This window comes from Bos grunniens, chromosome 23, assembly GCF_055505025.1.
Source record: "Bos grunniens cultivar Pamir isolate PY7600 chromosome 23, Bosgru_T2T1.0, whole genome shotgun sequence".
In the NCBI taxonomy this organism is placed as follows: domain Eukaryota; kingdom Metazoa; phylum Chordata; class Mammalia; order Artiodactyla; family Bovidae; genus Bos; species Bos grunniens.
This window is the reverse complement of record NC_141187.1, coordinates 15,508,140-15,578,676: the sequence shown is the minus strand read 5'-3', so window position 1 is coordinate 15,578,676 and position 70,537 is coordinate 15,508,140. Positions and strand designations below refer to the sequence as shown.

General features: G+C 50.5%; 1 protein-coding gene and 1 long non-coding RNA gene across 4 annotated transcripts; one reads left to right on the top strand and one right to left on the bottom strand.

The window, feature by feature from the left end:
- Positions 1-14,191: 14,191 nt before the first annotated feature.
- Positions 14,192-27,043, bottom strand: LOC147346754 (uncharacterized). 3 transcript variants are annotated; one of them, XR_015152710.1, is made up of 3 exons: positions 24,722-25,131; positions 19,074-19,267; positions 14,192-14,607 (listed from the first exon to the last, which is right to left on the bottom strand). It is a non-coding gene; the product is annotated as an uncharacterized LOC147346754 (long non-coding RNA). The 3 variants fall into 3 exon arrangements; XR_015152709.1 differs by lacking the exons at positions 14,192-14,607; positions 24,722-25,131 and adding an exon at positions 25,836-27,043 and having other exon boundaries at positions 18,929-19,267; XR_015152708.1 differs by lacking the exon at positions 14,192-14,607 and having other exon boundaries at positions 18,929-19,267; positions 24,722-25,808.
- A 241-nt stretch (positions 27,044-27,284) lies between these two features.
- Positions 27,285-53,963, top strand: LOC147346753 (uncharacterized). Its single transcript, XM_086370656.1, has 5 exons — positions 27,285-27,566; positions 47,366-47,462; positions 52,593-52,682; positions 53,102-53,334; positions 53,433-53,963. The coding sequence occupies exons 1-5, from the start codon at positions 27,510-27,512 to the stop codon at positions 53,487-53,489; spliced, it is 534 nt and encodes a 177-aa protein (XP_086226782.1). The 5' UTR covers positions 27,285-27,509; the 3' UTR covers positions 53,490-53,963.
- The last annotated feature ends 16,574 nt before the right edge of the window (positions 53,964-70,537 follow it).

Genomic DNA, 70,537 nt, shown 5'->3' with positions numbered 1-70,537 from the left:
GGACCTAGAATCGCTGGAATGACAGAGTAAGGGCCTCAGAGGCCATCCAGCTTCGTCTCGGATATTGGAATTCCATGATTAATATTTGTGTCTGGAGTACTGACATCGTCCTGAGTACTAATGGGCATGTGGAATTGAGAATTCATCCAGGGACCAGGAGAGGGGGGTCTGTGCGGAACTGCCTCCATGTAGCCCTGGTTGACTAGATCCACTCTCGTCCTCTTGGACCCCAAGCACAGAGAGATTTGGCATCCAGGGTGGTCTGTGGTCACCATCTGAATAGGAAAATCAGCTCTGGGTGAGGACTTGGACTGGAACACTTTGTGTTTGCCATCCTCTCACCCCAGGAAGGGAAGAAAAGGGCAGATGGGCACGGTGGGTGGGGTGGTGGCCCACCCCTCCACCCACTGGCCCAGTATCACCTGACAGGCCCCAGAGAGCCCCTGATACACTCCAGAGCACACGTCACTGGCGCAGGACCCCGATTCCCCGTTGATCACATCCCCCAGGTGACGTCAGCATCCCCGCCACATTCATCTGTCACCTGGGAGTCACTCTGTCACCTAGTCATTCTCAGCACAATCACTGAGCAACCACGGGTAAAAAACACAGTAACTAGAGTGACTGGACCACCCCAGCCCCTGTCCCTTCCGAGGACTCTGGAGCGGCCGATTCCTCCCCGCTTTTAATCAAGTCTTATATTTCTCCAGGCAACCGACACAAAAGGCCTGGGCCAGGTGGTAGAGATGCTCGGGCTTCAAGACAGAGCTTCTCTTTTCTGTTCTGCATCCTTCTGGGCTGGGTGGTTATGGATCTGACCGCAGACGCATTCTATCGCTTAGCACGGGCTGCCAGAAGCTGGTCTTACCACCTCTGGCTCATGCTACACTGTAGAGCACTGTCTCACACACACGGCCGTCTGTGGGCTGCTCCTGGTGCAGAGGCCTCCCTGTGCACGCTCTAGTCCACAGCAGTGTGTGCCCACTAGGGCCAGGCCAAGCCCATCTGGGTGCAGCACACACTGCAGTGAAGTACAGGGCAAGATTACTGTGCCCGTGGACTTTACATCTTAGTGGCAGAAACAGTAAACCAAGAGCTAAGACCATGAAGAGCAAAGACAGAAGCCCTATGTGAGAACTGACATGGTAGCTAGAGAACAGTAGCAGAGCTGGGTGAGGAGGGATGGTAAGATCTGAGGCCAGAGATGTTGACAGGGTTCAAGGAGTCAGACCTTGTTCTCCGCAGTCACATCCCCTGGGCCCCATTCCCCACTGGGCCACTTACCAGCTGTGTGACTTTGAGAAAGTTACTTAACCACTCTGGGTTTGAAGGGGCAGTAAGGATAGAACAACTAAGGTCTGTCTAGTCAAAGCTATGGTTTTCCCAGTAGTCATGTATGGGGGTGAGAGTTGGACTGTAAAGAAAGCTTAGCACTGAAGGATTGATGCTTTTGAACTGTGGTGTTGGAGTCCCTCGGACAGCAAGGAAATCCAACTAGTCTATCCTAAAGGAAATCAGTCCTGAATATTCACTGGAAGGACTGATGCTGGAGCTGAAACTCCACTACTTTGGCCACCTGCTGCAAAGAACTGACTCATTTGAAAAGACCCTGATGCTGGGAAAGATTGAAAGTGGGAGGAGAAGGGGAGGACAGAGGATGAGATGGTTGGATGGCATCACCGACTCAATGGACATGAGTTTGAGTAAACCGCTGGAGTTGGTAATGGACAGGGAGGCCTGGCAGTCCATGGGGTAGCAAAGAGTCAGACACAGTGGAGTGACTGAATTGAACTGAAGGATAGAACCACCTTTTGAGTTGTTGTGATAGTAAGTTAACATATGTAAAGGGCTTGGAAGGCCACCTGGCACATAATAGGGGCCATGTGCAAATGCGTCACCTATTCTTTTTTAATAAGTGTTTGCCCTTATAATAAGCCTTATTGTCATTACACAAACAAGCTTAGATTTTAGGAAGTGTGTGCGTTTGTCTGCTGGTGCAAGTCCTGGATTGGAAATTAGGAGAGAATTGCATCTTACTCCTTATTCCGTCTTCAAGTCCGTGGGTATCCTGTTCCTCTAAGGGTTACCAGGACAATCTCGTGGGACCCCAGCTAAGCAGTTGACATGGGAGTTGGTTCTGAAGGGTTAGACCTTAACAAGAAGATAAGATTGTTTTCCAGGGAGTGAGTTTTAATTTCATCAAAGGACTGTCATATACTCGTAGTTTAGTCATGAAGTCGTGTCTGACTCTTTGCGACCCCACGGACTGTAGCCCGCCGGCACCTCTGTCCATGGAATTCTCCAGGCAAAATTACTGGAGTGGATAGTCATTTCCTTTTCCAGGGGATCTTCCCGACCCAGGGATTGAGCCCAGGTCTCCTACACTGCAGGTGGATTCTTTACCAACTGAGTCACAGGCTTGCTCACCCTCAAAAGACACATCCATCACCTGGAGAAAGGGGAGGAGGCAGGTAGAGAAATGAGGGGCAGGCTTGGGCCTGGAGGAAACCAGACAGCAAGGCTACTTCCCAGCAGCCTTCTTTATCATTCTTGGCCTCACCATGCAGGGTGAAGGTGGCTGGGGTAAGGCAGGAAAGACCCGAGATCAAGTGGGCTCTGGGCTTGTGACAGGCCACTGCCCCATTTTTTCTTCTTCTTTTTTTCTTTCATTTTTATTTGGCCACACTGCAGCTATATGCGGAATCTTAGTTCCCAGACCACGGATTGAATCTGTAGCCCTTGCAGTTGGAAGCACAGAGTCCTAAACACTGGATGTCCAGGGAAGCCCCTGCCTCATTTTGTTCCTCTGTCAAATGAGGGAGTTGGTTGATACGATTAATAAGCTCTTTTCTAGCTGCTCGCATCAAAACATTCACGGGAGTCTGAACCACTGGGGTGCTCAGGGGTATGAGAAGAGCATGCAGGGGTGGGGGACCTCTTTGGAGATGAGCCCTGGGTTGGGGTTTGGTTCCCTCTTTACCAGCTGAAAATGGAGCAGGAACTGGCATGTAGGGCCAGCTAGGAGCCCCGACTGTGACCAGACCTCTCAGGTGTATAGCCAGGCATCAGAAATGCCTCCTCCCACAGCTAGATGACCAGAGGCCCTGACAAGTTCTGCTTATTTACAGACGCACATCCACACCCCTTCAGTGCACAGGCTTCTGAAAATGTACAGGTAAGTCACATTTTTTGTAAATCAAATTCTATTCAATGCGGTTTGGTTGCTTACTGTTTAAAGCAACCCTGTTGCAAATCCTCTTGTGAAGTAAATAGCTCTCCCTCCATAAATATCAATGTTCATATTCAGGCTTTCAAAGTGTGGGAGCCCCATCTGTTCAAGTGTGTGTGTGTGTGTGTGTGTGTGTGTGTCCCCATGTGTGTCTTCGTGTGTGTGTGCATCAGCATTCACTCTGGCACGTAAAAGAATCCATGAATACAAATTGTTGCCTTTTCTTCCTGCCTTTGTTGTGATATGCTGCTGGAAAAAGACACACTGTTCTTAGCGAAGGGTAGCCCCTCGAGCAGCTCAAATCTCTATCTGAGCCTTAGGCCTATCCTCCCTGGTGTCCCACTACAGCTCCCTAGGGGCATATCCCGAGGGAGCCCACCTCCGGGTCGAGGCAGAGAGGGAAATTAATCATTTGGGAAAAACGAAAATCTCGCCTCCGCCTGGCAGGGGACAGGAAAGGAGAGGCAGATGTGGGTGAAGGAGGTGACTGGGAATCCTCCTGGAATTCGTTCACTAGATCGCATTCTACAATCAATTATTCATTCGAGGGCATCCAGGGAGCCCACTACCGTCTGCTTCCTGTTTGCAGGACCAGGACGGTAGCCCTAATGGTTGTGTATTTCTATGCCCAGAAGAGCGGCCTGCCTTCCCCTGGTAAATTCATGCCCCCTCCCTGGGCATCACCCCTTGTCTCACCACCCCCATGCTGATGAACTCCATGTGGGGAAATGTCCCCCTCACCACCCCCCAGCCTTCCACACACTAGGCAGGGCCAGCTGAGGAGACGCTGGAAAGACTCATCGTTTATTTATGGTCCCTGGTCTCATCCCTGAAATAATTAGGGTTGGATACTTTCATATCATGCAGTTAATTGCCATCTGCACTGCTTAACACGTCAGGGCACCAGGCAGTGATCTGGGGGCCCAGGAGGACGTGGATGGATAGAGTCATGGTGTTGGCTGCCACAGCTTGGGGACAGAGAAGGGAGAGAGGGAGCTTGTGGGAGGTGCCAGGGCTCAGGTTCCTAGAAAGGGGTTAAGAACCCACTTCTCCTCTGGGAGAAGGAGAGGTAGATGACACTGGCAGAAAGTTAGGTTGTCATCACAACAGCACCCCAGGATGCCCCAAGAACTGTCTTAAGAACATGCAGGTTTCGGGTCAGAAGCCCTGTGTTCCAGCCCTTCAGGTTCCCCGGAAGTGGGGTCTTCACTGGAATGCCTGAGTGTGTGTGATTTGCTGAGAGAGTGCTCTCAGGAGAAGCTGTGAGGGAGTGAGGGGAACAGGAGGAGCAGAATCTGGGCCAAGAAGTCACTTCAGGTGAGGCTAAGCCAAGGCCTGATCACGGGGAGCTCTGGACCTGAATGGCATGCAGAGCTGTCCCACCTTGAGACGAGACGCTGGCTTTCCATCCCTGCCCAGTGTCATCAGCCAAGGGCCATTCCCAGGGGAGGGGCATGTGGCAGAGGCCTTAACCTCCTGGCCGTCATCTCCCAGGGAAGAGGCTCCTGACGTCTACAGACAGTCCTCTGGACAAGAGCACAGTGTGAGTCATTAGCAGCCAACACCGCAGCAGCATGGGGCGGGTGCCTGGCGGGTGGAGATCTGGGTAGGGCACCAGAGACATTGGATCCCCCTTCTACGCTGAGACTTGAACCAGCCACTCTGAGGCCCAGGTCCCTCCCACGTGGAAGAGGAGTAAACAGTCTTCCACTGCTGTCTTGTAGAGCAGAAGGATAGCTAATTGATGGAGCGCGTGGAAGGCATCCTTTAGCTGTGATGTGCTCTATAAATGCCTGCTGGTGTTACTGCATTAACCCCATGTGGTTTAGGGAAGAGGACTCAAGTTTAACTTTGTGTGTGGCTGGAGTGCACAGACCAACACTTGGCTCAATTCATAGGCTTCTCTCATCCCCCTCTCCCCTGGCCTTGGGCTCCCTCTGTCAAGCAAACCTCCTTTGGGGAAGGTATTATCCTTGGGGATAATTTACAGAGTGGAGAGGGTTAACTTCTGGTTCTCATTCATAGATTCATAGATGCATGTAAGGACCATTTTCAGACCTTCTTAGACCAGAGCAAGACAGCAGCATGAGGGCCGAGCAGACAGGCTCAAGGTTCCCCTGAGGTGACTGCAGGGTGACCTCTTTCCATCCCCATTCATTTGGAGGCAGACTGACATGGAGGCTAGAGAGGGCTGAGCACTCGGGGGATGACAGCGGCCCTCTGACACCCAGAGAGAATGATGAGTTCAGGGAAACACTCCCCCCACCCCGGCCCTGCTGAACCCCCTTCTTCCCTTTTCCTTGTCCTGGGTCACAGGAAAAAGGGGGCCACCCACCAAAGGAGGCTCCTGTGGGACGAGAGAGACTGCCTCAGTCAGGACGCAGCCCAGAAGGAGAGGCAGTCACTGGGGGAGGCAGGGAAGTGGGGCTGGGGGGACAGCCTGCCATTGTGACAGGTCCTGGGGGACAAGGAGCTCCTAGGAGTGGGGAGCTCCTAGGTGGGGAGACTGGTCAGCAGAGCCCTCTGATGAGCCTGGGGCTGAGTGTGGCCTGCAGACAGCAAGCATGAACAGCATCAGGGTCAGAAAGGCTGACCTGCTGTCTGTCGGGCCTTCAGGGGAGAGAGAACAGTAACGTTCTGGCATCCTTCCCAGCCCAGAAGGGGGACTGTGTGCCTTGGCCCCTCCATCACCTCCCGCCTCCGCACTGGGCCCTGGGCCCTGGGGTGTCCTGTCTTGGTGCCCCTTTGTGGGGTCAGGTGTCACCCGGCCACAGCCCCACCTGGCCTCCTAGGTGTGCCCCATCTCTCAGGGGTGGGGAGGACCGAGAAATCCAGAAAATGCCTGGACTTGGGAAAATGCATCTTGGTTGCCATTAGTGGGAATGGGGGATTCTTCTGGGGGAAACAGCCTGACTCTGCCTTAACCAGGGGATAAGCCTAGTGTGTGTGTGTGCATGCACGCATGTGTGTGAATGCACGTGTGTGTGCTGGGGCGTAGGACACACTGTCCCCCATCTGGGAATAGATGCCTGCACGGAGCAGACAGGTGCAGACTCGGCAAGGACGAGTGACTTAAGTCTCTGGCTTTGCTGCTGCTCCCCCCGCACAAGGCTGGGCTCTGTGCACTGAGGTGGGAAGGAGAGGTGGGTCCGGCTGAGCCCCTGCCTCAGACTAGCAGATGAAATTTTCTCAGAGGTATAATGTGGGGGGGTCAGGCCTGGGGGATGGGAGAAGGGAAGCAGTGCAAAATCAGAGTTGCTGGGGAAGGCAGCCTGGAGGAGGTGGGATTTGAAAAAAGCGCAGAACTTGAGAGAGAAGGAAAGAGAACAAACAGAGGGCAGCTGTGCCAGCTGAGTGCAGGGGCAGGAAGGAGAGGGGGAGCCCGGCTGGAGGAAAATCTGCCCAGAATCGCCGTTAATCATCAGCGCTAACGCTAACCGCGCACCTGCTGTGTTCCAGACACCATTCTCAGAGCTTTACATATTAGCTCATTTAATCTTCACAATGATCCTGTGAAGTGGAGAGACTTTTCCCATCTTAGGGAGGAAGAAACTGAGGCTCAGAGAGGCTAAGTAATGGGGACAAGGACACTTGGGGCTTCCCAGATGGCTCAGTGGTAAAGAGTCCACCTGCCAATGCAGGAGACACGGGTTCAATCCCTGGGTTGGAAAGATCCCCTGGAATGGGAAATGGCAACTCACTCCAATATTCTTGCCCATAAAATCCCATAGACAGAGGAGCCTGGAGGGCTACACAGTCCTTTGGGTCACAAAGAGTCGGATACAACCAAGTATGCGCGCATGCACAATGACACTCAGCCAGTGAGTGGCAGCATCAGGATTTACACTCAAGTAGCCTTGGTCTGGAGCCTATCCTCCTAATTAACTAGTTTTTCTATACAATCTGGCACACACTTAGTGCTCACAATGTGCCAGGCACCATCTTGAGCCTTCTAGTCATGTTGTTGTTAAGCCCATCTTACAGATGAGAAAACTAAAAGCCAGAAAGTTTCACATGCAGTCACTTGGGGTCACAGAGATCAGTGGAGTCTGCACTGGGCCCTAGGCCGTCTGAGTCCTCGGTGAGCCCACCATCCCTCCACAAGGAGCTGGCGGGGAGGTGGTGTGGGTGAAAGCCTTGGACATGGTGCTCAAGTGTGCAGGCTTGCGCGCCCCCCAGCACACCAGGAGGATGCACACAGCTGGGGCATTTGTCGAGGGGCCGCTTGTTAGGAGTGGGTGGGAGATACAGCCTAATAACCCACGCTTACTATGGGCATGGGGAGCCCTTTCTTGAAGCTCCACTCACTTGGTGGGTGGCACAAATTTTCTGGCTGGGCAAGCGAGCCCCTTCTGGCCCCTCACTCACGTCCCACTCACTGGGAGCCTTCCGAGGCTGGAGCAGGGGTCAGGACCTGCCTCCTCCATGGCTCCTGTGGCCTAGTTTCCAGACAGACACCAGGTAGCGGGGCCCGGCAGGCAGGTTAAAAATATCCCTGACTGACAGTGAGGCCTTCAGTCTGACACTGATGTGGATTAAGCTGGAGGTGCAGCCTCAAGATCATGGGCATTGCTATGGCATCCACTGCTCTGGGAGGGTCTCGTTGAGACCGGAGCCAAGGAGGCAATGGCGGGGAAGCAGAGACCTGAGCGCCCAGCTTTGACCCAGTTCACACTGTCCTCTGGAGAAAGCAATGGCACCCCAGTCCAGTACTCTGGCCTGGAAAATCCCATGGATGGAGGAGCCTGGTAGACTGCAGTCCATGGGGTCGCTAAGAGTCGGACACGACTGAGCGACTTCCCTTTCACTTTTCACTTTCATGCATTGGAGAAGGAAATGGCAACCCACTCCAGTGTTCTTGCCTGGAGAATCCCAGGGATGGGGGAGCCTGGTGGGCTGCCGTCTATGGGGTCGCACAGAGTTGGACACGACTGAAGTGACTTAGCATAGCATAGACTCTCTTCCTGTGTGGACCGCATCCTTCACTCCTGTTCTTACCTGCTTAGAGTTTTTCTGTAAGTCTCTCCCACTGCCTACTTCCTCTGCCCTCCCTCCAGCCTGCCCTCAGCAGGTTCTCTTAGCCCAGTCTGGGCCAGGGGCCCTCAAACCACAAGGCCTTGGTTAAGGGATCAGGTTGTCAGGTGAGGGGATGGGCTATCAGGTGAGGGATGGGTTATCAAGTAAGGGGTTGTTGGGGGGATGGATTGTAGTGGGGGATGAATTGTTGAGGGGATGTATTGTCAGATGAGAGGTGGGTTATCAGGTGGGGGATGGGTTGGTGAGGGGATGAGTTATTAGAGGGGTGCATTGTCAGGTGGGGGATGGGTTGGTGGGGAGGTGTATTGTCAGGAGATGGGGATGGGTTATCAGTTGGAGGCAGTTCTGGCTTTCTGCCCACCTTCATCTCCAGCTGCACTCCTTCCCCAGCACCTTTCATCCCCCAACCCTTTTTGAGTGTAGTTGGCCAGTGACTCTGTGTTGACCCAGCAAAGCTGTGCCCAGCTTCCTGGGGGCTTTGCATGTGTGTATTTCTGTGGCCAAGTCCACTCAGCTCATAAAAACAGTATTTAGAAATCTCAGGTCTCACCACCAGTCAGGACATAAAGGATGAATTTACTGAGAATGAGGCTCAGAGAAGCCACATGATGTGTGCACAGCTAAAGCCCAGGCATTCTGAACTCTGACTCCCAGCCCGGTGCCCTCTGGGACAGCCTGCCTTTGGATTTGGTTCCATATCAAAGGAGCCCCAAGGGACCTAGGTTGGGGCTAAGGGGACCTGGGCGTTGGAGTGGGGGAGTTGATGGGGTTGGTGTCTGTGATAAGCACATGATGTCTTGGAGAAGAAGCTGCAGGTGTTAGGAAAACCAGCATCAGAGGCCCTCAGAGTGGCCAGGAGGGACTGCCAGCTGGACTCACTGACCCAGCTGATGTGGATGCGGGAGCAAAGAAAGATGGTGGCAATTCCAGCTAGAGCCTTTCAAAAACAACCCAGTACTGCCCTCATTCAGAGGCCAAGGGCCCTTCCCTCCTCCAGAGGGTTGAAAGGAGCAGGAAAGCAAATCCAGACCACAGCTCACCGTGAGTCTGAGGACTGAGCTGATCAGGCTGTGGAGATAGTCCCAGTACATCCCGGGGAGGAGATAGTGCCCAGTGAGCAGCCCCCTTCAAGAAGGCTGGCTGGAGAAGTGTGTGCACTGTCAGGAGCGTTTCCTGGGAACTTGCCCAGGCTGTGCTGGCCCCGCAGGGCTCGCCTCCACCATCTCAGGGCCTCCAGGGAGCTCAGAAGCAGGTCGGTCTGGAAGGAGGAGGCACTGCAGGGCTTTAGGTGGCTCAGAGGTGAGGGCCCAGGCCCCTGCCTGGCATGCCTGTGCCCAGAGAGGGAAGTGCCTTCGAGACTCACACCTGAGCATGCCACTTCCCTGTGCCCAGCTGCTGCCTCCCCAGGGCCAGGCAGGCGAGGGATTCATGTGGCCGTGAAGGGCTCTGCTCCTCTTCTGGCCTGGCTTGGTAGGTGTTGGCGGGGCTTTTCCTTCCTTCCTTCCAGTTGAAGCTGGTTGCTGCCATGCACTCTGATACCATCGGCTGACATTTAGGCCCCGCCTTTCTAAAGGCGGAAAGGACAAGGTAGGCGCCAGCTTGGGCTGTGGGGCAGTGGCCACTGAGGACATGGGCCTTTCCAGCAGCATGTGGGGCATTGGCCACTCTAGGGCTTCCTTTGAGAGAATGGGGAATAGGCTTTCTTTGCCGGTTGTGGAGACTTAGAGTGCCCTGGTTTGGTCTGAAGGCAGAGGGGAGACATGCTCCTCCCCGATTCATGCTCCATCCTCAACTCAGCCTGAATTCCACCACTGCAGCCGCTTTTATCTCATGGGTGGCAAATCAGAGACTCATAGCCAGGTGCTTGGTTTGGTCAACCAGCATTTCATGATTTTGAATTTGAGTGCTGCGCTCTCTCTTTATCTTTGGTTCCTATCACTCCCTGTTGTCTTTCTTACTGCTCTAACCGTGTACTTCACCTGTCCGCTACCTTGTGAATAATGCCATCTCCAAACTTCTTGTAAATGCAGGTGGCCCTGGGAAAGGTAGAACCTATTAATTCCTTGTGAGAATTCATTTTTCAGAGTCATCTTCCAATAACCAGTTGACTAGGACTCTTGGGGGTCGGCAGTGAGCTGGGGTCATGTTGGAGCCTGGGACACTGGCCTGGACTAGAGCAGGCGGCAGAAGGGACAGGTGGGAGGTTCTTGAGCAAGTCTTCATGGGATGACTTCCAGCCACCATTTTTTAAGCACCCACCACGAGCCAGGGAAGGTGCTGAGTGCTTCAGAGACATCATTTAAGCCAATTGTCCCCACATCACAGATGGGAAAACTGAGATTCAGAAAGGAGGAGTCACAGTGGACTGGAGGCCATTGGGGGTCTTGCTAGCTCTACTCAGCACTGTGTGACATGTATCTTCACGTGGCAGCCTCCCTTTCACTGATTCATCAAAGCTGGGTTCATGGAATGTGTCCCCCTCCCTAGGATACAGGCCAGATACGGTCCAGGGCCCTGGCCAATTCCCAGGCTGATGGGAGGGGCAGATGAACAAGTGGGCATCTTCTAATTCTCATAGGTGGGTGCTACAGGACTCCTGTACCACCGCCACCAACAAGACAACCAGCAGCCTTTCCCAGGGGCTAGGGGCATCTGCCTGTCCTGGGGCTTCGCAGGTGTTAACTACCTCAACAGCACGACCAAGTAGGTACTGTCACCATCTCTTTTTTAGATAGTCGACTAACTGGGTCTCAGAGAGCTTAAGTAATTTACCCCATGCAATACAGCACGTACAGGCCAGGTTTCTTCCCTGACATCACCTAACAGAGGTAGGAGCAGAAGCACCGGAGACTGGACAGCCACCCAGAGTCCACTGGCTGCTCCCAACAGGCCCACTTGCGCAAGACACTTAACAGAGACCTGGGGCAGGTAAGTGAGCGGCCCAAAGTCACTCAGCGCGCAGAGAGTGGAGCTGGGTTTTCACCCCTGGTGTTCTGTCTCCGAGATTTTGTTCATCCCATTGTCTGCACTGGCTGGGAAGAACTCCTTGGTGATAGGGAGGAGATGATGAGAAATGCCTCCTTAGAAATTCTCTACTCCCAGGCGGAGGCTGCCGTAATTCAGTTTATGAAGTGCTGGGCCTGCTGACCTTGGTCTGTTACAGGGGGTTCCACCAGCAGAATCTGCCCCCTGTTTGAGGCGTGCAGCCTGCCTCTGACTGAGCCGTCTGAGCCTCTCAGTCCCCAGGAGCGATTCCGTCTCATGAGTGAGAGCCTCCTACATCTGTACCTGTTAGGCGACAAATCCAGACACACACACTTCCTGTCTGGGTGGAGATGCATCCGGCTCGATGAGGCCCGGGAACCTGCCTGCTGCTCCCGGATCCCTAAAGCTGAAACCACAAAGATAAAAGGAAGTAGGGAGTAATTCATGCCGGGAAGATGCCTGCTGACGCGTTGCGAAGGGTCTAGGGTAGACACGTGAAAGGGTGGGCAGACGACAGCTCCTACCACCTGCATGAAGGCTGGTGGGGTGAATGTCTGCCTGGGGCAAGGCAAGGGGTCCCATGCCCACCAGTTCCTGGTCCCTATCCAGCACAAGTGTCTTCCACCTCTGGAGCATCCAGCGGGGAGTGTTCTTGTCTTTTATGGGCCTGCTCCAAGCTGGGCGGAGAGGAAACACAGGCAGCCGATGGGCAGAAGTAGCCTGACAGCAGGTCGACAGTGATTTGTGCACAGCCAGGCTGTCCTGCTCCGTGCCTGCTGGGCTGGTTCTTTGGGTAACTTTTTTTTTTTTGCTTTTTATCAGCAAACACACCTAGTTAAGGGGCACCCCTGCCGCTCCCATCCATCCGCCCTTCTCCAGCTCGACTGGATAGCTCCCAGGCACGTGACCTACAGGTGGAAAGACACCAGGGGTACACCTCACCTGCTTCCCAGCAGGACTCTGCTGGATTCAGCCACCTCATCCTTGCTGGTTCCTCCAGCTCTGTCTAATCACAGGTGCTTTAGCAGGACCTTCCCATGGCTTCCATGGCAACTGATGATGGGCTGTGTCCATCCTATCTTCGGGGCTGTACCTTGCTGAGTGCTGGAAGCATGTCTGCTGTACCCCTTTGGCTTTCCCCACATGGAGTGCTGGAATAAATGTGGGGGATTAATTCAGTGAGTGGTCCCTCTGCTTAAGGCTCCTCCCCCTCTACTCCTGCACTTAGCCACCCCTCAGAGCCTCTAGGGGACTTCCCTGGTCATCTGCAGATCTTGTCCTGTTTGAAAATTTCCCCGTCTGGGAGTCCTGCTCTTGCAGTGAGAAACCAGGCTTTCCTCCCAGCCCCCATGACAGCTGAGGCACAGGGGTAGACCAGGACTCTGCCAAAGGGACTCCCTGGCAGGAGGCTTGGGCTTGAGACAGGTGTGTTGGCGCAGGTGCCAGGCAGTGTCTGTTTCCTGGTCAGAGCCATGGCGGAGGTGTCTGGCTTCAGGGGGCCAGTGGTGGAGGTCCAGGACCCTGCACTCCAGCACTGGGAGCCATGACATGTGTGCCTCACCGAACAGCCATGGGGTCTTGGTGGGAGAAGAGCCGACGTGTGAGCATCATTCCTGACGTCAGAGTTTGGCTCCCACAAAGTCCTGATGTCTTGTTCTGATTAAACTACCCAGAGTTGATTTGCAAACACCCGGACTGACACGGCACTCCCTGGAGTAGGTCTGGAGTCTTGTTGATTGTGTGTGTGTGTTTTGTGTGTGTGTGTGTGTGTGTGGGTCGGGGGGTGGGTGTCCACATGGGCATGCACAGCAGTGAGTGACATACAACAACTGCCCTTAGGCTTACAAATTAAATTTCATTTCCTCATTTGTGGCTGCTCTGGGTCTTCGTGGCTGTCCGCCGGCTTTTCTCTAGTTGCAGCGAGCGGGGCCCCTCTCTAGCTGTGGTGTGCAGGTTTCTCACTGCGGTGGATTCTCTTGTGGAGCACGGGCTCCAGGGTGCACTGGCTTCAGTAGTTGCGGTGCACTGGCTTAGTGGCCCCTCAGCCTGTGGAATCTTCCTGGACCAGGGATCGACCCCGAGTCCCCGGTATTGGCAGGTGGATTTTCAACCACTGGACCACCAGGGAAGTCCTAAGCTTACCAACTAAGAAGTGGTGCTGGTGATGGGAAGGGGCACAGTCTGAGCAGCAGGAGGAGGGTGGCTGTGATCAAGACTCAGCGGGACTCTGCAGGGCATCCTGGAGGACTGCCCCTCCGGAACCCCCAGAAATGCACAGCACGAGGGGTGAGCTAGAAGGAGATGCCTCAGCGTCCGCACCCACGGCAGCAGACGGGGCCTCGGGCTGCCCCCTTGAGCAGGACGCAGGCCCCGAAGAAGACTCCTTTCCAGCTCCCAGGTCTGGATCCTCTGGCGGCTGCAGCGGCCCCTGCCACCGGCAGAGCTGCTGCCCCAAGTGCTCAGCCAGGCCTCTGTCCTCATCCGTGAGCCGAGCGTGCATGTGGGGCCCAGGACTTTCGGGGAACTTGGCTGCCGTTGCCCTCAGCATGCTCAACTCTGTGTGCCCTTGGCGGCTTCTCAGCAAAGTGCAGTCATTGCCCATGCTGGGCTTTCATTGCCCATCCTGCTCTGAAATGCAGCCTGGGGAGGCCCCGCCCTGCTTCTCCCCTCCGCACCTCACTGTCTGCCTGTGCCCTCTTACCTGCCTCCCTTGCAGGTTGCTCACATCAGCCCCCTTACTCCCTCCCTTTTCTTCCCTCTCCCCCTCCCCCTTCCCCCACCACTCTTTGCCACTACTAAGAGTAAGTGGGCCACCTACTTTCTCTCCACCCTGGCCCCCAGCCCCTCCTCCCCTTTCCCGCCAGCCATTCTTTCCCAGGACCCCTGCTGGCCTCACTTCCCACCCGCCTCCCCTGTCTTCTAGCTCAGAAACTCCAGGCAGACAGGCACAGCAGGTGGTATTGGCGTCCCCTCTCCTTGCAGGAGATGCGTCACAGTTCTCAGGGGACAAATCAAATTCTCCCATGTGCTGTAAAAGCCGAGTGTCAAACGGACAGTTCAAGGGAAGGAGGAGAGGGCAACAGCGGACTTGCGGGGAGTCGCCTCCAGGAAACCCTCTCTCCTCCGGACAGGGAGCAGGGCTTTCAGTGTGGAGGCCAGAGGGTGAGGGCTGAGATGGGCTGGGGGGACAGGTGCCCGCTCTTGGCTCAGCATGTGTCTGCTGCCCTCTTTCTCTTCCTGTCTCTCCGTTCTCTGCTCCCGCCTGTGTCTCTGAGTCTCTCTTGGTCTCTTGCATCTCTGGCTCTGTGCAGTGTAGAGGGTGAGTTGGAGTAACTCCTCAGCATTAACCACTGCTTCTGTGTGGGAAGACGTTATCTTAATTGAGTCTCAGCTTGTTCACAGCCACTCTGCTGCTATAAATAATGGATGTCCAAATGGACTGTAAACCAGAAGGACTCAACAATGCCGCATGATGTGATCACCACCAGGCTCTGCCTTCTGCAAGGAGCTCAACCTCCCTCTATTACGACCATACATTATTAAATGTATGGTCCAGGCCTGCCATAGTCAAACACCCAGAGATTCCCAACGAGGAGCTGTGTTACTCTGTGGACCAAGGTGAAACTGTGGAGAAGGATTGGAAAATTGCCCCCCATCCGATTGTTCTAAGGCAAGGGCAACGAGTGTCCTGCAGAGAGATGGGTGGCTTGGGTCTTCAGACCATCCTGTTTATAACAGCATCACTGGGACACTGACACTGACCCCTGATCTGTCTCCTATGGGCACGGGCAGATGGTCTTTTTGTCTGTGACTTTAATCCTGGGGATGAATCCTGTGACCGTCTGCTCACCAGGTCCCTGATGACTGCATCCTTCTCTGTGTAAGAGCAAGCTGCTGTTCAGAGAGTCCAAAGCTATTTGACACACTTGCCCACTTGTGCTGTTTGCAGAACCTCCCTCTGTTTGTAGAGCCTTCTAACAATTGCAGGATGAGGGCTATTTGCAGACCGATGCTGTTGGCTTACTTCTGCCCCTGGGATTCACAGTCAGTACCTCCACTCCCACACAGATGATCTCCCTCATCCCCAGATCCCAGTTCCCACTGTACGACCCCTCTCTGAAGGTTCTGCCTGCCCCTGCAGTCTTCAACTCTGACCCATGGACCACTCATGTCAAAAGTACCCCCCACCCACCCTTCCCCTAGGTCACAGCTATGCTCAGAAACTCCTCTGATAATGGTCTTTGAAACAAACCTCAGCCCTTGAGATTTCTAGGGTGGAGGAGTTGAGGGTGCCCTGGGAGAGGCCACTGAGTTGTTCAGCAGTGCCTGGTGGGTGCTTATTTGCAGTGCCCGGGGGCTGGCTTTTAAAGCTCAGGGCAAACACAAGGTATTAATGAATCTCAGTGTCTGCTTTCTTCTAACACATTCTTGTTGGTTTTGTTTTGGATGCCTGTGGGGTGGATGATGGGAAGCAAGCTGTGGTTGTTTAGTGGTTTTTAACTTTAATAGCTTTGGTAATGTAGCTAAAGCCTGTTCAACTTCTGTTGCTATTGGTACCCAAACGCTTCAGGCAAATCAAGCCCTGGTCTTCTGGTTATCTACCAGATGGACCAGACCGGAAGCACACTGGTCACTGGGATATTTGAGGTCCTCGGAGGCTCAGAGGATGGCCCCTCTGTGCCCAGAGTTGGAGAGATCACTTTGTTCAGTTCTGGCTGAGCTGAGCCTCCTGATGGGGTAACCTTCACTTGGTTCCTCTCAGTGCCCATGGGCTCACTGGTCACACACAGATCCTGAGATTGTCACCACGCTGATGAATGATGCCACTAATAACAGCACCCATACAAGCCTGTGCAGGGACAGCATTATCACACACACGACTGCACTGGATGCTCAGTGAAGGAGAGGACCTTGAACTTCAGAGACGTGTGGTGACGTCTCCAAAGGGCAGACCTCAAGTCTGCGGACTCCACACTTAGTGCTGGGGGCTCTGTTTAACCTGCTTCCAAGGAGGACTGCAGCTCCCGCAGGGCTCTCCGTGAATGCCCCGAGGTTATTTTCAGACCGTTGATGAGGATGTGTGCGCAGTTCCCCCGGGGCGAGGGTCTATCGCCTTCAGGAGGGGTGCAGGAGTGTTAGGACCACATCTTGTCTCCCACGGCCAGTCCCCTGAACCAGGCCTTCCCCGGGGCTCATTCATTCACTTGGTAAGTATTTATCGAGCACCATGAGGTTCAGGCACTATTTTCAGCACTAGGGAAACAGGTGAGCGGGGTAGACAAGGTCGCTGCCCTCAGGGAGGCTTTGTTCTAGTTGAGGAAGAGACAGGCAAGTGAGTCAAAATAAAATAAAAGGGGACTGCTTGGTTGTGAGAAGTGACGTGAGGGAATAAAGAGGATGACGGGACACTGAGAGACAGGTGGGAGGTGGGGAAGGTCCCCCTGTGCAGGTGACATGAGAGAGAACCTCCCTCCTCTGTCAGACTGGGAGCTCCCCAAGGGCAGGTGCTGCGTCTCCCCTGTCATACTTGGAGACCCAGCAGGGAAGGACCCACAAGCCCTCCACTGGGTCTAGTATGTGCCATGGAGGGAAGGCATATTCAGCCCCTCTGTTGCTTTGAAATATTGATGAGTCTGAAAAGTTCTTTAATTTGGGAAGGTGGTCGGGGTTGGGGGGGGTCCTTCACTCAGTTATTTAACAAATACCTTTCCACTCCTGGCCTCTGCAGCCTCAAAACCCTGATCTTTCCTGCCCTTCCCGGAAGGGTTCCATTCCTTTTCAGTCCTGCAGTTTCTTCCCCCGCGTCACAGTCTAAGAATAAAGACTGTGGGCGAAAGCAGGACAGATTTCCATGCCCTCTGCCCTTCCGCCTCCTCTGCCCCTTGGCTCTGCATCCCCTCCGCCCACCCACGAGCACCCGGCTTTAGAAAGCTCCAGCCACCTGGCCCATTTCCCCCTTCACAGCTGAGCGTGTAACCAAAATTGGCTGTTGTAATGGCAGACTAAACGGTGCCCTAATACCCAGATCCATCTTCCCGTAAAATAACTCATTATTCAGGCTCCAATTGCAGGGGATGGAATTAAGACAAGAACAGTTAAAGGAGGAACTGAAGAGCCAGGTAGCATTCAGGAAATGCGGGGGAAGGCCCGGCGAGGAAGATGTTGGAGAGGGGGTGGCTGAGCCTGCAGGGAGGGCTTTGTGGAAAGGAGGGTCAAGTCATTCCCCTCTTCTCCTTGAGAGGAAGTGGGGTGCCACCTTTGCAGTAAAAAAAAAAAAAAACAAAAAACAGAGGACTACTTTCCGGGTGGTCCAGTGGTTAAGACCTCGCACTTCCACTGTCGGGAGCCCAAGTTCAATCCCTGTTCAGGGATGATCCCGCAGGCCGCAGAGCAATTATGCCCAGGTGCCACAACTAGAGAAAGCCTGCACCCAGCAATCAAGACCCAGTGCAGCCAGACAAACACACAAAACCAGGGCAAGCCAGCACCAGTCTACAGGGTTCCGACAGGAGTCATTTTGTTGTCAGTGCTGAGGCCAGAATAGGTGACTCTGAGCAGAGAGTGAGCCCCAGAGACAAGGGCCCGGGCTATGACTCCTGGAATGAGGCTGAGGCTCAGAGAAGGGCCTGGGACCTCTGAAGATCACTCCAGGGAGAACAATGAAAACAGCCTTCAAGCACGTGGGAGCCAGTGGAGGAGAGAATGTGGGTGGGGGAGAGGGACCCTGGCCCACATGAGTGGTGGGGACGGGACGTGGTCTGGGGACCCACACTAAGGGTCAGTCTTCCTCCCCACTGCGTCTGTTCTTACGTTACTGGGGCAGGGGCCAGAGCTCAGGAGGGGCTCCAGAGAAAGAGAGGTGGTGGTGTTGGAGCAGCTCTTCCCTCCTGACATGATTCATTCATTCATTAAATGCTCCATGTAGTTTTGCTATGTGTCCACCAGTCTGCCTCAGGAGATGTTCTAGGGAAAAGGACACTGGGTGGAGAGTTGGGAAGCCCAGGGTCAATTGCTAGCTCTGGGACTAACTGGCCAAGTGATCATGAAACTCGCCAGGTACCATTCTAAGTACTGTTTTATTAACAGTCACCCTCTGCTGTCAGAGAACCATCCAGGAGCATATGATAATTTTAAAAGTGAGCAAATGTCAACCACGTCAGGGTCTCTCTTGCAGGGGGATCTTAATCGGCAATTCCTGGACAATAGTAATAGCCATCCCTTATGCTGGGTCCTTACTAACTCAACCTTCACTATAACCTTATGAGACAGATATAAACTAACCTCCTTTTCTAGGTGAAGGAGCTGAGGTACAGAGAGGTTAAACAATTGTCCCAAGTTCGTGCCATCACTAAGTGGTACAGCCAGGATTCAAACCAGAACAGCCTGTTCTCCCAGCTTATGCTTTACGGTCAGCCTCTGCAGACAGACTCGGAAGCTCGGTATGGGAAAATAGAAACTGCCTCCCTCCAGGCAGTTACCTCCACCTCCAGGCAGGTGGAGGCAGCTCACTTCCTACCAGGCAGCTTCAACCCAAGAAGGATCGATTCTTTCCCCTGCATCTGCTTTGTGTGATAATAAGGGGAAGACGGGTGTCTTATAAATAAATGCACCTCACAAGAGAAAAAGAACAGAGCTTCGCCCGAGCAGGCCCAGCCCAAGGCAGAATCGGAAAGCATGTCAGTTTTTCTCTGATGTTTTCCAAGCGTCTCTAAGTGGTAGCGGAGGGGTAGATGGAGTCTGTGACTGTGGACTAATGATTCATACTCCTTGAAACTCAGTCTTCTCATCTGTAAAGTGAGCAGATTGAATTGTATTCACGTACTTTTCATTCTGTGTCCCAGACTCCTTTTCCCTTCCACTGTCTCCCTCTTGTTCTTCAATCCTATCAGACGTCACATCCACTGGTGTTGTATCAGAAACTGGTTCAGGCACTGGGCCTGGCAGTTAAGCAGTTCCCATCACACATATCAAATGGCTGCATCTTCATTAATGAGGAATCAATTCAACTCTCTATATCTGAAAGATACAAAATAATAATAGCTAAAATAAGACAGACGCTTACTGCTGTTGCAGAAAAAATTCAAAGATGAACCAAGGACACAGGGTGCTTCAGTGTCAGGGACCTGGGGTCCTTCCACTTTGGGTCCCTCTCTGGTGGCTCAGACAGTAAAGAATACACCTGCAATGCAGGAGACCCGGGTTTGATCTGTGGGTCAGGATGATTCTCTGGAGAAGGGAATAGCTCTCACTCCAGTATTCTTGCCTGGAGAATTCCATGGACAGAGGAGCCTGGTGGGCTACAGTCCATGGGGTCTCGAAGAGTTGGACACGACTGAGTGACTAACACTAACTATACTTGGCGTGTGACTGCTAACTCGTGGTCTAAGATGCCAGCTAGAGCCCCAGCCTTTGCATCCATATTCCAACTAGCAAGTAAGAGAAAAGAAATTAAGAAAACTGTGCCTTCTTTTAAGGAAGGCTTCACAGAAGTCCCACATAACACTTCCACTTAGGTTTCATTGGCCAGAATCTAGTCATATGGACATAGCTGACTACAGGAAGGATGGCAATGTAGTTTTATACATAAGCTGAGTTTCAAGCCCTGTGCTCAGCTAAGGGATTTGTTGCTATGAAAGAGGGAAGAAATGGATATTTTGTAGACACTAAGCTGTCTTTGCCATTTTCTCGACTTTAAATGTGTTGATACTCAGGTTGATTGAAATGATCATCGGGAGGTATATCAAGAAGGTGGGTCCTATAAGCATCAAAGGCCAGGATCTCAGAGTTCTAGACTTATCTAGACTGGGGGTAGTTGAAGATGTGGTCAATGGCATGAGTCAGGAACTTCAAGGGTGTCACATGACAGCCACGCTGCCTGCCCAGGACCTTGTAAGTTCCTGTGCCCTGGGCCTGAGGCAGGTCCAAACCTCAGGGACCAAGTTCCCCAGCTGTGGGGTTTGGGAGCCAGTAAACAAGGAGCCAGGCTGCTCCTTACACCAGGCACATGGTCTGGGAGAGAGGGAGAGTGAACAAATGGAAAATCCAAGGACAGAAACGTCTGGACCCCTCATCAGGAGCAGAAGCTGACTCATAGCCTCGGGGTGGTCCCCAGAGAAGGCAGAGCTGGGCCTTCTTGAGGAATGGGAGGAGGGGCCTCTTGGAAGCTGGCTAATAGCAAGCCCCCCACTCCCGGCAATGGAAATGGTATTCTAAACAGAATAAAGCTTGGGAGGCAAAACAAAGCTATTCCGCTGAATAAATGTTCTGCATTAAAGCAGCCGGAATAGCGATGAATTAAACATCAGGTCTGAATGAAGGGAAAACGCCGTGATTTATAATTGCTTCAGGCAGGAGGCAGCCTGGGAGGGAGGCTGAGGCTCCACCAGGGACCAGGTTTCCCCACAGAGCTGCGGAAGCAGAGAGGAGATGTGGGCTGTCTTTGGGGTGGGGAGACTGGGGCGGAGTCTTCTAGAAAAGCGGGCAGCCTGGGGAGATGAAAGGAGCACATTCAGCCAGCCAGCAGGCCCATCTGCGGCGTAGCTCTGTATGACCTTGGCTAAGTCACTTGGCGTCTCTGACCTCCTTGGCCCACTTGTCTGATGGAGAAAATGATGCCTGTCTCATCTCACTTGGTCCTTGGGAGGATGAAGGGAGATAATGGATGATGGAGCGTTCTGCGAATGTAGTGTGCGGTCACTACTTCTTGGTCCCAGCGTCGCTGTGAAGGCAGCGATGACACCAGTGCTGAGTCTTCTGGCTTCCCTTAGATGATCAGTATTTGGGGCGGCAGAAGGCAGAAAGGGATAGAACAAGACGTATTGGCCAGTGCTGGGAAATGCAGCTCAGGAGGTGCCTGTCAGAACAGCTCTGTGGTGTCAGACCAGCTCCTCTTCCTACAGGCAGTGGCATGTAGTGGTTGAGATCTTGGGGGCCAGGTGTGGCATCCCAGCTCCCCCACATGTTAGTGTGTGAGCTCAGGCAAGTTAGGAAGCTTCTCTGCACCTCCGTTCCTTCCACTGTAAGATCAGTACAGTCATGGCACCTCACTGCAGTGTCCTTGTGAGGATTAAATGAGTTAATACAAGTAAAACACTCGCAGTGCTGCCTGGAACATAGACATGTCCCTGTAATTGCTAGCTCTTATTAAGTTTCTAATACTGAGTACATCAGCTAAACATCTAGAAAAGAAGCCACGGGCTGGCTTCACAGGCTCCGGAAGGCTGCCAAAACCGTGCTACTCATACTGTGCTCTGCACAGGGGTCCTCTGGGGATCTTGTTAAAATGCAGATTCTGAATCAGCAGGTCTCTGGTGGGGCCCGGGATTCTGCATTTCTAACCATCTCCCGGGTGATGCTGGGAGCACACATTGAGTAGCGAGAGGCAAAGGGATGCTCCGTAGTTGAATTCCCATGGCGCCCACCTTCTCCAGTCCGGTGTAGGGCTCTTTCAGGAGGCTGCTGGGTCAGCAGGTTGGCACTGCTGCATTCTGCCCCAACCACCCCCACTCCCTACACCCCCACCCTCCACCCCTACCCGGAAGCTGCCTTCCTGAAAGAAGGAATCATCAACCTGCAAGAGGGATGAGTCTTGATTTTCAACTGACAGGAGTTTATCAGCTCACACACACACACAAAAAAAACCACCCAAAAGTCTCAGGCAATCTGTCTTGCTGGGATATTCCTGATCTATTACAAACGACACAGAAATCCATTCCTAAAAATTCCCAGCAGCTGACAATGGTGCCAAGGCTGCTGGGAGAAAAGTGATGAGTGGGCGGGTGTAGCTGTGGGCAAGTCCCCACTGGATGCCTGGATCCTGGGGGGCTGGCAGGCCTGTCCCTTGTGGGCTGTGTACCCAGGGGCAACTAACCTGCCCTGAGCCTGGCTTCCGCAGCACTAAGTGGGGGTCCCCCTCCCCACCCACTGCTTTATAGAGCAGCGTGCATGGGTATGAAAGACTGTCCAGGGTTGACTGTCAAGTGAAGAAAGCAAACTGCAGAAACTTAATTCTGTTAAAAACATACAATAACATACATTTGCAAACTCATGGGAAAGTCTACAAGAAAATAGACCCCAGGTAGTAGTTATTTTGGGGAGGGAGAGAAGAGATTAGGAGGGCCTTTTTTACTGTCAATATTATGGGTTTCCATATTGTTTGATTTTTAAAATAGTGTGCATTACTTTTGTAATCTGAAAACTCCATTTAGGGCTTCCCTGTTGGCTCAGTGGTAGAGTCCACCCACCAATGCAGAAGACACGGGTTGGATCTCTGGGTTGGGAAGATCCCACACACGGTGGAGCAGCTAAGCCTGTGCACCCAACTACTGAGTCTGAGCTCTAGATCCTGGGAACACAACTACTGAGGCCTCGTGCCACAACTACTGAAACCCGCGCCCTAGAGCCCGTGCTCAGCAGCAAGAGAAGCCACTGCAGTAAGAAGACCCTGCACTGCAGCTAGAGAGTAGCCCCCACTCGCCACAACTAGAGAGACTCTCGCAGCAGTGAAGATCCAGAGTAACTAATAAATAAAACGGTTTACAGTTTCTGGTCTTACATTTAAATCTTTAATCCATTTTGAGTTTATTTTTGTGGATGGTGTTGGAAAGTGTTCTAGTTTCATTTTTTTACATGTGGCTGACCAGTTTTAAAACTCTTAGAGGAAAACCTAGAACACTCTCTGACATAAATCATAGCAAGATCCTCTATGATCCACCTCCCACAGTAATGGAAACAAAAGCAAAAATAAACAAATGGGACCTAATTAAACGTAAAAGCTTTTGTACAACGAAGGAAACTCTAAGCAAGGTGGAAAGGCAGCGTTCAGAATGGGAGAAAATAACAGGAAATGAAACGACTGACAAAGAATGAATCTCCAAAATATACAAGCAGCTCATGCAGCTCAATACCAGAAAAACAAACAACCCAATCAAAAAGTGGGCAAAAGAAATAAACAGACGTTTCTACAAAGAATACATATAAACAGCTAATAAACACATGAAAAGATGCTCAGCATCACTCATTATTAGAGAAATGCAAATCAAAACCACAATGAGGTATCATCTCACGCCAGTCAGAATTGCCACCATCAAAAAGTCTACAAACAATAAATTCTGGAGAGAGTATGGAGAAGAGGGAACCCTCTTACACTGTTGGTGGGAACACAAACTGGTACAGCCACTATGGAGAACAGTGTAGAGATTCCTTAAAAAACTGGAAATAGAACTGCCATACAACCCAGCAATCCCACTGCTGAGCATACACACTGAAGAAACCAGAAATGAAAGAGACACATGTACCCCAAGGTTCATTGCAGTACTGTTTATAATAGCTAGGACATGGGAGCAACCTGGATGACCATCAGCAGATGAATGGATAAGAAAGTTGTGGTACACATACACAATGGAGTATTACTCAGCTATAAAAAGGAATGCATTTGAGTCAGTTCTAATGAGGTGGATGAAACTGGAGCCTATTATAAGAGTGAAGTAAGTCAGAAAGAGAAACACCAATACTGTATATTAACGGAAATATATGGAATTTAGAAAGATGGTAACAATGATACTATATGCAAGGCAGCAAAAGAGACACAGATGTAAAGAACAGACTTTTGGACTCTGCGGGAGAAGGCAAGGGTGGGATGATTTGAGAGATTAACATTGAAACATGTATATTACCTTATGTAAAATAGATGACCTGTGCAAGTTCGATGCATGAAGCAGGACGCTCAAAGCCGGTGAGCTGGGAAAACCCAGAAGAATGGGGTGGGGAGGGAGGTGGGAGGGGGGTTCAGGATGAGGGGAACATGTGCATCTGTGGCTGATTCATGTTGATGTTTGGCAAAAACCACCACAATATTGTAAAGTAATTATCCTTCAATTAAGATGAATAAATTAAGGAAAAAAAAAAAACAGTTTTCAGAACCATTTACCATAAAAACCTCCATTAAAAAAAAATCTGCTTACAGATGACCAGCTTTATAGGCCAGTGTGGAGAGAGAACCTTTGGCGCTGTCCCTTCTCCTGGCCAGCACAGACCACAGACCCTGGGGTCAGAGAGCCTGGATGAGAGTTTTGCCTTGTCCCTCACTAGCTGTCAAACAAGAGAGGGTCCCCCATCTCAGGGAGCCCTGGCTTCCTCGTCAGCAAACTGAAAATGATAATAACACCTAAACCAGGAGGTCAGAATCCTGAGGACCTGAGGACAGAGTGGTACCCACCCCCCACAGAAGGGAGGAAGAGGAGAAGCAGGGAGGGTCGGTCTACAAGAGAGTCTGGGTACCCCATTGAGCTCTTGGTATAACAATTGGGGTTTCCTCTGACTGACAAGGAAAGGAGCAGAGCCTGCTGCCCAGACTATGGCATAGCTCTGATCACCCCCCATTCCAGTGAAAACGGTCAGCCTCTGAGCCTCTGCTCATGCTGTTCCCACTGCCTGGGATGCCCTTTCCTCCAGCTCCTACTTCCTGCTCACCTTTCAAGACTCGGCTCCTTCAGGAATCTTCCCTGAGCCTCTTGCCACAGTTGGGGAGCAGTGGTCCCTCTCGGGTGTTCTTTCAATGGGCACATTTCTCTAACTCCCTAGGCTCACTGCTCTGCATAGGAATTACTTGTTGCCTTGTTTCCCATTTAGGACTGGGAATTGATTGGACAGGTGTGGGTCTCATTCACTTTTTAATCCCTGGCATCTGGCACAGTGACGGGCATGCATTTTTGTCTATCCTTCAGATTTTATGCCTTTTGATTTAAGCTCCCTAGATTACCCTGAGATTTCCTAGCTGTGCCAGTATGAACCCTCCTGTGCTATAAGGAAGGGGGAAAAAGGAGAGGGTGGGATTTCTAGGGTGGTGGTGATGGCGTGGTGCCCTCTAGTGGCCAGGTGCAGTGGTGGCTGCAGCATTCAGGTGGGAGAAAGATGGTAGGGGTCAGGTGGGATTGAGGAGCCCGATAAGACCAATAACTATCCCTAGATGCAAGTCAGCTGATGGGAGTGCACTATATTAGCCTTTTTGGCCTCCATAGACCCAAGTAGGTGCCGTGGTTTGGCTTAAAATCACCAGATAATCAAGAGGGAGCCCATAGACTGCCCCCTTGTGGAGAGAAAGAAAGAGGCAGCCACCTGGCTGTGCCTCAGGGCACTGCCCAGAGCAGGATGGAGCAAAGATCCTACAGGTGAGGTGCATCTCTGGCCCAGGGACTTCGCATCTCCTGCCCAGATCTTGATGTAGGCCAGTGAAGACCAGAAGTCCTTCAGCTGGGGGACTGGATCCATTTTCTCTTGCAGGAAAATCATATTTGAAAGCCCCCAGCTCTACCCAGCCTCCTTCCAGTCCTGACATCCAGGGATACATAGCCTTCCTTAGTTCTCCATGACCCCTTCTCTAAAGCCTGTCCCAGGGCTACGGTTAGAACATGTCAACTGCTCCAACAGACGTTAAGACGTTTCCTAGGGATATAACCATACAGGATAAAACTGAGGGGGAACGTGTCAAATATCAAATTCCTCACACAATGCTTGTCTTCAGGTCATGTGAGGAGTTTCCAAACCCACAGAAGTCATCTTGTCCAGCCCCTTGCCCCAGACTCACATAAACCAGAGCAGGCAGCCACTGGTCAGGGTCTTCTCCTTTCTTGTCATGTGACACCACTGGCATCATCAGACCTCTTTCATCTTCCGACACCTCTAGGGCCTCACATTTCCCAGGCGCCCTTTGTGTCCGGCCCTTTATGGGACCAGGGAGGGGCCCACTGAGGTGTCCTAAGAAGAGGGACAGCCAAGGGAGGTGCTGACGTCACCAGAGGCCCAATCACCTCCTTCAACCTATCACTCCCTTTAAATGGAGATTCACTGCCTGGAGTCTAATGTGAGTCTTTCTTGCTGCTATAGGAACCCAGATCCCCTCGTTCTGTCCCCCTGAGTTAGAGAGGTGCTCATTAGCCTCTGCCTGCCTCCCCCAGCCCCGTTTAACTCCCACCCACCCCCTCGGCTTTTTCTACAAGTTCTATTTTTTTCCCAACTTTTCATCATTTCTCCTATTGGCTCTGGCTCCCCTCCAAAACCTCCAAATCCTTCTTAAATGTGACAGCTAAAATAAGACTCCAGGAGAAGGCCAAGTGCAGTGGGATGATCGCACCATGTCTTGCATGTGCGGCTTCCGCCTTCCTGGGCCCTGTCCCAGTGGTGGAGGCTGGCCCCTCCCTGAGGATATTATCAGGTTCATGGTCCCTATGACCCTGGGTCCCCTTAGGTCTTCTCCTCCCCTCCTTCTGGACCCAGAGGGGTTTGTGCTTAACTTTTGAAAGCCTTGCCTTGTATTTCATCTGTCCTAAGTTTTTCTAATCCATCAAGCTTCTCCTGAGCTATATTCTGCCTCCCTTGGATTGAGTATTTTCCTTCTAGTGCTCCGGTAAATGCCAAGTTCTAGTTCCGGTCTTGCTTTTATTTATTTATTTTTTATTCACTCATCGATTTAGTCAACAGCTACTTTCCCCCTTGGTGTCAGCCACTCTGCTAGCTTAGGGATAATGCCATGGTACTAAAGCAGTTCCTGGCCTCCGTGGAGATCACAGTCTCAGCGAGGACCACAGAAATGCAACCAGGGCTGCCCTGCTGGATACAGAAGCATATAAGAGGGGAGCTGATATGGTGGGAGGACCTATTATAGCATACGGCATCTATATTGAGGTAATGTCAAGTATGCCCTGGTTAAAAAAATCAGAAAACCCTTCAAAATCTCAGTATCTTTTTTTAAAATTAATTTTGATTGGAGTACAGTTGCTTTACAATATTGGGTTAGTTTCGACTGTATAGCAAAAGGAATCAGCCATAGATATACACATATCCCCTCCCTTCGGGACTTCCTTCCCAGTGGGGTCACCACAGAACTTTATGTAAGTAGAGTTCCCTGTGCTATACGGCATGTTCTCAGTAGTCACAAATCTCAGTATCTTAATGCAATACAGATTTTTCTCACACACACATTCCATTGTAAGTTGTGTGATCCTCTGGACGGGAATCAAGGCTGCTTCTGTCTTGAGGCGTCGTGTTCAATACGCCCCAGCTTCTGAGCGACTGTGGCAGAGAAACAAGAACGCAGAACGTCACACCTGCTTCTAAACGCTTTGGATTGGAAGAGACGCGGAAGGCTCCTGCTCACACGCCATTGGCTGGTTCTGGTCACGTGGGCCCTGCTTGGGCGCAGGGGAGGCTGGGAGATGCAGCCTTGACTGGGGCTCAGAGGAGGAAACGGCTTGGTGAGCGGATGGCCTTGACTCTCCTGCAGGGAGTTACGTGGCCAGAGCCCAGAACGAGAAGCTCGGTGAGTCCTCCATCACCACAGTCAACCCTTTCTCCTCCACCATCTGCCTTCAAGGCAGTTCTTGGTCCTAAAGAAGCGGGCCAGGGCCAGAGGCCTGCTATGTCTGGTTCAGGGAAAGGCCCGCGATGGGGAGGTCCCAGCCTTGTGGCGGTCAACAGAGGCCTGGGTCCAACCCCCAACTAGCCGTGGGGTTTTGGCTCAGTGGCCTCGCAGCAGGTGCAGGGTGGTCTTGTGATCCCGTTGGGTTGGTCTTGGGCCTGTTAGCCTCAGTCCTTGCCCCGGTTTTCCATCTGCCTTCTCCAGACTCCTTGTCAGCGGGGTTTCATGTTGCAGGCTGGGAGCACAGGGTAAGGAAAGACGCTGTGGGGTCTGGGCCCCTCTCTCCCTGCCAGGGGTCAGCTTTGGCCTAGCTCTGGCTCTAGCTGTGGCCTCGCTCTTGTTCCAGCTGTCCTGGTGGCTCCAGCTTCCAGGTTCTGCCAACACACACCCTCTCCTTTCTCCCCTGACTCATCCCTCCCATCACCCCCCAGCCTCAGAGCTGACCATGGCTTCTGGATGCTGCTAATTTCTAAGTTGGGCTTCCCAGGTGGCTCGGTGGTAAAGGATATACCTGCCAATGCAGGAGAAATAAGAGATATAGGTTTGACCCCTGAATTGGGAAGATCCCCTGGAGGAGGGCATGGCAACCCACTCCAGTATTCTCGCCTGGAAAATCCCAGTGGACAGAGGAGCCTGGTGGGCTACAGTGCATGGGGTGGCAAAAGAGTCGGCCACTCTTTTAGTTGTTTAGTTGTTTAGTCGGCAACTAAACAACCACAACACTTTCTAAGCTGCTTTCCTACCCTTTTTTGACTCTTGACTCCTCCAGTGTCTATGTGACCAAGCCCCAGCATTACATTCCCTCCACTGGGTACTTGAACTGATTTCTGATTTCCTGTTTAGATCCTGCCTGATATGCCAACTACTTGGCAGAACCCTGGTTAGGGTGGTGGGAGGGGGTGGGCAGGAGTGGGTGTCAAGTGAAGTATTAACAGCAGGAAAAATAGAAATCAGGTACAAATGATGGGCCTGTCCCCTCTTTGTCGCCTCCAACGCAGATTTTCCTGGCCTCACTCCTCCAGACTGGTCCTTAGCCATGGAAGGTGGGGGAGGGGGGTGAACAGGCATTAAAACAAGATCCGACTGACGCCCTCCTGGGCTGGTGCTCAAGCAAAAGAATAAATAGGCAGAGCCGAGCCCTCTGAATTAAAACAGAATTTTCCAGGCACCCCCCCCCCCTGCAAAGCCCTGTGCTGGGGAGACGTTTGGGCACAGGCAGGGCCTTGCCGCATGGCATAAATCACCCCAAGAAGGCGACCAGCTTCTCAGCCAATGGGCTGGACTAACTCTGCCATCCATCCTGGCCTGGCTCACAGCAGCCCTGGGCCGGCAGGCAGCAGACAGCCCAAGTTCTCTGTATGCAGAAGTACAGCTCTGAGGCGGGGAAATAAATAAAATCAGAAACCATAAATAAACCCACTGGCCTCACCGGAGGTGAACAAGCAGCCCGCTGGGGAGCTGGGTGCTGGTTCCAAGGAGGTGATTAAATTCCAAGCCAACCCAGCACCGCCCCCCCCGGAAAGGCAGGGCAAGGACTTCGGGGCTGTGGGAGAGGATAAGAACACACAGTACTTCTAAAAAACCGAGGGATTTTAGAGTAAGAATCGGAACTTTAAATTGCAGTGGGCCTTCCTGGGGTTCTCAGCCCTAGCTGCACAGTGGGATCACCTGGAGGGCATTTGTAGAGAAAAGAGAGAGCAAAGCCAGGCTCCTCCCTTCTCTCACTGCTGAAGACGGTGACTCAGGCTGGATGGGGCCTGAGCTGCTCAGAGGAAGAGCTCCTGTTAAGGCCCTCCAGTCTCTCAGCTTCAGGCTCCACTGAGAACTTGGGGGCTCTGAGAGCGGGGCCAAGGGTTCCTCCACTCCAGTCGAATCATACAGCTCTTTTCCCCACGCATGGAAGAAATCAAGTTAACGTAGAGAATGTTCTGTGTTTAAAAGTTGCCCCCTCCCCATAAACGTTGCCACTCCTTCTGGCACCTGCTGCCGCTTGCCTGCCAGTAGCGAGTGAGAGACCACTATGAACAGGAACTCTCAGAAGCCATAGATCGCATCTACTCTGATGACTTTTTTTTTTTGAAGGGAGTAGGGGCGGTAAGCCATTGTGCTTAAGCTTATGTTTCTGTATTGTGTTTCTAGCAGAAATTTAATTAAAGGTAGCTTTTCTATGCAATGTACGCTCTGGATAACAAAATCAAGTAGCAGTTCCCTCAAATCTTCTTTAGAAGAAAGTGGGTTAGATGTGAATAAATATGAGTCCATCTTTTGACCATCCTCAAGGTATCCATAACTTAAGTGGTACAGCCCTCCTAGAGGTCAGGACACATCCCAGAATGAGTCCAGCAGGGGGTGAATGTCAGCCCCACTGCTAATTAGACAAGTGACCTTGAATAAGGTAACTGACATCCCTGTGCCTTAGTTTCCCCACATGGGGAACAGGGCTAATAAAAAGTACCCACTTCATGTGGTGGTTCTGAGGACTAAATAAGTCTGTGTATCTGAAAGTGTTTCAGCAGCACCTGGCGCTTAGTAATGCTATTAGCTAGATACATTTTAGGACTCAGCGGGGGTGTGGGATAGCAGAGTTAGTATCTTTAGAGAGGATGCTTTAGTCAAAGGGTTGGTCCTTTATCCGTTCTTTCTTTTTTTTTTTTTTTTTAACTTTTTTGAAAACAGTTTTAGGTTCACAGCAAAACTGAAGGGAAGGTTCAGAGATTTATCATGTACTCCCACGTGTTCAGAGCCTGTCCATTATCAAGATCACCCACCAGAGAGGTGCCTTTGTTGCAGCTGATGAACTTATACTGACACATCGTTATCACCTAAAGTCCATAGTTGGCCTTGGGGTTCACTCTTTGTGTTGCACATTCTATGGGTTTGGACAAATGTTTGATACAATGGCACGTATCCATCATTACAGTAGCATACAGAACATTTTCACGCCCTAAAAATCCTCTGTGCTCCACCTATTCATACCTCCCTCTCCTCTAGCCCCTGGAAACCACTGATCTTTTTATTATCTCTATAGTTTTGCCTTTTCCAGAATGTCTTAAAGTTGGAAACATACAGTAGGTAGCTTTTTCAGATTGCTTTCTTTCACTTAATAATATGCATCTAAGTTTCCTCTACATCTTTTCATGGCCTGATAGCTCATACCTTTTTAGCACTGAATAGTATTTCATTGTCTAGATGTACCAGTTTACTTATCCATTCACCTACTGAAGGGCATCTTGGTTGCTACTGAAGAACATCAATTACGAATAAAGCTGCTATAAACATTCATGTGCAGACTTTTATGTGAACATAAGTTTTCAGTTCCTGTGAGTAAATACCAAGGAGCATGATTGCTGGATTGTATGATTGGAGTATGTTTAGTTTTGTAAGAAACTACCAATCTGCTTTTCAAAGAGACTGTACCACTTTGCATCCCCACCAGCAATGAACAGGAGTTTCTGTTTCTCCACATCCTTGCCTGAATTTGGTGTTGTCAGTGTTCCAGATTTTGACCATTCGAATAGATGTGCAGTAGTAGTTTCTTGTTGTTTTGATTTGCATTTTCCTGGCGGTATGAGGTGGAGCATATTTATTTTTTATTGAAGTATAGTTGACTTACAATGTACCAATCTCTGCTGTACAGCAAAGTGACTCAGTAATACATGTATATATGTTCTTTTTTAATATTCTTTTTCATTATGGGTTATCACGGGCTATTGAATATCCTATGCTATGAATTAGGACCATGTTGTTTGTCCATTCTAAATGTAACAGTTTGCATCCTCCAACCCCAGACTCCCAGTCCATCCGTCTCCTCCCCAACCTGGGCAGCCAGCCGTCTGTTCTCTCTCTCTGTGCATCTGTTTCTGGATCATAGATAGGTTCACTTGTGCTGTATTTTAGTTTCCACATATAAGTGACATATGGTATTTGTCTTTCTGACTTAATCTACTCGATGTGATCTTCTCTAACTGCATCCTTGTTGCTGCAAATGGCATTATTTTGTTCTTTTCATGGCTGAGTAATACTCCACTGCATGTATGTGCTACGTCTTCCTTATCCATTCATCTGTTGATGGACATTTAGGTTGTTTGCATCTCTTGGCTATTGTGAATAGTGTGGCTATGAACTTAGGGGTGTGTGTATCTTTTTGAATTAGAGTTTTGTCTGAGTATATTCCCTGGAAGGGGATTACTGGATCATATGGTAATTCTATTTTTAGTCTTCTGAGGAACCTCCATACTGTTTTCCATAGTGGCTGCCCCAACTTATATTCCCATCAACAGTGTAGGAGGATGAGGTGGAACCTATTTTTATATACTTCTTTGCCATCTGAATATCTTTTTTGATGAGGCATCTGTTTAGGTCTTTGGCCCAATTTTTAGTTGGGTTCTTTGCTTATTTTTGAGTTTTTAGAGTTCTTTGTGCATTTTGGAAACAGTTTTATTTTTTATCAGATGTCTTTTATAATTGTTTTCTCCCAGTCTATGACTTGTATTTTCATTCTCTTGACATAATTTTTTAATCACATAGTAACACACAAACCATTCTCCTTTGAAAACTGCAAACAATGTAGCAATGTATAGAAAGGAAAAGTGACAGTGTCTCTTGGGACCCGCCCCTCCTCCACCCACTTCTTCCCCGAGAGACCCGCTGCCCTCCAAGCAGCTGGAGTCCTGCTAAGATTTTTCTGGAGATCCACAGGTAATTAAGACAGATCTTGCTCTCTAGGGACTAACAGTCTGGGAAGAGGTCAGACAGGAAAGAAAAGAACACAGTAGAGAGTGGTGACTGGAAAAAGGCATCTAAGAGGAAGACGCACATGTAGTGTTTCCAGCATTACCTGTAAGGAAGGTGCCAGGTAAGGAGCTGGACCAGTGATTCTCCAAATGTGGGCCTCCAGCCAGCAGCGTCAGCATCACGTGGAAGCTTGTTAGAGAGTCTGAGGCCCACCCAGACCTTCTCTAGACAGATATCATATGATAGCACTTATGTGTGGGATCTAAAAAAATGGTACAAATGAACTTATCTCCAAAACAGAAATGGTCGCGGATATAGAAAACAAACATGGTTCAGTTCACTTCAGTCGCTCAGTCGTGTCCGACTCTGCGACCCCATGAACCGCAGCACGCCAGGCCTCCCTGTCCATCACCAACTCCCGGAGTTCACTCAGACACGCGTCCATCGAGTCAGTGATGCCATCCAGCCATCTCATCCTCTCTCGTCCCCTTATCCTCCTGCCCTCAATCTTTCCCAGCATCAGGGTCCTTTCAAATGAGTCAGCCCTTTGCATCAGGTGGCCAGAGTATTTCAGCTTCAACGTCAGTTGAAGTTTGAAGTTGGAGTTTCAGCTTCAACATCAGTCCTTCCAATGAACATTCAGGACTGATCTCTTTTAGGATGGACTGGTTGGATCTCCTGCAGTCCAATGGACTCTCAAGAGTCTTCTCTAACACCACAGTTCAAAAGCATCAATTCTTCAGTGCTCAGCTTTCTTTATAGTCCAACACTCACATCCATGCACGACCACTGGGAAAACCATAGCCTTGACTAGACAGACTGTTGTTGACAAAGTAATGTCTCTGCTTTTTAATATGCTATCTAGGTTGGTCATAACTTTCCTTCCAAGGAGTAAGTGTGTTTTAATTTCATGGCTGCATTTACCAGGTGGGACAGTCGTGGCGGGGGCTGATAAATTGAGAGATTGGGATTGATAAACACACTACTGTATATAAAATCAATGACTAATAAGGACCTACTGTGTAGCACAGGTAACTACTCAATGCTCTATATAGGAGAAGAGTCTGAAAAAGTGTGGATATATGTTTATGTTTAACTGATTCACTTTGCTGTACACCTGAAACTAAACACAACATTGCAAATCAACTATACTCCAGTAAAAATTAAAAAAAAAAAAAAAGAAGCAGCAGCTCTGGGGTGGGACCCAGCTATCTTGAGTTTCCCAGCCCTCCAGGGGGCTCTGATGGACCTGAAGGTTGAGAGTCACTGCCCTAGACAATCTAACTTGAGCTCTTTCTCTGAGACTCCCTCTTCTCCCTCCTGTAAACCCAGAAGGGCTACAGACAAAATGGGCACAGCCCAGGAAGATGCTGCTGTGGCCTTGAGCTCACCACTGGGTCAGTGAGTGGAGGGGCCAAGGGCACAGAGCTGCCCCGGGGGCAGGCAGGGTGGAGAGGAAGCACTTTACCCTTTAACCCTTTGCCCCTGACCCTTTCCTGGGTGAACTGTCATGACACACCGCATAACAGATCCCTCCAGAGGACTCAGCAGAGTGCACCCACCATTCCTAATGAGTGAGCCCATGTCCTGTGCCAGGCAGGTGGAGGTAGGACAGATTAGCCCTAGTAATGGAGTTAAAGTCAGGTTCATTTGTTTGCAGGAAGTCAAGAGTCCCTACATACAGAGCAGGGAAGGTGGCAGCCTGTTTCCTTGGTTGTGAGTCATGCTGTGTGTGACCCGAGCTCCATGCCTGCATATGTGTATTTTCCTGTAGACATTCTCAGGAGAGAAAGAGGAACACAGATGCCTTGTCTGAGAGCCCGAGACCCTGACTGGGACCTTCCCAGGACCCAGTTCTGGCTCGACCCCCAGCCTTGCGTGGGGCAGGGAGCTCTGTGAGTTTCTTAGTATGACCCAGTGATTTCTTCTTTCAAGATTCACCTACTCCTGGACTCTCACATGTTATCACAAAACCTGAGCCATGACTGGAGAAGCTGAACCGAAGGTTTCCCGAATGAGTGAAGGTATATAATCATGGCAGCACATGTAGGCCAAACCCACTCAGAGCACGATCAGGGTTGGGCTGGACTTGCAAGGCCCTGGCCACCAGCCTCAGCCAGGCTCCAGGGAGGAGGGTCTAAGGGCTCGGACCCCCGCAGCTCCTTCCTGGGAGAGTCCAGGTTTCAGGTGCGGGCATGCCATTGCTCTCTGGGGAAGTTACCCCCTGCCTTTGCCCAAAATCTTTGGATGAACACCTACTTGGGATAAAATCCAAACCACACGGTGCCACCCACAGGCCCAGAAGGACCTCGCCCCACCTGGGTGTCTGGTCTGTCCATTGCCAGCCCATCCTAAGCCCCTCGGCTGTTCCCAGACCACTCTGTCTCTGCCTTTGAACTCTGATATACGGTGTGTAAACGTGACCTCCTTCGGGAGCCTTCCCTGAGGGTCAGGAAGACTTTCTTCGTTCTTCCGCATCCTCGCAGTATCACTGTTCTGCCGTTTCTCTCACAGGACTCCACACAGCCTTTGGCAATGACTGGCTGCGAGCCTGACTCCCACAGCCGGCTGTGGGCTCCTGGCAGGAGAGGGGGTGTTTTCCTGCACATCTTTGTCTCCCCTCAGCTCACACACCAGGGCACCCCTGGGAGATGCCGAATGAACAAGGGACCAAAGAGGCTCAGCCTCCAGGAAGCCCTGTGGAGCTCAGGAGGCCGTGGATTCCCCAGGGATCCGGCCCCTCCAAGAGCAGCCACGTTCTTCCCCTAGCAGGGCCCGCTGTCATCACCAGAATGCCTTTTCTTTCTCCCAGAATACGAAAGCAGGAAGGAAGCGTATAGAAGCCGCTCAGTGACTTTTCTTATTGTCTCTAAGCCAGGCTCCCCCAGCAGGGTCAGAGCCTACTCCCTACTCCTCCTACCCACCAGATGGCTCCCTGAAACAGGCAGGGCTAATTTTACAGCCAGGAGGAGGCTGTGGGGATGGCACACTCCTGCCTCAGAGACTTTCATACCCTGGCATCTTGATGGATCAGCCTCCTTCCCAGAGGGAAAGGCCTCGGAACCCAGAGCCAGGCCGTCTTCGGGCATGGGTGGATGGGCATGTTGGCTGCCTTCTGATGAGGGAGGGAGTCTCTCAGGATGTGGCAGCGCCTCCTTTCTCCCTTAAATACACCCTTGCCCAGTGACAGCCGTGCAGCTCAAAGGCCCACCAGGAGCACTTCTCTCTTAGGGGCTGGGTTTACACCCCAGAATTCAAGTGTCCCTCTGAGGGATAATATAGCTCAGCCATTATTAGCTCTGTATCTTCAGGGGTATTTACTTTAACAGATGATGAGAACTGTCTTAATCCGCCGTGGCTGCCATAACGAAATACCACAGACTGGGTGGCATGAGCATTAGGAATTTGTTTCTCACAGTTCTGAAAGCTAGAAGTTCAAGACCCAGGTGCCAGCCTGGTTGGCTTCTGGTAACAGCCCTCTTCTGGGCTTGCAGACAGCCTCCTCCTCACTATGTGCTCACCAGGCAGAAAGAGCTCTTACCATGTCTCTTTCCTGTGAAGACACTGACCCCATCTCAAGAGCTCCAGCCCTTGTGACCTGATTATCTCCAAAGGCCCTATGTACAGATCCCGTCCCATCAAGGCTTCAACAGACGAATTGGTCAGGACACAAATATTCAATCCATAACATTCCAGTCCTGCTCCCCCGCCAAACGTGTGTCCTCTCATAAAAAATGCATTCATTCCCTTCCAACAGCCCCCAGAGCCTTAACTAATTCCAGCATCAAGTCTAAAGTCTCACCTAAATATCAGATGTGGGTGAGACTTGGGTAGGGTTCATCCTGAGGCAACGTTCCTCTCCAGCTGTGAACCTGTGAATCCACAAGTGATGTGCTTACAAGCAAAGGTTACGCATTTCCATTCCAAAGTGGAGGAACAGAAAAGGAAAAAGGAATAACCGATCCCAAGCAAGTCAAAACTTGGCAAGGGAAACACCACTAGATCTTCAGGCTCAAGGTAGTCCTTTTTGGTTCGATGCCCTGCCTTCCAGAACCACTGGGCCAGGAGTCCCTTCTCTGCAGCTCTGCCGAGTTGCGGTCATGGCCCCAAGACTGGGCAGCCTGGGCCCCAAGGTTCCACAGGTTGTCCTGAACCCACAAGGCTGTCCTGGCCTCTAGACTTCAGTTGGGGGCTGTCTGGCCTGTTGAAACTTAGAGGGTGGTTCTGATGACCTCTGAATTGCCTTTGGGGTCCATCTTTCCTTTCCCTGGAGAATAGTGCATGCTCACAGTCAAACAGCTCTATGACCCAGCCCTGTTGGCTCATCAAAGAATTCCAGCAGTTTTCCTTCATTTCATCTTGTTTTTTCTGTCCCCTGTAGTTCAAATGGGCAGTGTAATTGTATACAGTAAACCCTCTACATATCCAGGTTACAACCAGCCACAGGTCAAAAGTATTTTTTAAAAAAAGTTCCAAAACATAACAACAGCAAAAAGCATTCCAGGAAGTTCCAAAAAGCAAAAGTTGAATTGCCACATGCAGGTAATTTTTTACAGGGCATTTACATTGTATTTACAAATATTTATATAGCTTTTACATTGTATTAGATATTACAAGTAATCTAGAGATGATTTAAAGTGTGTGGGAGGATGTGCATAGGTTATATGCAAATACAGTGTCATTTTATATGAGGAATTTGAACAAACATCCTTGGATTTTGTTAAATGTGAAGTTTCTGGAACTTGCCCCCTCCCCGCCCTCAGTGGATACTGAGGCATGACTGTAATCCCATCTCCATTTCTGGCTTCTGCTGAGATGTCTGATTAAGTCCTAGAGTTGTGCCCATGATCTCCTAATCAAATGCTTGTTCAGCCACACCCTTAATCTTCATTTCAGGTCAAGGCATCTCATTTTTGTAATACAGACAGGCTGAAAATTTTCCAGATTGTCCAGTTCCGGCTTCTTTTTGCTTAACAACTGCTTCAAGTCACCTCTTTTCCTTTGTGTTTTACTGTAGGCAGTCAGGAGGAACCAAACCACTCCTTCAGTGCTCTGCTTAGAGATCTGAGTAGCTAAGTGTCCGATTTCATCCCCCAGAGGTTTATCTTCCACAAAACACTGGAGACAAGTCAGCCAAGTTCTTGGCCACATTAAAACAGGGGTCATGGCTTTCCTCCGGTTTCCATTAACGTGTTCCTTTTTTCTGTCTGAGGCCTCACCACAACCCCCTTAACATACATATTTCTAGAAGGCATCTTACAACTCTTTAGTCTCTATCCATTACCCAGTTCCTAAGTCAGTTCCACAGTTTTAGGTATTTGTGGCAGCAGCACCCCGCTTCTTGGTACCAGTATGCGCCTTACTCAGCTTGGGCTGCCATAACAAAAAGCACAGGTGGAGTGGTTTAGACAGTATTTCACGGGAGGCTGGAAGTCCCAAGGTCAGGGTGCCAGCTTGATTGGCTCCTGGTGAGGGCTCTTTTCTCAGCTTGCAGGCAGCTGCCTTCTTGCTGTGTCCTCACATGGCACAGAGAGAGCCAAGTGCCTCCTCTTCTTCCTGCTGTGCTAACTGTGCTCAGTTGTATCTGACTCTTTTTGACCCTATGGACTGTAGCCCACCAGGCTCCTCTGTCCATGGAATTCTCCAGGCAAGAATACTGGAGTGGGTTGCCATTCCCTACTCCAGGGGATCTTCCGGATCCAGGGATCGAACCCAGGTATCAGTCTCCTGCATTGCAGACAGTTTCTTTACTGTGTGAGCCACCAGGGAAGCCCCCCTCTTCTTATGAGGGCACTAATCCTATCATGAGTCCATCTACCCCTGCCCCCACCAGTGACCTCATCTAAACCTAATTCTCTCCTGAAGCCTCAAACACATGAATTTTTTTGGGAGGGGTGAATTTGGGAACCACAATTCAGTCCATAGAAAGAATAATGCCCTGCAAGAATAAAGGAGGTAACTTAAGTGTCCTGGCTAGAAAAATAAGGCAAACCTCATACATTCTCATAGGGCCTCATATCCTTCAGGCAGGGATATATATGTATGGTTGCTCAGGCTGTACACTGCACAGTCCTACTGTTTACCAGTCACATTAGAGACTTTGAAAACTTAATATGACAATTTTTGCAACAGATGGCAATTATATATCTTATTCTAAGAAAATCAGTATTTTATGATAAATTTCCATGTAATTTATGATAAATTTCCATGTTAACAACCTCTTGAGGAAGAGTTCTTTCCACACAAAAGGTACTGTGTAAACTGCAACGTCTCTTTTTTTTAAAATTTAAATTGGGGGATAATTGCTTTAGAGGGCTTCCTTGGTGGCTCAGATGGTAAAGAACCCACCTGCAGTGTGGGAGACCTGGGTTCAATACCTGGGTTTATCAGTCACATTGGAGACTTTGTGGCTTTGAAAACTTAATATGATAATTTTTACAACAGATGGCAATTATATCTTATTCTAAGAAAATCAGTATTTTATGATAAATTTCCATGTAAGGTACTACAACCTCTTGAGGAAGAGTTATTTCCACACAAAAGGTACTGTGTAAACTAGATTAGTCCTTCTGCAGCATCTCTCTTTTTTTAATTGGAGGATAATTATTTTAGAGGGCTTCTCTGGTGGCTCAGATTGTCAAGAATCCACCTGCAGTGTGGAAGACCTGGGTTCGATACCTGTGTTAGAAAGATCCCCTGGAGAAGGTCATGGCTACCCACTCGTGTTCTTGCCTGGAGAATCCCTCCTGGACAGAGAAGCCTGGTGGGCTACAGTCCATGAGGTTGCATAGTTGGACACAACTGAATGGCTAAGCACACAATTGCTTTACAATATTGTGATTTTTTTGCCATACATCAGCATCAGCCATAAGTATACATGTGTCTCCCCTATCCTGAACCCTCTTCCCACCTCGCTCCCCATCCTATCTGTCAAGCTAAGTCTGTGAGTGGGTGTTTGGGGTTCATTTTGCTATGAGGAAGTTGACATGGGCAAGATCAAAGTCATCTAGTGGGAAAGTAAGGAATTAGCCAACCTGCAAAGCAAGTCCAAAACAGAGACCTTTCCCCAGTGTCTGGCCCCTGTAAACACGGTCCTGTGTCTGGTTCCAGAACCTTCTATGAAGATGTTTTTCTGTTGATGGTCCTCCTCCATCAGTGTGGAGGACTGACCTCCCCACACCCTACCTCTTCAGGCACGCCTCCTCAGCTCCTCCAGGGAGCTCCAGCCCCTCCTGGCCTCACAGGGGCCACCTGGCTCAGGAGAATGGGGTTCGAGAGCTGATGGTTGAGCCCAGGAAAGTTGGGGGCCCCTCTGGAACTTCTGGGTTTACTTGGTTGGAATTTGGGAACTGGGTAAGGGGAGGGCTGAACCCCAGAATGGTCTCCTGAGTGAGGTCTCACTAAATCACCTGTAGGGAGATAAACTGAGAAATCCAGTAGGAAGCCTAGATGGGGAAACCCCAGGTTCTCTTTTTAATGAATGAATGAATTAAAGAACAAGTGCCATTTGAAGGGCTTGGAACTTGAGTCAAACCTGATAATGAATAGTGTTTTACGTTGAGGTATGGCGTACATACAATAGAGCACACAGGTCTGTAGTGTACAGCTTGATGCCTTCTTATTTGTGACTGCTGCTGCTGGTGCTGCTAAGTCACTTCAGTCGTGTCCGACTCTGTGTGACCCCACAGACGGCAGCCCACCAGGCTCCCCCGTCCCTGGGATTCTCCAGGCAAGAACACTGGAGTGGGTTGCCATTTCCTTCTCCAGTGCATGAAAGTGAAAAGTCAAAGTGAAGACTACACCCGTACAACCCATTTTCCAGCACATCCTCAGTCTTCCTCGTGCCCCTTTCCAGTCTCTATCCCACGGGGTAACCACTATTTGATCTCTGTCACCAAAATTGGCTTTACTTCTTCTTGAGGTTCTGTAAATGCATGCACACAGTATGTTTTTTGTGTGTGTCTAGCTTTTAACAAAATATCTGTTGTGTACAAGTGTTCATTTTCTGTGCTAGGGACTATTCCACATGTGAACCTGCCACAGATTTTGTATCCATTCTGTTGATTGATATTCTCTTGTTGCTAGTTTGGGGCCCCTAACTCAGGGTCACTTGAAAAGAATGGGGGATTTATTGTCTCAGGTGACCAAATAACCAGGAAGGCTGGCAAAGAAGCTGGCTTCAGGAATACTTGGATACAGCAGCTCTGTCTTTTTCCCTCCCCCTCATCTGCTTCCCAGCTTTTCTTTGCCTAAACTCTAATCTCACTGACCTTTTTTCTTCACATTGTAGGTGGAAGGGGGGCAGTTGTTGAGGAGCTGATCAATAACCAGCCCTGGACCCACCTCCATCTGGAAATTCTGTGACCAGGAAAGGCCTCTCTCTCCTGAGATTTTTGTCTGAAAATCCCCAGGGAGGGTTCTAAGACAATAAATCCCCCATTCTTTTCAGGTGACCCCGAGTTAGGTTTCTGTCACTTGCTCCTGTGACAGTTCTGACAAATATACCACATATGAACCTTAGATTCAGACCAAAGGCCCTTGAGGGACTCCCCTAATCTTTTTCAGGCTCATCTACTTGGTGGTTCTCTTTGCACCAAAACATCACAAGTATATTCTCTGAAGCCAAGGACAGTGTGCACTTGTTAAGCACACACCTGGTGTGCCCCAGCCCTGGGGTGAGCTCTGGTGCATGGAGGCAAGTGGATAGCCTGGCCCCTGACCTTGAACTCTGCACTGCCTTACACAATTTCTCATAATTGCTTTCTGAATTATGCTCCTTTCCTTGGTATGATATTGACAAACTGAAGATTTGATAGATTCTCTCCAGGTCATATATTTTAAGGTATCACCAATTAATATAGGAAAGAAACGATGTTCATTTTTTAAGTGATTGAACTCTAGCCACATTTATTTTCAGCAACGTGTCCAGAGACTTGAGTCGCTCCCTCTCCTGAGCTGGGGGTAGACTCCTTGGCCCCAGGAAGACCAGCCCTGTCTGACTGCTGCCTTCCTAGGTCTGTGACAGCCTAACATTGTGTTACCAGGAGCAACATGTGTGTAGTGAGAGAGTGAGACACCTTGACTCTGAAGCCATGACTGAAGTGGTTGGTGGGAGGAGAGTTCTGTCCATCTGCTCCCAAGTGCCAGTGGGACACCTTGATGGTCTGTTACACCAGCTGCCTGACATGCTTCCTGCAGCGGGGGGCTGACGCTGGCTGCGACAGGCTGCATCATTTGGCCACAATTCTTCCCTCTCCCTATACTCACACCCTTTGTTGTATGTTCTCAGCTGGGAGAGTGGTACCCATCCCTTGACTCTCAACTTGTCATGTAACTGGCTTTGTCCAGTGAAATATCCATGGGTGAGACCCCTCTGAGGCTTGCATAAATGCTCTCTTGAAAACACACCTAGGCCAGCCTGGAACAGAGCCACATGGAGCAGAACAGTCAGCCCAGTCCTCCTAGCCAAGACCAGTCTTTGTCAACCAGCACCCAGCCCAGCTCCAGACATGTGAGTTAAACCCAACTGAGGCCAGAAGAACCACCCAGCTGAGCCCAGACTGGCTCACAGACTGTTTAAATGTTATGGTTTAAAGCCACTAGATTCAGGAGTAGCAACATATAGATCACACATCTGCTATAATGCAGAGACTGTTAAACCAGATGCATGCAGATTAACCAGGTGGATAAAAATGCTGAACCACTGAAAGATCCACTGAGTTAAGATATTTGAAGTGAAAAGAGTATTTTGAGAATTGCTTTTTAGGGCCTATAGTCACTGAAGTAAATAGTAAGCACTTGTTATCAGGTAGAAGAATGTCCTTCACAGAAAGATAAAATTGAATTGTAATTAATTGATATGTCAGGGAGAACTGCCAAGTCATTTAGAAAACAATTTTAGTTGTTAGTTACATGAAATATTTTTCTTGCAATGGGTACCGATCCAGTTTTTTGTGTATTTTTTTTCCCATAAAAATGTTTGTCTTTCCTTTGTTGTTTTAACCCTAACTCCTCCATTTCTAGTGGCCTCTTCTCTTCCAGGGGTACACAGTGCCTTAAGCATGTCTTGGGGATCTTGGGTAAGAAAATAAGAAAACTAACTCAGATTAAAATGTGGCAAATTTTTGCACATTGGGGCACTGGAATGAGAGTGGAAGTTGAAGCAGACTTTTCTTCTAAATACTTCTACTCATGGACGGAGGAATGGCTAAAAAAGATGTGTTATGTATACACAATGGAATACTACTCAGACATTATAAGGAACAAGAGTGGGTCATTTGTAGAGATGTGGATGGACCTAGAGACTGTCATAGAGAATAAAGTAAATCAGAAAGAGAAAAACAAATATAGTCTATTAACACGTATGCTTGGAATCTAGAAAAATGGTACAGATGAACCTATTTGCCAAACAGAAGTAGACACAAACATAGAAAACAAATGTATGGACACCAAAGGGGGAACGAGGGGTGTGGGCTGGGTTGGGAGAGAGGGGCTGATGTGTATACATGGCTATGCACGGAGCAGAGGACTGGTGAAACCTGCTGTATAATGCCGGGAACTCTACTCGATGCTCTGTGGCGACCCAGAAGGGAGGGGATATTAGTGCACATACAGCTGATTCACTTCACTGCACAGCAGAAAGTAGCACAACATTGTGAAGCAACTATACCCCGATTAAAAAGTACTTCTACCCTTAGAGGAAAGGTGGACCTGGGGCACCTGAAAAGAGCCAACTGTGGCCGTGGTAGCATGTCCTTGAAGGTTCATATTTAATCTAATATAGACACACCTCAGAGACACTGTGGGTTTGGTTCCAGATCATGGCCGTAAAGCAAGTCACACACATTTTTTTTGTTTTTGGCTTTTCAGCGCATAAAAGTTAGGCTTACACAATAGTGTAGCCTACTAAGTACGCAATAGCAGTATGTCTAAGAAAACAATATGCATACCTTCATTTAAAAATACTTTATTGTTAAAAATATGCTGCCCATCACCTAAGCCTTCAGCAAGTCATGATCTTTCTGCTGGTGGAGGCTTGAAATATTGAGAGAATTACTAGCATGTGGCACACAGACACAAAGTGAGCAAATTAATTAGAAAATGGCACTGATAGACTTGCAGGAGGCGGGACCACCACAAGCCTACAATTTGTTAAAAAAAACAACAACGGTATCTGAGAAGCACAAAAAAGTGAAGTGCAATAAGACAGACCTGTAAATTTTTGTGAAACTTGCCTGTGATTCCAGATTGGTGGTACCCTAGGAGCCTTGCAGAAACCATATCTTTTCTGGAAAGCACACTTTTTAAAAAATTGAAGTATAGTTGTTCTGGGTGTTCATTGGAAGGACTGATGTTGAAGCTGAAACTCCACTACTTGGGCCACCTGATGTGAAGAGCTGACTCGTCAGAAAAGACCCTGATGCTCGGAAAGATGGAGGGCAAGAGGAGAAGGGGACGACAGAGGATGAGATGATTGGATGGCATCACCGACTCAGTGGACGTGAGTTTGGATGGACTCCAGGAGTTAGTGATGGACAGGGAGGCCTGGCGTGCTGCGGTTCATGGGGTCACAAAGAGTCGGACACGATTGAGCGACTGAACTGAACTGATAGTGTTTTACAGTGTCACATTAATTTCTGCTGTACAGCAAAGTGATTCAGTTAAATGTATATAAACATCCTTCTTCATACTGTTTTCCATAATGGTTTATCACTGGGTATTGAATATATTACTAGTTCCCTGTGCTATATACAAAGATCTTGTTGTTCACCCGTTCTCTCGATAACAGTTTGCATCTGCTAGTCCCAACCTCCCACTCCATCCCTCCCCCAACCTCCTCTGTTCTCTGTGTCCAGGAGGCTGTTTCTCTTTTGTAGATAGGTTGATTTGGGTCATATTTTAGATTCCAAATATAAGTGATATCATATGGTATTTGTCTTTCTTGTTCTGACTTAGTTCATTTAGTATGATACTCTCTAGTTGCCTCCATGTTGCTGCAAATGGCATTATTTCATTCTTTTTGTGGCTGAGTAATATTCCATCGCATGTATATGCACCACATCTTCTTTGTCCATTTGTCTGCTGATGTACATTTGGGCTGTTTCTTCATCTTGGCTGCTGTGAACGCAGGGATGCACGCATCTTTTTGAATTGTTGTGTCTGGATGTAAGCCCAGGAGTGACATTGTTGGAACTTACGGTAATTCTATGTTTAGTTTTGTGAGGATCCTCCATGCTGTTTTCCGCAGTGGCTGCACCAGCTTACCAATAGTTAGGAAGGTTCCCTTTTCCTTACCCCTCTCCAGCTTTTGTTATTCGTAGGCTTTTTAATAATGGCCATTCTGACTGGTGTGGAGAACACACTTTAAATGCTAATCTTAAAGATTCTCACAGATAAAAATTGCAAAGAACAGGAGCTCACAATTTAAAACCACCAAACACACAAGGAAACAAGCCACCATGAGCAAGAGTTATTAGAAGCAACAAATTGAAGGATCAGATCCCCCAAATGGGAACTTTTGTAATCGTGATACCAAGTACAAAAGTAGGAAGCTTAATATGTTTGAAGAATGAAAGGATTGAAAGTATGGTGTGAAGCAAAGAACAGCTACCAAAATTGACCAATTTGCAAAAGAACTGAATACACCTTCCATAAATGAAATGTAAAACTCTAAAGAAGGGACTCACGGCAGAGTGAGGCATTGCGGCCGTGAGAATTGGTGATCTAGAAAGTAGATGGGAATTGACCCCACTGCCTAGGAGACTTAGTCTTTGTCATGAAGAGAATGGATCTCAGTTCCTGGGGGAAGGGTGGTGTCTGGACCCAGCCTGGTGGTGCCCTGTTCCCTGAAGTGAGATGGGCAGATGGAAGAGCATCAGCCTTCACTTTCTCTATTAGGGAGGACAGGAGTCATGGAGACAGAAAAACGGGGGGATGTCTGCTCTGGTAGACAGAGCACAGTACATCAGGGAGGACTACCCAGAGCCACGAAATGCTTCAGAAGAGTCACAACAGGTGTTCTGGTGGTCTATTGCTATGTAGCAAACCACCTGAAAATTTAGGGACTTGAAACGGCAATACCATTGATTTTGCTTAGGACTCAACTATTGGGCAGGGTTGGGTGGGGAAGTTGGCCTTTACTTCTCATAGCATCTACTAAGTTACTCAAGGCGGGGTGATAGTTAGCTTTCAGAGTGCCCCCGCCCCGGACCCCAGCTGGCTGGTTGGTGCTGTCTGTCAGCTAGGAGACATGGGTCTCTCTGACACTTATGTGGCTTTGCTCACACCTTGGTGGCTGAGGCCCCGCAGAGAAGGCAGATGTTTGTGATGTTTTTGTTATCAGGCTTCTGAAGCCATACGGTGTCACTTCAGCTACACTGTATTCGCTGAGGCTGTCACAAAGGTCTGCCCTGGTTCAAGGAGTGGGGGGAGTGGGGAGGTTCTCCAAGAGCATGTGGAATGAGAGGTGCTGTTGCACCTCTTCAGGAAATGCAGTGTGCCACAGGTGAGGCCAGTACAGGATCAGGTGATGCTTGGAGACCTAGGCAGGTGACCCAGCCTGCTGCCATCGTTGGGCTGGGATCTGGTGGCAGAATTACAGCCCTGAAGCAGGTCGTAGACACAAGCAGGGCCAAACCTGGGAGATTATTAGCAGATGGCATAATATAGTGGTTAAGAGTACCAATTCTAGAGCCTGTGTCTGAGCCCTGGCTTCACCAACTAAGAGTTTATAATCTTGGGCAAGGAGCCCAACCCCTCTTTGCCTCTGTTTCCCCATCAGTTTCTGGGAGAATGACACTACTTAGCTGACAGGTGTGTTGTGAGACTTCAGGGAGTTTATGCAGTTAAAGAGCTTAGAACAGTGCCTGGTGCCCAGGAAGTGCTATCCAAGGATAAGCTAATACTGTTGATGGGCTGCTTCCCAGAAAAGCACTAATAACAAAAGGGGGAACCAAACCGCTGAATAGTGTGTACTGGAGCTCCTAAGTGAGGCGAACCTCCAGTAATTACAGGACCACCAGTAATGAGAAGGATGCTGCTGGCGGGAGGAGGGGCCTGTGGTGGATCCCTGGTGCCGTGAGGGAGGTGTCCTGGAGCGGGGAGAATGGTCTCTCAGCCCTGGCCTGGAGGTCTTGCTGGGCTCAGAGGTAAAGCCAAGTTCAAACACTATAAAATTCTCTGCAATGTTGTTCAAGCAGTAAAAATAGTCAGGAGTCCTGAGGCTACTTAGAAATAGAACAACTGTTTTCTCTTTAATGAGCCGCCATACGCGGTGTTTAATTAAAATTGCAGGAGCATGCAGGAACGTGGACCCAAGGATGGTGGAGGGCTGTGGCTGTACGCTTTTGTCTGTCAGGGCTGGTGAGGGGGGCACCCTCAAGGGCTGGGCGCAGCCACACCCCTACCCCCAGCTGCTTCCATGCAGCCCTGTGGCTGCCTTCAGGTTCCTCATGGGCCTTCATGATTATTTTCACCCTCATCATCCCAGGGAAGAGTCATGCTCTACCTGCTTCAAATATCTGTGAGGCAAATAGAGCAGATTCCATCTCTGAGCCTCGGTTTCCACACCTAGAAAGTGGTGAGGATAAATGAGTCCTCCTCACGAGCCTGTCACTAGATCAAGCAGGGTACATGCAGAAATGCTGGACACATGTCCACTCCCACCCTGTGGGCATCCCTGGTCAGAGCAATTGAGATGGATCTTGATGCTTCCACGGTTACGGGTGTTGAATCCCAAGCCATGTCCTGGTGAGGTGCTCCTTCATTAGGGGATTCCGAAGTCAAATAAGTTTGGAAAGCTGTGTCGTCCATATGCTCCTTCCCACTTGCAGGGTTGTAGCTCCTGTGGGTATTGTATAGGTTCTGAGAAGTCCTGGTATAAGCAATCCTGCCATGTGTCATGTTGTCTAAAATTTCTCACCATGGAAACTCTGTTTCATACAAATTTTTCTTGTTTTGCCCATTAGCATCACGGAGCAGTCTCTAGGAAATACCGGGGTGGCAGAAATCACATGTGGAAAATCCTTGATTTCTCTGAACTCATTGCTCATCTGAAAAATGAAGGTAATTAACACCCACCTTGCAGGTTGTTATGAAGATTAGAGGCAGCGTACACAAAACTCCCAGCCCAGGGCCAGGCACACAATGGATGAACAGTGAGTTGAAGCCACTCTGGCTTGGGCAGGGCCGAAAGCACAGGGAATGATGCTGAGGGATGCAGATACTAAAGGTGGGAACTGAGGCAGGGGCTTGACCATGAAGGGCCAGACCAGCACAGCCTGGCTGGAAGCTGAGCCTAGGGGCCCAACATGGGAATTGGTCCTAGCAGGGGGTGCACAGCTGGGTTTGCAGGAGAGGGCTATGTGAGCTTGCTTGGGGCTCAGGGGACTACTGGTGGGTTAGTGAGTCATTGGTTAATGGCTTCATTCCCCACATTTTTATTGAGCACCTATTGCATGTATACCAGGTACTCTTAGCCGGAGAGGATATGTCAGTTAACAAAGCAAAGTTCCTGCCCTCCTGGAGCTCACGCTATCAACCAGTAAGCCGACCAATAATATTTTAGGTGATGATAACTGCTACAAAAAATAAAGCAATGTGGAGGGGCAGAAAGATGGATGGGTCTTATTTTAAGGTGGTCAGAGGAAGTCTCTGTGAGGAGGTGATGTGGGGAGAAAGCGGAAAGAAGCAAGTGATTTCAGACTCACTGACTCAGCATCGTCACTGTGGTCGTCAGTAACATCAGCATGTCAAGTGCCCCACCCACCTCCTTATCTTCACTGGTTGGTTGCAGTTTAGTCGCCCAGTCGTGTCTGACTCTTCAACCCCATGGATTGCAGCACTCCAGGCTTCTCTGTCCATCGTCAACTCCTGGAGCTTGCTCAAAGTCATGTCCATTGAGTCGGTGATGCCATCCAACCATCTCATCCTCTGTCGTCCCCTTCTCCTCCTGCCTTCAGTCTTTCCCAGCATCAGGGTCTTTTCCAATGAGTCAGTTCTTCACATCAAGTGGCCAAAGTATTGGAGCTTCAGCTTCAGCATGAGTCCTTCCAATGAATATTCAGGACTGATCACTTTTAGGATGGACTGGTTTGATCTCCTTCCAGTCCAAGGGACTCTCAAGAGTCTTCTCCAACGCCACAGTTCAAAAACATCAATTCTTCGATGCTTTCAGTGCCTCTCTCACATTGTTTGCCTCCTCAGGGTGCAGTTCCAATAATGTCCACAAGGTGGAGTAGTGACACTAACCCGGTCCAGGGACTGTGAATTCGTAGATGCATCCAGGTGTGTGCTCAGTTGCTCAGTCGTGTCTGACTCTTTGCCACCCCATGAATAGTCTGCCAAACTCCTCTGTTCATGGGATTTTAACAGCAACAGTACTGGAGTGGGTTGCCATTTCCTCCTCCAGGGGATATTCCTGACCCAGGGATTGAACCCGCGTCTCCTGCATCTCCTGTATTAGCAGGCAGAGCCCCCGCCGCCCCGCCAAAGGATCCAGTCAAGGTTGAGAGTAGTCTCAACTACAGGGCTGTCTGCAGCCACAGGAAGCCCACATAATTGGGTTGTAAACTTGACCGAAGGGCTTCCTAGGTGGTGCAGAGGTAAAGAATCCACCTGCCAATGGAGGAGACTTAGGTTCGATCCCTGCGTTGGGAATATCTTCTGGAGGAGGAAATAACAACCCACTCCAAGATTCTTGCCTGGGAAATCCCGTGGACAGAGGATCCTGGCAGGCGACAGTCCATGGGGTCGCAAAGAGTCGAGCACAACTGAGCACACACACTGTCCATTGTGCTAAATGTGACTCACAGTGTGGTGGGGACCTCTGGCTGGCTGCCACCCAGTGACTACAGGCTTTGGGGAGGGAAAGGAAAGCCCCCAGGAACTTGGAGGGCAGCTGAGTGAGGGCAGGGTGAGAGGCCCCCATCAAGGGCTCCAGGGAGTCCCAGAGCTGGGGTTGGCACGGCCACCAGGAGAGTAGTTCCAGCTGGGACTTTTTCTCTTCGCGGTGAGGCGCAGCGGTGGGGGATTTAAGGCTCCATCTGCCTCTTGCTGTGAGGAAGGCAGGGGAGGACGCAGGAAGTTGGCTCTGAAAGCTGAGCCCTGCGTTCAGCACAGCCAGTCTGGAGAGAGGGTAACAACCTATCTGTGTGTGGTTTGTGCCCATTTAGCTGCTGTTACTAAATCCATCTTCGCTTTGGGAGAGGGCAGCTGTGAGCTAGCTGGCTGCCGGCCCCAGTTTATGGGGAGAAGGGGAGTTGCTCAGATCCCAACCCTGCTCATCATCCCCTGGGCAGTAGCTCCTGGACCATCCCGGGGGGCAAAACTGCCACGACCCTCTGTTTGGAGTCTTCTTTCAGTGCCCACTGAAAGGGGCAAGCTGGCACGCTCCTCTGGGTGGTCCTTTGCCAGGACCTGCCCCTTCCTCCCCAGCTGGGGGACTGACTGCCCTCCCAGACTCATTCCAGCGAGGTGGAATTGCAGGATTTCCGGTGTCCCTAGCACTTTGCTCCCAATAGCATGCGAACAGATGTGCATGGTTCTCTCCAAGGACTCCCAGGTAGGGAGAGCGGCATCTTCTCCGTGAGGTTCTTTGCTTTTCTCTGGGAGAAGAAAATCCGTTTCCCATGACTCTGGGATTTCACTAACCTGTATATGTGCAGCTGAGGGCTCTGGGTGTAGCTCCACCTGTGCCCTGACTCTCTCCATCTGCAAATGGGGCAAATAATACTTACTCGGTAGGGTCATCTGATTAACACAGGATAATACGTCTAACAGCAGCTGGCACCCCATCAGAGTTCAATAAACAGTGTGTGTTTTATGTCTAAATAGCCTAAAACATGGAGAAGGAAATGGCAATGCAGTCCAGTATTCTTGCCTGGAGAATCCCATGGACAGAGAAGCGTGACGGGCCACAGAGCATAGGGTTGCAAAGAGTTGGACATGACTGAAGCAACTGAGTGCACACACAGCCTGAAACAGTTTTTTATAACTATCAAGGGCCAACCATGCATTCTTAATCTGTGATCTTATTTATTCCACAGAAAAATCCTATTTGGTGCATTCCTCCTTTTTTTCTTATTAACTTTTTTTTCTGCAAGAAATATTTGCATTCTCATTGTAGCAGAGTCAAGCACTGCTTCAATATCTGAAGTAGAGTACAAATATCTTTCCTGAGCAACTGCTTCATGGACCCCCTACCCCTCATCCCCAGCCACCCCACACACAACATTCATTAGAGGTAACTTCTGCGCAAGCTTAGTGCTTACCTTTCCAGACTTTGCACACTCGTGTGTTTATAGGATAGTCCATGGAGATGCAAAATTCAGATCCTTGTCGGTGTTAGGTGAGCATTCCTGTTAGAATCAGCTTCCGGAGAAGGTGCAGACTAGCTGTTTCTCCCAGGCGGTGCTTAGGTCCCTATCAACACTCATCAGAGTGCCCAGAGCATGTGAGCTTTGGTAAAGCAGACCTTCAGCGGGGGTTGGCAGCACTCTGTAAATAATTACCATTGAGGTCTAGAAAGTCATAGCAGTGAATGTGTGGGGTCCACTTGCTACTAAATGCCCTTGGCCTCTGTTTCAGGCTCTCATCAGGGGATATAGCTGCTGATTGCCAGGACGTGACTCTTCAGGCCATTTTCTGCCAAACTGAGGAGCCAAGGACAGAGGCCATGCCTGGCTGCGCTGGGGTGGGTCAGACACTGGGTCTGGGTTTTTGCTGTCTTCCTTGCTGCACACAGGCTTTCTCTAGTTGTGGAGTGTGGGCTTCTCGTGCAGCGGCTCCTCTTGCTCTAGGCACGCAGAATCCTCCCCGACCAGGGATTGAACCCACGTTGCCTGCATTGGCAGGCAGATCCTCAACCGTTGGACCACCAGAGAAGTCTTGGTCTGGGTTTTGAGGTCTGTTTGGGCAGGGAGGACAGTGTTCTGTGGGCACTAGGGAGCCTTAAGGCCAGAATTGGGCCCCCACCTTCCCCAGCTGTCCCGGGGCTGGAAGCACAGCGCTTCCTGGGCAGGCCTGCAGGGCTCTCCTCACGGGCTACCCATCCACTCCTCATGAGACCAGCTGTAAGGGGAGTACAGTACCCCGCTAGTACCAGTAGTACCCCGCTTCACAGACAAACTTCTAGAGAAGCAAAGGGTTAAGAACACACACAGACTGGGAACCAGTCAGCACTGGAACAAAGTTGCTGGATTGAAACCCCAGTGTCAACAGGAGGTCTCACTTGCTTATTCCTTCATTTTTTGTGCACAGGGAACATGTGAGTACATTCTGATTATACATAAGATAAAAATGAAGCTCTTTCAAACCCCTGGTAGCCCCCTCCCCATTGGTAACCACCATTTTTTTTCAAGTGTGTCCTTCCAGACTTTTTACTACACACACACACACACATACACACATGCACACAGCTGCTACTTTAAAAATAGAAAGAGATTACGGTATACAAATATTTCTATGACCTTTTCTTCTTCAGTGTGTTTCTTTCCAGATTCACGTATTTAGACCTATTTCCTCTTTTTAAATGGCTGTACCGTGTTCTGCAGTGTGGCTATATTGTAATTTCACTTCAGCTCTATTAATATTCCATTTAGTCTCTGTAAAATGTAGATAGTAATAGTACCTGCCACATAGGATTATTGCGAGATTAGATGAGATAATACATGCAAATAGCTTAGAATCAATCCTGGCACATATGTGCATATACATTCACACGTTATCTCTCAGGATCTTTACCAGCATTACCATCACTGTTCTCAATAGGCTAACATTATTTCCAGTCTCTTGTTACGAAGAATGCTACAGTGAAGATTTTGTGTGTGAGTTTGCCTATGGAGTATTTTTCTGAAATGCTGGCTGAGGAGTCAAGGGTGGCAGGAGAGAGGGTGGGGAATTTCTCCCCTAGTTCAGCCCCATGTCCCTGGCATTTGCTTTCTCTGAGACCACAGCTCCCACAGGGCGGCCCCTCTGCATGCTGTACCTCTTGTGGAACTTAAATCCCTTTAGCCTTGAGTGGTGACAGCCTCTGGGGGCCTCCCCATCCCTTGCTTATTCCCTTAACCCTGTTCACCCCCCATAAGCTGATCCTTTATGTGAAAAGTGAAAGTGTTAGTTGCTCAGTCGTGTCCGACTCCTTGTGACCCTAAGGACTATAGCCCACCAGGCTCCTCTGTCCATGGGATTCTCCAGGCACGAATACTGCAGTGGGTTGCCATGCCCTCCTCCAGGGGGTCTTCCTGACCCAGAGATGGAAGCCCATCCCTGACACCTCCTGCATTGGTAAGCAGGTTCTTTACCTCTTGTACCACCTGGCCTTAGCGCCATTTGAACCCTCTGGGGCTGAACTCTGTGTCTTGTCTGGGCTCTGACACACCAGCCTTTTGCTTGTTATAAATCACCTATTCATCTTCCTTGACTGTTTTCATAGCATTGCCTTTATGATTATTTATAAAAACTCTTCAAATAGTATAAACATTAGAATTTCATTAAATATGGTATGTTTTATCGTAGCTCATCTTTAAAAAATTTAATGTAATACATGCTTGTAGTAAAATATTCCTCAATAAAGAAGAGTATAAAATGATAAAACGAGAGTCAGATGTCCCCAGAATGAGAGGCCTTCCAGTGAGTTCTGTGAACACGCAGAGCGTGGATGCTGACACAGAAAGGAAGGTGTGAGGGTGACCCCTACATCCCAGCCGTCTCGAGGAGGTCATTTCTGCGGCTAGCACCGTTCTGGTTCCAGCCTGGGGTAAACACCACCCCTGCAGCCATTCTCCACAATGGGGCCCGGGGCAGCCCACAGCACAGCCCTTCTCCAGACAGGCCCCCAGCGAATCACCTCGACTGTGACCTGCCGTCCTCATCTGGCCCCACGTTTGTCAGCTGCAAGGGAAGGAGTCTCTTCCTCCCCGCTGCCCTCCGAGTCCTGGTGAGTTTGGGCGGTGGCCCTTCTGCTCTGGATTTCCCTGGTCTGACTCAATCTCACCCTTGCTCTCCACTGAGACCTCGGGTCCCTCCTGCCTGCAGGTGTTGGATACTCTCCCTTTGGACTGTCTTTGCTGCCGTTTCAGTGGGAAGGGGTAACAGATACGCTTGTCCTGTGCAGAAAGCCTGCGATGACTTGAATCACAGGAAACAATTGTATCTCCCGGGGACGTGGCTTGATGGGCAGCCCGTGTCTCCTCCAGCCTCGATCGACCCCTAGCCCTTCCTGCTAGCCCTCCCCTGACACGTGGGCCCACACCCACCCTGCCTGCCCTCCGTCTCTCCTGTACCCGCAGGTTAGATTCTCTGCCTCCTGCCAAAAAGTTAAGCTCGGAGGTCAGCACCAGACTGTACACCACATCACCTCCCTCCGAGGGCCCTGGCCAATACCCGGCTGGCATTCTGACTTCCCCACCTCGAGCACCCAGTTTGAGGTCCTTCCCAGGCCCTCTCATCCTCTCTGCTGGAGCCCAGCACCCACCCCTCTCCCCCTGAGACCCCTTCCTGCCCCAGTTTCCTGACTCTGCAGACTGCAGCCCACCACCTGATTTTAATAAATGAAGCTTTATCTTTTGTCTGTGGCTGCTTTCAAGACCCAAAGACAGAATTAAGTCTTTGTGACAGAGATCACAGGGCTCCCCATTTAATCGACAGTATTTTGTGTGGCCCTTCGCAGACCAAGTTTGCCCACCCCTGCGCATACTGCTGCCAGAAAGGGAGGTCGTTGGTGACCTCCTGCCCTGGACCTTGCGACGTGGTCAGTGGCTCCTCCAGGAGGAAGCATAGGTGACTCTTGTCCCCTTGCCCTGGTGGTTGCAGTGACCTGCAGCCTTGCACATGTTCCTCGGTTACCTGGCCTTGGGGCAGGGAGCGCACCCCATGGCTGGAGGGAAGCACACGACCTGGGTCAACAGGCTGACGGAGGAAGGCGAGAACCCCTCCACCCGCACGCTTCGGGAGGTGAGAAGTTTCACCTGGAGGGGGCGCTGGTGAGCAGGGAAAGCAACGCAGGTCTTTTGTGGAAGGGCACTTGCCAGCTGTGCCCTGACTCCTGGGGCACGGGGTGGATGTGGAGCGAGCAAGGCAAGGGGCGGTGGAGGTTTCTGGAAGCTGCGGCTCCGGCAATTAAGGGAACCTGGAGCTCCTGAAATGAGCTCCAGGAATGCCACTCCCGCGAAGGTCAGAGCATCACAAGACTGGCCTGAACCTAATCCCTGCCACCCTCAGCCACCCACAGGGCTCCCCCAAGCTGCCGCCTTCACTGCTGCCCTGCTCTGGCCCCCACATAACCAGGAGGCAATTTTTTGGAAATTTCTAGTTCTACCACCTGCTGCTGCTCTTTGAAGGTCACCTTTGCCTGCCATGTGGCTGAATCCCATCGGTTAGTCACCTGACCCCATCTTGCTGGGCCATCCTGCATCCTCTGACATGTTCTTAAGTTCTCTTAGATCTTTTAAACTGTCTCTTCTCTTGGCTTCCGTGACCTCACACTTGTGCTCTGCTTCCTCCTCCTTTTGCCCTCCTTTGCTGGAGCTTCCATCTTGGCCGTCCCCTAGACGCTGCATGCGGGTCTAGGACCCATTGGGACCCATCTTCTTTGGTCCCAGGTGTAGAACCCCTGCCCTGGCTTCTCCACTGGGCTCCAGACCCCTTTACAGAGCCAGCTACTTGACATCACTACTCAGATCCTCATCTCCACCTTAGCATGTCCCAAAGCAGAAGTCCTGATTTCCCCACCCGAGACCTGGTCCTCTCCTGTTCTTCCAGTCTCCACATGGCAGTACCTGCCACACATCACTCAAACCCCATGAGCTCAGTTCAGTCACTCAGTTGTGTCCAACTCTTTGTGACCCCATAGACTGCAGCCTGTCAGGCTTTCCTGTCCATCACTAACTCCCAGAGCTTGCTCAAACTCATGTCCATCGAGTCAGTGATGCCATCCAGCCATCTCATCCTCTGTCGTCCCCTTCTCCTCCTGCATTCAATCTCTCCCAGCATCAGGGTCTTTTCTAATGAATCAGTTTTTTTGTGTCAGGTGGCCAAAGTATTGGTGTTTCAGCTTCAGCATCAGTCCTTCCAATGAATATTCAGGATTAATTTCCTTTAGGATTGACTGGTTTTTATCTCAATTCCAGACTTTCCCCTCTCCCCTCACCTCCACATGAATAATGCATTCTGTTGGTTCCAATTCAAGACATTACCCATAACTATCCTTGCACCTACATCTCCACGGCCCCTGCACCTCTACAAGCTGCTCGTTGCTGGTGCCTATGCTTGCGATAGCCTCCTAACTAGCTGCCCGACTCTTTTATGCACCCAGGGCTGTTTTTTATTTTATATGTGAATCGTGTCAATCCTCCTCCTGCTAAAATATCAAAGGTTACTCATCCCACTTACGATAGTGCTGCTGCTTATCATGGTTCATGAATTTTGTGGCCACACCCATCTCTGCCTGCATTGTCTGTGCCTCTGTGCTCCAGCTACACTAGCCTGTGGTCCTGCTGTAGGACATCATGCTTGTCCCCTCCACGCCTAGGATGCTGTCCTGGCTCATCCCTTGGCTGGATCCTTCTAGTCATCCCTGTGTTAGGTCAAAAGGCATCTTCTCAGTAAGGTCTTCCATGTTCATCAATTCCAGGTGACCACTCCACTCACCCACTGCCAGTTTGCTACCGTATCGTACTTGTCGTTTTCCAAGCAATCTCCCCTCCCTAAAATGACATCATTCATTAATGTGTCAGGAGGTTAAGAACTGAGATTCTGGAGCCCAACTACCTGGGTGCAAATCTCAGCTCTGCCATTTCTAACTGTGTGACCTCAGAAAACCTAGATGGTGTGCCTGTGCCTCAGTTTCCACATCTGTGAAATGGGGTGATCTAAACCCTGCCCACAGGCCGAATCCAGTGCATCACCTGTTTTTTATTCACCCACAAGTTAAGAAGGGTTTTACATTTCTAAATGGTTGGAAAAGTCAAAAGGATATTCTGTGACTTGTGAAAATTACATGAAATTTAAAATTTTAGTGACTGTAAGTTTTATTGGAACACAGCTACCGCCTACCACTGCTTCCTTATTGCCATAGCAGAATGGAGACATTGTGAGACTGCAGGGTCCATAAAGCCTAAACTAGTCAAGCCTGAAGTATCTACTGTTGGTTCTTAACAGCAAATATTTGCTGACCTTTTGGATAAATACCATCTAGGCTTGATATAAATGATTTATTACATGTTGTGCTTGATATCTATATATAGATAGATTAGCTGTAGATGTTAGGTAGATATGTAGATAGGTGGGTAGATGGATGGACGGATGGATGGATGGAGAGAGAGAGAGGTGCCTTTCAACAACATGAGGGTGTCCACTGTTGTTTAATACCGGCCCTCCCCGTGCCAGCCTGTGCAGTGGAACTTTCTGCCACGGTGGAAACGCTCTGTATCCGCGCCATGTGGTGCGGCCGCCGCCAGTCACGTGTGCCTATGGAGCATTTGATACATGGCTCGGGTGACTCAGGAACTGAATTTTCAATTATAGTTAATTATAATTAATCTCAATTTTAATTTAAAATGCCACCCGAGGCTAGTGGCTACCAGATTGGACAGCCCGGCGGTAACGCAAAGCCCACGAGAAAATGCGAGCCTGACATATGGCAAGGCCTCCATAAACACGGGCTGCCTGCCCCCTCTCTTCCCCCAGCTTCTGCCCTCCATCTCCTCTCTCTCCTCCCCTGGCCCCGCACTTCTCCTTCGCTCTTGGTCCAACTTTCTCTCCTTAGGGCACGTCCTGTCTCTCCCCAAAGCGTCCCCCCATCGCTACCCTGCAGGCCCCTCCTGCAGGGCAGGGCCTGCTAGCATCCACGCCTCGCCCTCAGCTGACTTCGTTGTGGCTGTAAATCAGCTCCGATAATTTTCCATCTGGTCTGGGGCCTTAGCAGAAGAGAGGGAGCCAGGCCAGGTGGATCCTGCCTGGAGGCGGGGAGGGTAACTGGGCCCCTCAGTGCGGCAGCCAGGGATGCGCCATCATTTCCGAGGCTGGTGCCGCGCTCACAGGCACCCATGCCAGGAGCCGGCGCCAGGCCCGAGCGGGGCTGCCAATCACAGAGGAGCCAGGGGCCTGGATGCAGGTGCCGGGGCCAACAGCAGATGGATGTTCTGGAGGCAGGGACGAGGGGTCTGCTGGGCAGCGTCCCCAGAGTGTTCTGTTCCTAGTCAAGGGCCTTGTTACCATCACTGCAGCTGCGGGGCCCTTGTTAGTGGCAAGAAAGGGCATCGGGGAAGCCTTGTTCAAGAGTGAATTTCCTGTCCAGTGACAGCCCATGCTAGACCCTGTCCTCATACAGAGCCCATCGGCCATAGGGCACACGGGCCCCCTCCAGGGAGGCTGGAACAAGCAGGAGGGGCGTGGGTCCCAGCAGGAGAGTGCCAGGTTAGGGAGGGGACATGGCCCCGGGCTCAGAGAACATCGCAATCATTTTTCATTAAGGCGTGAAAAAGCAAGGGCGAACCGCCCAAGTGGTTTTTCGAACAAGCCAGTTCACGGCTCAGGAAGCCTGCCCTCCACACCCATCTAGGCCTCTCAGAACTAGCTGTATGCTGCTGGACAAGTCACTTGCCTTCATCTGGGAAACAAAGGGGTTGACTAGATGGACGTTTCCTACCCGAATGCAGGGAGAGTCGTGAGCAGTGTGTGGGGGCTTCTTGGTTGTCACAGTGACAAGGAGGTGGCATGGGCCGGGGTTGTCCGCCTCCTGCAAAGAGAGATTATTCCACCCAAGAAAAGTCATTCCACCAGAATGCTGGTAGCGCCCACTGGGGCGGCCCCTCAGCTGGGACATCCGCCTGCCTGTGGGAGCCTCTGCTGGCGCTCCACCCGCTCCCCCCGGCATTGACTGTTTTAGCCTCTCCCAGGTTAACTCTCAGCTGGCAGCACCTGCATTTCTTCACCAGAGGACTTTCCCTGGCAGCTGGGTTCTGTTCTGCCTGCTCACGTGGCAGCCAGAACACTGGGAGTTAATGGGCCCTGGGATCAGCCCTGGCCAGTAACTGAGGGTTAGGGTTTTAGGTGTATATATCACAGGTGGGTAACTGAATTGCATTCCACTCAGTCTCCCAGAGGACGCCTGTGGAATCAGCCTTCATCACCCACAGTGGGACCTAGGATGGTAACATGGGCTTCTTCCCTTCCTTGTCTTATCTCCCAGGTCCCTTATTCTTACTTGAATTCTTGTCTTGGGATTGGCTTGGGGGTGTCCAGTCAAAGACTTTCCTGCTAAGCTATCCAGGGAGACAGGAAGATGAGTGCCCCTGCCCACCTGAAGTTTGGAGGGAGTCTGAATAACTGCTTGGGACTTGAACTTAACTGGGAGGAAGTGGCTGGGTCAAGAGCACAGATGGCAGGTGCCCCACGCTGCCCAGGGTCCAGGTGTCCTGAGCAGACACAGGGACAGCTTGGGGACCCAGATCCCATTTCTCTCCTCAGCATCCGCCTTTAGGTACATCGCTGGGTGAAATCACCTACTGGCCAGGAAAGGAGAGCAGACACATCAAAACACATCCTTCTCATCATGGCTAGTGCTCAGCCACTGAAGGAGTGATGATGGTCACTTCATCTCTCCCAGGGGCTTCTTTTTCAAAGGAAGATAAAAGTGGAGGAAGGAAAAAAACAGGAGCAACCCATGGTGATTTTCCATCTCTTTTCTGACTAGCCTCAATGAAAAAAAATCCAACATGTGGCCTAAATGGTCCCAAAGACCAGAGCCACTCAGGTCTAGCCATGAGTTACAAATAACAAAGGACATGGGTAGTGAAATAGAATGGGCCAGCTGCCCCACAAAGAAAAGGAAAAGGGGCCATGTCTGGGTGGCAGAAAGAACTGGTTGACTGCCCCAGCCCTCAATCCAACCCCCTCCCTTTCCACCCAAGAATACTAAGTGACAACCCTTCTATCCAATCAATGTGTACTGGGGGGACCATGGGGACAGCTCTTGCTGACCTAATAGAGATGCTGCCCCTCTCCTTTCCACCATACTTCCACTTTCTTCCTGCCGGAAATGCAAATGTGATGGCTGGAACTGCAGCAATCATCCTGGGCTCATAAAGGAAAGACTTAAGAAAACCTCATGTGAAGAGTTGACTCATTGGAAAAGACTCTAATGCTGGGAGGGATTGGGGGCAGGAGGAGAAGGGGATGACAGAGGATGAGATGGCTGGATGGCATCACCAACTCAATGGACATGAGCTTGAGTGAACTCCAGGAGTTGGTGATGGACAGGGAGGTCTGGCATGCTGCGATTCATGGGGTCGCAAAGAGTCGGACACGACTGAGTGACTGAACTGAACTGAAGAAAATCTCAGACTTTGGTGCTGACATCCTTGAACTTGTAGCCTCTTCTTATGGGAGGAAAAATGAATTTCTTTCTTTTTTGGACACTGAAGTTGGGTTTTCTGATCACTGCTGCCCAACACATTCCTGACCAACCGAGGCAGTTGGCCATGCTGTCTGACCCCTGTGTGGCTTCATCATGTGTCAAGTCCATCACGTGCCCAGCCTCTCGTTCCAGCTCTTTATCTCGGCTGCTGCTGTGGGAACCAGCTTCTCACAGCATCCTCCGACAGCACCCTGTCTGCTCAGTCCCACCCTCTCCCCACCTCGGCAGTGGACACCTAGAGCCTGCCCAGCCATGCAGATGTACAAACAACCTTGAAAAGTGAAAAGTATCGGTACTGCTGTGGCATGACACGGCCATCGCTCAGTGATGGTCAGGAACTGAAGGATAAGCGGTGCCCTCCACCCACCCCGACCCTGACCCTGAGTAGACATTTTAGGAGCACATAGAGGCCCCCAGTTTGATGGTAGAGTATTCAAATCAGCTTATTCACCTTCCTATTTTGTTCTTCCCAGACCTCTACTTCTGTTCTTTCCCTTACCCTTAGACCCTGTTTCAGACTTTGCTTTGGGGGCTGGGGGAACCCAGGCCTAAGACATTTTAGATCGCTGCATCGGTCAGCATGCTCACCCTCTCTGGACCTCAGTTTTCTCCTCTGCACAGTGGGTAGACTGGGGGCCGCATGCTCTCCCTCTGTGCATCCCTGTGCCCTGTCCTTGTCCCGCCACATCACCGTGTCAGCCCCAACTGAAGGTGCCCCAGGCGTAGGGCCCACGACTGCCTCAGTCTGTCTCTGGGGGACCCAGGCCGGCATCACATGGACAGTGAGTGGAGGAGGGAAGAGAACAGCAAGAAGAAAGTGTTAATTATAAAACGAAGCAAGCCAGAAAGAAGGAACAAACCCTCAGGCTGGAAGCTCAGTCATGTGAAGAGAGAGAGGATGGAGGTTGCCAGGCGGGTGCTGAGCCCATTAAATGGGAATGAGCTGGGGTGGTGAGCGCCAGCCAGGGGCAGAGGTCAGACACACAGCCGGTGCTAATTAGCTGCAAGTGGCTTTGGTCACAGGTCACTGAGAGCAGAAAAACAGTCCTGCCAGGGCATTGCTGAGTCAGCTGGGGACCAGGGGAGAGCGGGCAGAAGACCGCTGATGGGCTGGCAGACGGGCTGGAGGCACGGGGGCTGGGATCCGTGGCCGGCACTGAGCTGTCTGATCCTTTCAAAACCCCCTGACTTCCCAGGTCCACTCCTGTGGGAAGTTCTGAGGCAGTGCAAGAAGCCCCCACAGCCCCCGAGTGCCCGCCTGCACCATTTTCCACAGTAAAAAGGCATGCAGTCTGCGACCTCACAGAGGTCAGTGTGGAAGGCCTTTCTAGACGAGGCCGCACGGGCTGAGGGAGTGCTTCCAGAAAGGTTTCCGGGAAGACATGTCGTCTTTGTTCAGATCTAGAAGCCATCTAGAAAAGGAAAATGGGGAAGGGGCAAAGCATGCCCAGCAGAGGGACTGGCAGGTGCAAAGTCCAGGAGGCAAGAGAGAGCAGGGCAGTTTCAGGAGCTCTCAGCCCTTCTGAGATAGTTGGGGAGTTTGAGATCAACATGTACACACTGCTACATTTACAACGGATAACCAACAAAGACCTACTGTATAGCACAGGGAACTCTGCTCAATGTTATGTGGCAGCCTGGATGGGAGGGGAGTATCCTGTATGTTTCAAGCTATGGGCAACATTTTTCACTTGTAGCAAGAGCACTAGAGTACAGAGGTTAAAGTAAAGAAACAGATCCAATATGGAGTAGGTTTTGTCCCTATTATATCAAGAGTACCTACTTGGCGCTCAGGTGCCTGCAACCAGCAAGCACCAGCTACCCTTGGTCAAGAGGGGATAGCGGTGACTGAGAATTTTCCTCCCTCTCACTGCCTGGTTTCTAGCCCTGAGATATCTGTCCCAGGCCTCCTGAGATGAACCAGGAAGTCAAGCACCAGATGCTCACCTCCGGGGCCAGGACAGCAATGCAAACTTGGCTTTGCTCTTTCCCTTCTGTTTCCCCTTCTCCAGTTGCAGGGACCACTTCCCAGGAAAGGGAAGGTCTGCAAGCCTTAGTCCCCAGGCAGGTCAACCGAGACGTGGGCTCTGCAGGGAGTCCTCACTCTCTCTGTCCCACTTTCCCTCACACACCAGCCACTGCCCAAGGGGCCCTTGACCTGAATTCCGAGACCAAATCCTGGGTCTGTACTTTGCGCTGCGAGTCCTCGGGCATAGCTTCAGCCTCCCCTCCCCTGTCTGTAAGCTGGCAGAAGGCACGCCTCGAGCCTCCCTCAGGGCACCGCCCTCACCAGGGATGCCCTTGGTGCAGGACATGCAGCCCTGCTTACCCCACAGGGCTATGTGAGGTGCTGGGTGCATCTAGCCTGCCCTTGGCGCAAGGTAGGAGCTTCATGGAGCTCACTTCTCTCCCTTCTGCCATAAGTCTGAGGATCTTCTGAGGGCAGGGCTGTGTCTCCCCTCAGACGGGGGCTCCTGAGGGCAGGGCCGGGAGCATGCCCCTGCCTTCCTCCAGCTCAGTAGCTGTCTCCCCCTCTTCACCGCCCCCAGCCCTGGTGATGCTCTAGTCTTCTTTCTGCTCCAGAAGATGTCTCTTCTCTCCCAGGCAAGCCTGCCACCTCTGGATCTGCTGCTCATCCTCTCTCTCTCTCTCTGTCCTTCTGCCTGTGTGTGTGAGGAGGAACACGCTGCATTATGCTAACTCCTAGCTTATCCTTTGGTGATTAGAAGGAACATCGTGCTGCAGGCAGAGCCATCCTAATTACAAGGTGGAAAGCACAGCTTTTTACCAAGAGACAGCTCTGTGCCACCAGGGACCCTCTGTGCCTTTCCCGAGCACAGCTGTGGGTGTACAGCACCGGCACAGGCTCCAAGGTGTTGGGCAGGGGCGCTCCCCCGAGGAGCCACCTGGTCCCCTCTCTGTTTTGCCCACCTTCTACCTTGTGATGGGGGAGAGAGTGACCTTTGCAGGGAGGAAATGAAATCCCTCCACAGGCCAGATTCATAACAGGCATCCATGACCCCAAACCAACTCTCTTCCCTGCAAACACAGAGGCCACGGCAGGAAGAGCATGCCAGGTGGGGGGCTGGGGCTAGGGAAGATGGTCACAGAGCCCAAGCAGGGCAGTCAAGGCCTCCTCATCTCAGACTCATTCCTGCTGGTCTGTTCCGTCCCTACCCCCAGTCCCAGCCAAGGACCCTGCCTTCCCATCACAAGGGCAGCGACAGCCCCTGGTGCCTCAGGGCTTTCCAAGTCTCTCTCACACTTTTCATATTCGTTGTCTCCCTGCCCCACTTCGTGTCCTCCCTTCCATCAACCACTGAGCACCAGCTTTGGGACCATGCTCAGCCCTGGGGATGCACTGTGAGGAGGGAGACACGGCCCCACCCTCACCAAGTTTGATTGTAACTAAAGAGATAGATAGTAAGCAAATGACAATAGAAAATATTAGCAAATAGGGTTGAGATGGGTATTTGAGAGAAAAGTTCAGGGAGATTTACCTAATCAGGGGTTAAAATCTTACACAGTAAAGATTGAGGTTACTATGTATCAGCAGCTGTCACAATTCCGCTCATTGACTCATTTATTCATTCACTCCTTACCAAAAATCACAGTTTGCCAAGCTTGTGGCCTTGGTGAAGAGGAAGTCAAAGTCACCCCTCTTCCCTCGAGGAGCCCACTTTCCAGATGGAAAGAGCTGAAACAGCCCAGAGAGTGTAGTTATGATAACACCCAGCGCCAGGCTTCGTGTTGTGTTTTAGGTACTTCGTAGGCTATTCCTGACAGCAATTCTGGGGGTCATTTTTATCTCCAACCTGCAAATGAAGAAGCTGTTGTGTCTATGAAGCCACAGACTTTTGAAACTCAGTGATGCCCTGAGTACTTGGAAGTTGTATATATGTAAATTCCAGCAAGATCAAGAGACTCTGACCCTTCCCTGGGCTGGGAGTCACTGTGAACAGGCTCCTTCCTTATCCACAACCCAGTAACAGTGTCACCCTGGGTGGTACCTGACAACTCGTGCCTGAGCAGATAAGGAAGGCCGGTCTTGTCTGCAGGACCACACAGCCACCCAGGCCCAGAAGCATTTCCAGGCTCAGCAGAGGCCCACTTCTCTCCTTGATAGCGACAGTTTCCCAAGGCCTGCAGGGGAGAAATCGTTTTAAATGTAATGATTTCTTTTTACATATGTCTATTGACTTTTCTCCACGTTCCACTAGCGTTCTCCAATACTCAGTCCAGTTACACCAACTCGCAGCAAACGGGGATGTATATATTCATCGCCACCGGCCCTCAGCTCCTGAGCTGGGCTGCTGCTCCCAGCGCATCAGGGCTCACAACTTCAGGGGTGGGTGGCCCTGTGCAGCAGGACATCCAGTCCCTTCTTTCTCCAGCCTGCATGCCTCACCTTGTGGGAGCTCCCCAGCCAGGGTCGGCGAATTAGGGACCTAAACAGGACTCAAGGTGCAGGCGTTATCGTGTCTCTCAAGGTCAAGGGTGTGGGCAGGCTAGGTGAAGCTGTTGGATCAAGCGAGGTCTTTGTCTCATCCTTGAACTTAAAGTGCTCCGTGTTCAGGCCTGATAGGCGTGTTCTGTGTCAGGACTTGGGGAAGTTCATGGAATGGGGCTGCAGGGGCTGATCTGTTAACCTGGACAAGACTGGATGGGGACAGCATCCAGTGTATCAGCTGTTTCAGATCTTCAAACGCTCACCCCTCGGGGTCTACCTGCTTCAATTTCTGAGATAGAGGTGGGGATCCCTGTCCTCTTCCGCCACCTAGAACATCACAGTGGCCGCACTGAGCACTGTCAGTGCCCCCTCCCATGTCCCCTCTGGTGCATGCCGGCCCACTTCCCAATGCTTTTTTCAATTTTTTTTGGCTGAGGGCTTTTCTTGACCTTGGAAGGCTTTTGTGCCCCTACATTACAGGCTGGAAGAGCTGGGGATAACCAGCCCGGGAGCAGTTCAGCCCGTGATTGACAGGAACAGGGTATATAAATGCCCTAGCTCCCTCATCTCTAGGGGTATACAAGCCCAAAGCACAGGTTCTGCACTGGCTCCTGGACCCCCAACAGGATGAAGCAGGATCAGCTGGGGATCTGACTGTCCATGCACACGGCCCTGGCTTCCTTCCCTTCCCTGCCACCTCTCCACTCCTCTGCCTGAGTTTTCCAGGACCAGCTCCTAACTAAGCTACTTGTACACAAGTCCTTGACTCAGGTCAGGCCTGTGTAGGGGAACCCAAGTGAACATGTCCATATCCATTAGTGTATGGATATGGACGCCATTTCCTCCACTTAGACCTTGGGCAAGAGACTTAAGCTCTCTTTGCCTCTGTGTCTTTACGTAGAATGAGCATAATGACAGACCCTACCTCATAAACTTGTTCGGAGGATTAGCCGGGAGATTACACTGACAGCCTGACAATAGCACCTGGCATGTGGGAGTGCTCAAATGTTACTAAACCACAAGGTCAGGGGTGTCTCCACTCGCTCACCTTGTGTGTGTTGTCAGCCACTCTCAGACCAGCAGGGTGCTTGGCGATACCTACTGAATGGAGTTCTCATCCTGATTCTGACCCCAGTGCCCCTGACCTTGGCGCCTCCTCTGCTCCTGGCTGCATGCTGTGTTGTGCATCTGAGCTCTGGTTCCCAGCCCAGCCTCTGTCCCCATGATGCCCGGCCACTGTGCTGAAATTAGTGGTGTTGCTGGTCAGGCGAGCCCGAGGCTGTTTCTGGGCAATCCTGCTCTCTCTAGGCACGCACACAGGCCTGGGAGCTCAGACTTGGGGTGACGTCTTTGTATTCAATGAGACCTATTTTCTGGCTCCCCTTCCCTTCCTTCACCCTGGCCAGGGGTGCCCACCAGAGGCCCAGGGCAGCCTCTCTTAGGACTGAAGTTTCTAATTAGCCTCTGCTCTCTGAAAAGAGTAAAATGCTACACAAATGTGAGTTGTTAATAAGAACTATTAATCTTGTTGGGGTTTAGCATGTGGCCGACAGAGCCTCTTCCTTCTCCTTGATGGAGGCAGAGTAATAGAAAACAGTCCTGGAAGAAAGCAGCCCAGGAGTTTTCCCACCTAGTACTGATGTTGCTGAAATTCAGCCTCTGTTCACTGGTGCCAAATAGAAGCAGAGAGTTTTGGGTGAAATAGAAAAGAGTAGCTTTTATTGCTTTGCTAGTCAAAGGGGGGCACAGTGCGCTAACTCCTTGAAGACCATGCAACCCTGCCTGGAGGGGGTAGGGAGGAGTTTTATAGTGCTCAAGGAGCAGGGCGTGATCAGCTTGTGGACAATTCAGGGATTGGTTGGCATCAAGGTGAAGTTTCAAGCATCATCAGCCTTCAGGTTTCTACCAGTCTAGGGTCTCTGTTATTGGGGTCAGCAGTTTTCCTCATCCTGTAAAAACAACTTCGGAATGTGTGTCAGGCTTTTATCTATACCTTTCAGGGAAGTGGGAGTTGGTGATTCTGTTATGTGGCACAATTATAGTCTAAATTGTTACCAGTACCTTAGCCCAGCAGCTACTCTTTGTTTCTACATCTTCACATTTCCCAATCATTAATTCTTGAGTCAGCATTTTACTTCAAAGGACAAGGAACCAAAAAGACAGGGGCTTTCTTTTACACGATTGCACTGACTCGCTGGGTGACCTTGGATGAAGCATGTCTTCCATGCAGCCTCAGTGTCCTCACGGATACAACAAGGATGTTTATAGGTTCTTCCCATCTCTGATTCCACAGTAGACCTTACCAAGGATTGCAAGCGGAGGGCCAGACATTCAATACCTGTTACATGCCTGAGGATTCTCCTCCATGGACTAATCTATTCTGCACCGTGACCTGGACTGCTTCCAGATTTCTAGATGAGAACATCAAGACTGGGAGAATGTACATAACTCACCTAATGTCACATGCTAACAGTGATGGAGCTGGCGTGTGTACATGCACCTGTGTATGTTTGGGCATGTGTACACGCACAAGTGTGTGTGTACACACATGACTGTGTGTTTATGTGTGTGTGTCCTCAGTCGCTTCAGTCATGTCTGATTCTTTGCAACCCCATGGACTGTAGCCCACCAGGCTCCTCTGTCCATGGGATTCTCCAGGCAGGAATACTGGAGTGGGTTGCCATGCCGTCCTCCAGGGGATCTTCCCGACTCAGGGATCGAAACCACGTCTCCTGCTGTGCAGGCAAATTCTTTACCGCAGAGCTACTGGGAAGTTCTCTTTACATATATGTGCCTGGTGGTGTGAATGTGTGTTTGTGCATGTGGGTCTGCTTGTGTGTATTGAGCTGCAAGTGTGGAGTACACACCTGTGACATCTGATCAATAGTTTCCTCTGCGATGCCCTGGATGGCCGGCTCCCCAGGTCCCACCTTCTCTCCTTTTCTGTCCTTCTTCCCTCCTACCTGTGTCTCTAGGCAGAAGCACCGGAGCTGGTTTTCTTTAGGAGAAAAAACAAAGCCTGCTCTTTCCAAACTCCAAAGGCTTTTACTTGCTGGAAAAATCCATAACAATTAACCAGATCTGCTGGAGGGGAAAAAAAAGAAAACCCGAGACCTGCTTGAGAAGTCTGTAGGAAAGGTGGTGGTTCTCCTATGCTGGTTAAAAATTCAGAAGGCACATTGGCATACGATATGAGGCACAGTCTTCAACTAAAGAGATTTAATGGCCCACAATTCAATTTGAACTGAAAGAATCCCCCCGATGACTCCTTATAAAGTCTTCCTGAGCCCCAGGTCGATATCTTGGGGGCTGGCAAGGAGCAACAATCGATTAGCTGTCTCGGTCAATGAGCATTACAAGCCGAGGAGGCTGGAGGGGAGTCGTACACGCCGTTCCACAGGCGGCCCCTCGTAAAATCGGCCCATCGATGGCTGCAGGGCCGTCCCAGCCCGGACGAAGCATGGCTACCTTGGGGCCTGCAAGCTAAGCAAACACCCCAGGAACCCACTTGGCCAAATGAATCCGGAGGCCACTCTCTTACCAGGGGGCCTGTAGCAGGGGCCAGAAGCCAAGTTTCTAATAATTTCAAGCCAGAGGATCCTCAGGTGTGAGGTGAAGACCTGATTTTACAAGAAATTTCACTGAGTTCTATCCAGTTCAGGAAAGTGAGACGTTACTATGATGCTGCGTTTTTCCTTAGGCCACCGTTCGGCAACCTCAGCTTTACAAGAGTATAACAAGGACGCCAGAGTAAGAAAGCAATGGCTTCCGGGCATCTAAAAAGTCCTCGCGGTAAAGTCTCTGCATTAAAACACATGTACTCTTCAGGGAGAGGAATTCAGACCCTCACTCGGAACCTATGAACTCTCGCTTTATCCACACTTCTAACAAGCTTTCTTTTTCTGATCGCACTGCACAGTTTAATACTAGAAAACGAGTAAGATTTAAGTGAGGAACGGGTGGCTGTGCTAAAGGGAATGACCTTATTGGCGGCAAGAGGTAATAGCTAAGAGCTGAGGCAAAGAGACTATAAAACCAGAGTGGGGTGGACACTGAAATTTGGAGTCACTCTGGTAAGGGCAAACCTCTCTACATTCTGGAGTCTCTGTATGAGTCTGTGCTCAGGCTGCTAAAGCAAAACACCGTAGACTGGGTGGCTTAAACTGACACTGATTTTTCTCATAAGTTTGGAAGCTGAAAGTCCAAGATCAGGGTGTGAGAAGGATTGGCTTGTGGTGAGGACTCTCTTCTTGGCTTATAGATTGCGGTCTCCATACTTTTTTTTTTTTTTAGTATTTATCTATTTATTTATTTGGCTGTGTTACGAAGTCCAAGCTCACTCTGCTCGCCACATGACAGGCCAGTGAATCCGACAGATGAGGTGTGGAGGCAAGGGAGAGACTTTAATTGGGGAGCCTGCAGACTGAGAAGATGGAAGGCTAGCACCTCAAAATAGCCAACTTATTGGGGTCTGGATACAAGGTTCTTTTATAGATCAGAGAGAAAGAAGCAATGAGGAACTAAAGTCAGAAGACAGAATAGAGAGGAAGGGGCAGTGGGGAAGTAAAGTGAAAGGGTCTTCAGTCTTGCAAAACATCTCCAAGGGAATGGCCAGCATTTGGAAGGGGTGTGTTAACCTCTCCTGTTCACAAGGTCAGTTTAGTTCAGTTTGGTCACTCTGTTGTGTCTGACTCTTTGCTACCTCATGGACTGCAGCACACCAGGCGTCCCTTCCATCACCAACTCCCGGAGTTCACTCAAACTCATGTCCTGATCACAGGTGGGCAGGGACAAACCATCTCTCTAAGAGCTGAACAAGGGCACTGTAGTTCACAGGCAGGCAGAGGGGCAGGGTCCTCCAGGCGAGCCAGTAATCATGATTATAATCACAAAAGCAACTAAAAGCAAGTCAGAGAAACAGTTTCCAACCTGGAGTCAGAGTTGGCTTCCTCCCTGCAACAGCTGCATCGCATCTGCTTTAGTTGTGGCCTGCAGGGTCTTTAGTTGCTATGTGTGAACCCTTAGTTGTGGCATGTGGGATCTAGTTCCCTAACTAGGGATTGAACCCAGCCCCCTGCATGGGGAGCACAGCACCTCAGCCACTGGGCCGCCAGGGAAGTCCCAGCGCTGTGTCTTCACACGGCCTTTTCTCTGTGGGCGCAGGGGGAGACAGAAAGCTCTGGTGCCCTTCTGTTTGTAAGAAAACCAGTTCTACCGCATGGAGACCCACTCTGATGACATTGTTAACCTTAACTGCCTCCTTAAAGGTTCTAGACTTGGATACGGTGAGTTGGGATTAAGGCTTCAACATATGAATTTGGGTGGGGACACTATTCAGCCCGTAACAGTCATCCAAGTCTGCAGTGCCTAGCACAGGACAACAGTTGATGTTCATAAAGAATTAGCAAGAGTGGCTTTCAATCATGTGAAGTTACTTCTCTTTAAGATGGCAGGGAAATGATGGATGCATTTTATAAAGACTGCCAAAGAATATTGGCGAAAATGTTGGCTTTTCAGGGAGAGAGTTCCATTTTAAAAGAATGTCACTCTTGTGAAGGAGTTCTTTTTCAGAGTCTTGACAGAGCTGTTAAGCAATGTCAGTCTCAAATTAGGGTCATTTGAGGCAACTTTAATAAAGGAGTGTTACCCAGGTTCAATCCCTGGGTCAGGAAGATCCCCTGGAGGTGGGCATGGCAACCCACTCCAGTATTCTTGCCTGGAAAATCCCATGGACTGGCAGGCTACAGTCCATGGAGTCACAGAGTCGGACACAACTGAGCGACTTCAGTTCACTTCACTTTACAAAGGTGCAGGTAGGGAGGGAACCACAAGGGGGAACACTGTAGCCCAGGCAGGGGGAGGGTGGGGTGGGTGCCCCAGGCCCCGAAGCCCCAGGTCACCTGGGCCCTGAGATCTGAGGGCTGTGAGTAGAGCGCTGCCCTACAAGAAGTGGAATCTCAGTCCTAGTGGGGCAGGAAGACCCCTGCAAAGGAGAGGAAGGAGAGGGGAAGTAAGTCACCTGAGCTTGCTCTCTCTTCCTTCCTCCCTGCCCGTCTCTAGTAGGTGCTCCCCATGTGTTGAATCCAACCAGTAACCACACCAGGGAGGGCTGAGTGCATGGTTTCACCCTCCTGGGGAGGAGAGTGGACACGGAAGAGTAAACTGAAGACACTCTGGTGCCTTCCCTTTCCCAGATGCACCTGTCTTTGCGACAGGTCACCTTGCCCATCCTGCTGGGTGTTGGGTGGGTGCAGGGGCTGGCGGAGAGGTTGC

Coding starts and splice junctions, on each gene's coding strand:
- LOC147346753 (XM_086370656.1), top strand. CDS start 27,510: ATGGCCTTGACTCTCCTGCAGGGAGTTACGTGGCCAGAGCCCAGAACG. Junction 27,567..47,365: donor AGCCCAGAACGAGAAGCTCG/GTGAGTCCTCCA, acceptor TTTGCCCATTAG/CATCACGGAGCAGTCTCTAG. Junction 47,463..52,592: donor TGCTCATCTGAAAAATGAAG/GTAATTAACACC, acceptor GGGATTCTCCAG/GCACGAATACTGCAGTGGGT.